This window comes from Molossus molossus, unplaced genomic scaffold, assembly GCF_014108415.1.
Source record: "Molossus molossus isolate mMolMol1 unplaced genomic scaffold, mMolMol1.p scaffold_m16_p_14, whole genome shotgun sequence".
Lineage (NCBI taxonomy): Eukaryota > Metazoa > Chordata > Mammalia > Chiroptera > Molossidae > Molossus > Molossus molossus.
The window spans coordinates 73548178-73620266 of NW_023425349.1; the positions used below are offsets into that span (position 1 = coordinate 73548178).

A 72089-nucleotide genomic window follows, 5' to 3' on the forward strand; every position below is an offset into this window, starting at 1 on the left:
CTATGATAGAGAAGAGGCCTTGGAGAATTTATAATAACTTTCCCAATGAGCAGGGATTCAACAGAGGCCAGTCAGACTAATGTTTTCTATTAGTTGTCATTCAAAGAATATATTAGAATTTTATTTGTGAAACATTAACCACCACAAGAGAATGAGGGAATGCCTGACACTGTTATCTTTTCCTTACAAGTGACCAGATGCCAAAGTGTAATAATTATAGCTTTTGTATTATCCACAGATATTTGACTTAAAATTGTTATATCATTTTTCCCTTAAGAATATGAGTAGAAATGAAGAGAAAAATAGTGTAATACCTCTCTCTCTCTCTCTGACAAATCTCTTCAGCAATATGTAACATGGGTAAGCTCATTTAATTTCAGTATCAATTAAAAATATTCAAAAGTAGATATACTGAACAAGTGCCCAATAGGTGTGTATGATATGACATTGACAATTATAGGCTGCTATAATCAAGATAGCATCAATAACTTAAAATTTTTTATATGTCAAAAATTGGGGGAAGGAGTAGTTGGTGTGGTGAACAAAAACCAAGTGAGCGTGGCTGTTGATGTCAAAGCTGCAGTTTTGACATTGAAGGAATCAAAATGGAAGCCCTGAAAAATCCCCAGAGCCCTGGAGACACTTGAATCAGTTCCTTTGCTAGAAGTTTTCCCCACTAAACAATGATAAATATTTTCTAGGAAAATGATATCTAATTTCTCTATTGTATGAGTCACATCTCTGTTGGTTGCAAGTGACCGAACCCATCTTGAACTAGGTTAGGTAAAAGAAAAAAGATGCTGTTTTGTGGAATACCAGGAAGAACTGAACAATCAAACCATGGGAAGTACACGGATGCAGATGGAGTACCAGAATAGCTAAAACAAGGGGTCAAACACTACTTGGGGTCTCTCTCCAGGTCTTTCTGGGTTGACTATCTCAGATTGGCTTCTTCTACATGACAAGAAACATTGCTGTCAACATTTCCTGCTTTCTGCATCCTACAACTTCTATCACTGGTGATGGATTAATTTATGCTTTCTCTGCTGAAAAGGTAAAAATACCAAAGGAGGGTCTGATTGCCTCAGCCTACAGATGTTTTCTACCCTTAGACCAATTTACCATTCTGTGGGTGGGGAAGAGAGGAATGGGGTTATATGAAAACATGGGCATTTCCTCAGAGCTACATGGTTCGACTGGGAGAAGAGCATTCCCAAAAGAATCTGAGTAAAGTTTAAAATGGAGGTACAATGGACAGATAAAACAATAGTTCTTCACTGTACGTGTTCAAATAGTCCCCATGATACTTTCAGTATTTTATGAGTTTTAAAAATTTGCCAAACTATGACAGTAAAATTAACCTTATAATATTTTCTTCTTGGATTATTTTATTTATATTTTACCTGAAATATTTAAAAATAAACAATGAGGATGAGAAAATGAGAGTTTTGTCTTCTTGAAAATAAGTTCAAGCTCACAGGCTCAGAACCAAAGGAAATGAGGTCAGGCCTAAAATAAATCTATCTTAGAAAGCTAAAATTCTAATAAAAAATAACTTAGGAAAACTAGAAGGTTAGTACTGGGCTTTTTCAGTTCACTGTTTTCTATTTTTATTGGCATTAGTTAAGAGTAAGGGTGGTATGGTGAAAACAGTGATGGAATCAGAAAACCCATGTTTTCGGGTTATTCTTTTTTTGGGTCACTGTTTAAAATCAGTATAAACATAGTGGCTTAAAATAACACCCATTCATCATCCCACAGTTCCTGTGGTTCAGAAGTTTGGGCACAGGGTAGGTTATCTGGGTTCTCTGCTTAAGAGTCTCACAAGGTCAAAATTTAGGTATCCGCTGGGGCCACAGTTCTCACCTGGAGTTGGGGTCCTCTTCTAAGCTCATTAGTTGTTGGAAAAATTCATTATTTTCTCATGCCTGGCACATGGCCCCCTTCATCTTCAAGCCAGCATTAGTACCTCAAATCCTTCCCATGCTTTGAATCTCTCTGACTTCCCCTTCTGCCATCTTTCTCTCTTATTTCTCTTCGACCACTGGCAGAAGAGGCTTTTAAGAGCTCATGTAATTGCATTAGGTTTACCTGGATCAGCTTTTTGTTGTTTTTTAATCTTTACCCAAGGACACTTTTCCATTTATCTCCAGATAAAGTGGGAGGGAGGGAGAGATGAGAGAGAGAGAGAGAGAGAGAGAGAGAGAGAGACATCAATGTGAGAGAGACCCATGGATTGGTTGCCTCCCTCACAACCCCGACCAGGGGGCTGGGGAACAAACCGCAACCGAGGCATATGTCCCCAACTGGAATCAAACCCATGACTCTTTGGTCCGTGGGCTGATGCTCTAACTGCTGAGCCAGACCAGCCAGGGTTGTATAATCTTTTTATTAGGTCAACTATATTATTAACATAGCATAATCATAGGAATGAATGCCCACGTTTCATCACATTTGCACATCGCAGGGATTAGGGTATAAAATCTTAGGTGTCATTCCTAGAAATTCTGCCTACTACAACCTGGAATCTGGATTGGATTTGCCATATGTTAGCTATTTAGCTCCCCTGAGCCTCAGTTTCATCTTTGGTAAAAGTGAGTTCTAAAGCCACCTGCCTTCCTTACCTCCATGTTAGGTTTAAACGTAATAGCGCATGCCAAACAATTTTCAATTCAGTTTTACAAATATTATTGTACTTTATTGGGGATGCAAAGTTCAACATGCTTGGGGACTGAAGTAATGTAAAAATGTAAGTTTTTGCTTCAATAGTAAATACATTCCTATGGACTGAAAAATGCTAATATCTGATGCAAATAATTAACTTTATGATTTACTTTTAATTAAACAAAACCTTAAAATCACAAACCTAAAAAAAACTGCAAGCAAGCCCTAGCCAGTTTCACTCAGTGGTTAGAGCATCAGCCCTCAAACTGAAGGGTCTTGGGTTCAATTCTAATCTAATTTATTATTTTTTTAAATCCTCAGCCGAGGATATCTATCTATTTATTTTCAGACAAAGTGGGAATGTGAGACACAGAGAGAGAAACATTGATGTGAGAGAGGCACATCGACTGGATGCCTTCTGCACAACTCCAACCAGGGCCGGGGACCAAACTGCAACCAAGATATGCGCCCTTGAACAGAATTGAACATGTGACTCTTTGGTCTGTGGGCTGACTCTGTAACCACTGAGCTAAACTGGCCAGGGCTTGGGTTCAATTCTTAGTCAAAGGCATATACCTGGGTTACAGGTTTGACCCAAGACCCCAGTCAGGGATGTGAGAGAGGTAACCAATCAATGTGTCTCTCTCACATCAATGTTTCTCTCTCTCTCCTCCTCCCTCCATTTCACTCTATCTAAGAATATTAGTGGAAAAATATCTTCAGGTGAGGATTAACAAAACAAAACAAAAAAACTGCAAGCCAAAAAAATTTTTTTTCATAGAGTCCTCTTAAAAGAGCTCCAACCCACATATATCAACTAAACTATGAAGGTTGCCAAACAATGAAATTTCTTCAGGTTCTCTAATTGGCCTTTATACTTAATGTAGCATCAGATATGCAAATGATAACTTCGACTCTGCTTACTGTCATCTCCATCCCCACCATCACAACCTCTTCTGTTACCAGCTACAGCTACTTATTCTCAAAAAGCTCGCTCTTGTTTTGTAAATCCTCATCTGAGGATATATTTCTGTTTATCTTCAGATAGAGTGGGAGGGAGGGAGAGAGAGAAACATTGACGTGAGAGAGACACATACATACACTGGTTGTCTCCCACACAGACCCTGACTGGGGACGAACTGCAACCTAGGTACGTGCCCTTGACCGAATCGAACCCGAGACTCATTGTTTCATAGGCTCTAACCACTGAGCAAAATGGGGCAGGACAGAAAGCTCACTCTTAAATCTGGTTAAAGTTTTTCTTTTATGATCACCCATTTATCTTCTTAGTCTTAGTATAAATTACCTTAATTGCAGTAAATGGCCTAATTCCTCCTATCCCTCAAATTGTTCCCTACTGGTATTACTGTGTCTGTTCAGGTCCTCTGAGAAGCAGATGCCAAGATGGTATTAAATGTGCATGAGATTTGTTGAGGAAAACTTTGTGGGAGAGAATGGAGAGGGAGATGGAGGAAGCTGGGAGGGCCATCTATGCAGAACTGTTTCCTGTGAAGGAGATAAAGAAGAAAAGCAAGGAATAAAGGCCTTAAGATTTCAGTTCTTAGAAAGTGTTAGCAAGGTTAAATGGGAGTCCTTAGGCTAAAGTGGCCTATCAGAGAAATCCTGCATCATCCAGGAATGGACCTGCCTTAGCAGTCTTGCTGTGCTTAGTCATGGCTGGGACCAGCTACAGAAAGCATGGCTTCAGACCAAATGTGATGATGGATTTCAGAGGGCTGCAACTGAGACCATCGCTCTAGTATGCTTCCCGCAGCAGCCACCACAATTACTATCTCAGCCATCTGTTTTTTGGTACATTTGTGGGATAATAGCCTTCTCTTTCATGCTTTCAAATGTTAGGTCACTGAAATGACTGACTATTCAAATTCATGTGGCACCTCTGAATATTTTCCATTCATCACATTTTATTTTATTTTGAAAGACTTTTACTAATTAACCCAATTCACCCTTATCATCTGTTCATTTACTTCTTTTGTCTTCTCCCTGTAAGTGTTATTATTATAATGTATGCGCAATGGCCTGGATCTTGAACCTCTAATCCTTAATGAACTATCAATATTGATAATAGATTTTTAACTGCAGAAATATATCAAAGGAAACTTCATTACTGTGAAGCAAGGTTTGGACCCCAAATGTTTTTGAGATTTTCTTAATGGATGAAATGGACCATTGATCTGAATCACAAGGACCCCTTTTCCTTGGTGACTTGAAGTTGGATTGGAAGGAGATTTGCATTATTTTATCTATCATTTCTTGGTTCCTGGTTGTCCTTTTAGGTGTGGGGAAGAATGAAGAAGGTGTCCCTTAGAATGACCATATATTGTACAAATGAAGGGAATACAAAAGCCATAACCGGGATCGTCCTGAGAAAACTGAGTTATATGATCTCTCTCAGGTTTCTCCTGTCAGGATTGAGGAGGACTGGCACCTCTTACCTCACCAAGCACATGGAAAGAAAGAGCACTGAAGTGATTTAGAAGAGATGTCTGAAAAGAGATACAAAGCTAGAACTTTTAGCCTTTGTTATTTCTCAAAACTTGACAACCCTTGCGACTCTGGTTCACTTACGTGTCTTTGCTCCAGGGCTCTTCCTTTCTGGGATGGAGATGGGGAGAGGCAGCCAGGGGTGCGGGGAACTGTGCTCCGTCAAGCCTTCTCCAGAATAATTTCTAGGGGTTCTTGGTGGTTTTCCAGGTAAACAGAACACATGTTCTTAGAGGGCACATTCCCACCCCCCAACGATTTGGGGGGAATTTCTTTCATATTGAATCAAACCCAGATATATAGGGGATTAGAATATAAAATTCATCTGGATTTAAAAAATAAATTATGAGACTTCAAACATATATTGTTCTTGGGGGTCACTGTAGGCTTGTGTTTAGATTTCCCTGTATTATTACTCAGTATTTATAAGCTGTTTGTTATATATATTGTTATAAAAGTTTTAAAAGAGCTACTCAAGAAATTATAGTGTGTCCTTAACATTCCCTTAGCTCTTTGTCTCTTTCCAAAACTGTACCATATAACCTTGGACATTACCAGCTTCTCAATGTTTTGACAGTGATCTGAGGATATTATTGTAATTGATCGTTTAGACTAGATTACCCAATGTGTAATAAGACTGAAAGCAGCTGGAACTCACCATTACAGACAGAGATTAGCTTCCAGTAAGTGTGGAGATGAGCCAAGATTTATTTCTTCAACAGTATTTATTAAGTGCCTATATATGCTGGAAGATTTTTCTGAAACTGTGACATAGCAGTGAGCAAGGCAGATAAAGGCCTTCCTTTCAGGGAACATAACAGACCTGGCAGAGAATGAATATCAATAAAAACTAATACCCAATAATACAAATTAAAGCATTCCAATAGTGCTTTAACTTCTGAGATAAAAATAAAGCAGGAAAGGGGCTACAGCCTACTTGGTGTGGGAGACAGTGATGGCTTCTCTGAGGACATAACATTTGACCTTAGACCTAAATAAGGAGAAGGAGCCTACTCTTTCAGGAAGTAGCAATGGTAAGTGCAAAGGACCCTAGAAAACTTGGCTCTTTGGAGGAACAGAGAGAAGGCTAGTGTGTGGACCAGGGTGGATGAGGGTTGACTGGTTGGAGAAAAGGCAGGGGCTAGACCATATGGTGCCCTGTAGGTAATAGAAAGGAGTTTGGCTAATCTTATAACTACAGTGAGAAATTACTGGAGGATCTTAAAAGTAGGAATTTTATCACTGTCCAGATTAAGCCAAATAGTAAATATCTTTTCCTGAATAACTAGTGAAAGAGGATATTATGGCTACAGATATGCTTGAAGATTAAGCAGAACGTGGAAGAAGGACTTCAACTAAAATTGACCTCACTTCAATGGAGAAGGGGACTAAACATGGGAGTGTTGAAAGGATAATGGCTTTAATAATCAATGACATGTTATATTTTATTATGAATAAACATATTATGTATGTTATATATCCAGAAGAAATTCCCACTCAAAGTCATTGAAAAAAAGGATTTTATGTTTAAAACAATAAGCCTTTAAAGACACATAGAAATTCACATGATTTCTTTCTTTTTTTCCCAAATCTTTATTGTTGGATGTAAAATGTATTACAGATGTTCCACATTTTTCCCCCATTGACCCCCTCCTCCCCACTCCTGCCCCCCTCCCACCTTTTCCCACACTATTGTCTGTGTCCATTGATTATGCATGTAAGTTCTTTGGTTTATTTCTTCCTACTCCCCCCAACCCCTTACTTTTTGAGGTTTGTCAGTCTAGCAATGAATTTGTGCTTCTTAATCCCTTCACCTTTTTCACCCATTCCCCCAACCCCCTCCCAACTGGCAACCAACAAAATGTTCTCTGTATCTGAGAATGTTTCTGTTCTACCTGTTCATTTTGTTTGTAGATTCCATTGTTGACAGATATGTATTCATTGCCATTTTGTTTGTTCATACATTTTATCTTTTTCTTCAAAAAGACCCTTCATCATTTCATAGAATAACGGTTTGGTAGTGATGAACTCCTTTAACTTTTTCTTGTCTGGGAAAGTTTTTATATGTCCATCGATTCTAAATGACAGCTTTGCAGGATAGAGTAATTTTGGTTGTAGGTTCTTGGCTTTCATCACTCTGAATATTTCTTGCCACTCCCTTCTGGCCTGCAAAGTTTCTCTTGAGAAATCAGCTGACAGCCTTTTGGGAACTCCCTTATAGGTAACTAGCTGCCTTTCTCTTGCTGCTTTTAAGATTCTCTCTTTGTCTTGAACCTTTTGCATTTTGATGATGATGTGTCTTGGTGTGGGCCTCTTGGGGTTGATCTTGTTTGGGACTCTCTGTGCTTCCTGGACTTGTATGTCTGTTTCCTTCACCAAGTTAGGAAAGTTTTCTGCCATTATTATTTCAAACAGCTTTTTGATTTCTTGTTCTCGCTCTTCTGCTTCAGGCACCCCCAAGATGCGAATGTTGGCACGCTTGAAGTTGTCCCAGAGGCTCCTTACACTATTCTCATTTTTTTTGGATTCTCTTTTCTTTTTGCTGTTCTGGTTGGGCATTTTTTACTTCCTTATATTCCAAATCGATGGTTTGCTCCTTGGATTTACACACTCTATTATTGAAGCTGTGTAAATTATTCTTTATTTCAGTTAATGCCTCCTTCAATTCTAACTGTGTATCCATGATTTCTAACTGGTCCTTTTTTAGGCTCTTGAGGCCCTCCCTAAGTTCACTGAGGTTCTCGCTAAGTTCATTGAGCATCCTTATAAGCAGTATTTTGAACTCAGCATCTGTTAGGATGCTTATCTCCATTTCGCTTAGTTCTTTTATTGGGTTCTTTTTTTGTTCTGTTCTTTCATTTGGGACCTGTTTCTTTGTCTACTCATTTTGGCTGCCTCCCTCTGTTTGTTTCAGTGTATTACTTAATGAGAGGTATGGGGCTCGCTGAGACCAGATGCTGCTCGTTTGAAAGAATTTAGGAAAGACCTGAAGCAGGATCCAAGACCGGCCAATCTTATGGTTAAGCAAGTGGCAACAGCTTGGGTGGGCCTGAAAGTTGGGTGTGGCGGGGCAGGGCCTCAGGGAGTCAGCAGGGCGGGGCTACCAGTGTGAGCCAGGTTGCTGGAGTCCCAGATATGGCTTCTGTCTGCTTCCCCGGGAAGGGCTCACCAAAGGAACAAAGGCCTCTTACAGCACGTTTGTCCCTGAGAAAGCCCCATCTCCAACCCTCGCTCCAATGCCAAACAGCTCAGTTCTTCCCTGTATGTCTCTGGTGCCCCTCGAGCTGCCTCCCCTCCGAGCTTAGAGGGAGAGAGTCCGATAAGTCCGTGCGCGGGCCCTTTAGGGAGCTGCCTGGGGCTCCAGATGCTTCAGCTTCCCTGAGCCTCAGTTCCCGTTGGTTTTTCCAGCCAGAAGTTATGGGGACTTCTCTTCCTGGCACAGGAACCCTGAGTGGGGCACCTGGTGTGGGACGGGGACCCCTCAGTTCTCAGGAAGGACCTTCCCAGCCGCGGAACCTCCTGATTTTTATCCGCCACACTTGGGTGTGGGACCAGCCCGTTGCGCCCCGTCGCGCCGCCCCTCCTACCAGTCTGGATGTGGCTGCTGCTTTAATTCCCTAGTTGTAGGACTTCCATTCAGCTTGATTTCAGGCGGTTTTGAATGATGGTTGTTCTGTAGTTTAGTTGTAACTTTGATGTGGTTGTGGGAGGACGCGATACCGCGTTTACCTACGCCGCCATCTTGACCGGAAGTCACCTGCAACAGGATTTCTAAAGAACTCGGACTTTATTGCATGTAATATACTATAAAATTTTATTTATTTCTAATTTAACCTCCTTGAGTAAAAAAAAAAACACAAAGAAGTTTAAGGAATATGAATAACATTTAAAATGGCCAGTGTTTCCTTGATATGATAACGCCTCCTCCCCAGGGCATTTAAATGAGGTGGGGGACACCTCCACGTGCAATGAAAATACTGCAATCATGTCTCTAAGCAAAGAGAAGTGAAATAGGAAAACAAACACCAACACCAAAAAAACTCTTTTGGAAGTGCAGGAAAGGCAGAGAAGAATTAGTACATTTCAGACCGATTGACCTCAGCATGCGAATCATTTAACAGGAAAAAACACAGGACTGACTCGGCTTGCGCAAGCTCTTGCAGTCGCTGCTGGTGTGGCCCCTGTTCCTCTCCTTGCACCTTGCTTTCCTCCTCCTTTCTCATTGTGGAGAGACAGAAAGGGATATTTATTAACAATACTGACTGGGGTCACATGTAAAACTTTCAGATTTTATCTCTTCTGGTCTTGGGAAATGGATCAAGGACAAAGGAGCAGTTCCTGCTTAGAATGGGAAGAAAACGAGAAGTAAAAACTCTGAAAAATGAACTAACAACCAGCATTTGACACAGGCCTCTATTGTGACCTAGAGCATGTTTGCCTATAAAAGATTACATGAGTTCCTCCCCACCCTCTGGTGTGGCTTTATCCCTTACAACTGGGGACACAGCAGGAAAAGGGGCTGCCCGAGACTACAGGGTGAGTAGCACTTGGATATGGACCTTCTGACTCCTAAGGCTGGGCCATCCTCCACTGATCATGCCCTGTGGCAAAGGTTTATACCATAGGAGAACACTGCCCAGGGTGGAGTCTCCTAGCTCCTTTGTCACTAGTGGTTTTCCCCCTCTTTGCCTTTCAGTTGTACCTCCTGACCACCTTTAATTAGCTTCTGTAATGCGTTCATTTCTTTAGTGATACAGGTTGAGTTTCATGAAACTTGAAAATGGAGAGATTGCCCTGGCTGGTTTGGCTCAGTGGTTAGAGTGTCAGCCTGCGGTCCAGAGAGACTCGGGTTAGGTTCCCGCTAAGGGCATGTGCCTCGGTTGCAGTTTGTCCCTGGCCCTAGTTAGGTCTTGTGGGAGGCCCACTCGATGTGTCCCTTTCACGTCGATGTTTCTCTCTCTCTCTCTCTCTCTCTCTCTCTCTTCCTCTCTCTCCTTCCCACTGTATCTGAACAAAAAATGGAAAAATGTCCTCAGGTGAGGATAAAAATGGAGAGATTGATAGAGGGCTAGAGAGATTTATATTATGGTGTGTTCCCTACTGCACCCCACTCCAGATCCACAGAGTAAGAGAAAGTACTTAAAGAATATTATTGCTATCTATGAGGGGCATAATGAGCTAAATGGGTGTTACCCAGACTGAAAAATCTTAGCGATGTCAATAAGCCACTTGAGACAAGTCACCTGCTGTTACATCCTCATTCCTTATCAGTCTTTGGCTTTGGGAAGAGAAATTTTCTGGAAGGATAAGGACCTTTGTGAAGTAACAAGAAGGGAAAGGTTTGTGAACACTAGACTCTGAAACAAACTAGTGATAAGTTGTTTCATAGGCTGACAACTTCCCCCTTAGCCTTACTTTCTAACAGCTATGCAGGTCATTGTCAGAGGCTTAGAGGAAAAGTAACAGTAAGAAAAAATGCAACTCTTTAAGTATATTCACCACGTGTTAGCTCCAATCATAACAAAAATTCTCAGTACCATTCCAACTCACCTGTGGCCTGTGATCCAACAGGTGAGTGAAGTAACATGAGAAAGCCATGTTATTGGGGTATGAATCCTCACATTACCATTGTGTTGCTCTATGACAATGGGAAAATTATATAACATTTCTGTGCCTCCGTTTTCTTGTGAAATATGGGTATAATAACTGTGTCTATTGTGTCATATTATTATGAGGCCCAAGTGCAACAATATATAATGTACCCTGCCTGGTGTACAGTAATGATTTATTAAAATATCAAGGAAGATGTTATAGATGTTTCTTAACATGTAATTGTGATTTTGTTCATTTAACCCATGTATTTTAATTTAATGCAGTTTGCTAAACACTATGAAGCCTCCAGGATTTCAAGACCATGGCTTCATTGCTCCCTCATTTTTATGCTGCTTCCTTTGAACAGGCCAAGCAAGTCCCAGTTGACTGACTCAAGACTTGCAGCAATGTATATTATGCTGACTGGATCCTCATGTGCTCTGAAGGTTATCATCCACCCATCAAATCAGGGAGCTGAGAAGTATGTTAGTAGGAAATCACAGATGAAGAACAAGAACAAAAATGGGTCATGAACTTATTTACTGACAATATTTGTTATATGAAAGAATGATCTTTTTTTTTTCTTCAGATATTTGTTCTCTGTTGTACTGTGAACATGGAAGAAATATAATTGCTCAGTAGCCATCTTAAGCACTTATCAGGTGGACTTGCAAGGTATAGATGCTCTCAAAATACAGTGACATTTTTGCATTAAAGCTTTCATCATGAGTGCCAGAATGGGTCAGTCATGATTGCAAGATATCGCCATCTATAGATTAGTTGTTCAAAATAAAATAAATTCCCTTACAAACCTCAGAGGGAAGGGGGTTGGGAGGTGGTAGGAAGAAATAAATCAAAGATGCATAACCAATGAACATAGCAAACAGTGAGGTGAAGGCAGGGGGTGGGTGGGAGTGGGGAGGAAGGTATCAGTGGGGTAAAAAAGAAGGGACATCTGTAATACTTTCAACAATAAAGATAAATTTTAAAAAATAAATTCCCTTACTTCATTATGTTCTTGATGCCATTTATCAAGCAGAGCTCTTTAGGGCTTGGAATTTAGCAGGGAAGTTAAAGAAATAAACAACATGCAACCCTAGTAGATTACAAATCTCAGTAAGATAACATGGAACTTGAGCATAAATTCAAGCTTTGGACTCAGTCACACTTTTCATCATGGTTTAGATAGTAGTTGTGTGACCTTGGCACTGGTATTGAACCTCTATGAGGAAATTATTTCAGAAATATGGGCAATAAAATCCTCCACAGAAATTCTTGTGAAGACTTAATACGATTGACATGATAATGATCTATATTGTAAATGCTCAATAAATACTAATGCCTTTATTATTTCCCTGTCTCTTTCTTCCCAGTCCTCAGTGCATTTGGGAGTCCAGCTTTCATAGGTCTAAATGATGTTACAGATAGCAAGTTAGTCACTGGGGGAGGCATGGACTATTTGAGGCCTTTGATACTTTCTGCTTAAATGGAGGCCAGGGGCCAGAGTCAGTATTTACACTTTGCAGCACATTGGTCAGCTGTTCCAGCAAATCCGGTTAGCTGAGAGCATGGGAGATACTGAGGAGCATTTCCCAATGAACAACTGCATATGGAAGTGCTTTGTAAATTGTCAAGGGCTCCAGGGTTGTATGGCATTACTGTCACTACTATCGACACTTCCTCTTCCTTCTATTTTTACGGGTTAGGAAACTGATACCCAGAAAGATGAAAAGAGATTTTCCCAAACACATTATTATCATCATCTTTATTATCATCACAGCAGCACATACACTGCTTGCCTAGTGCTAACTATTGATCTAGACACTTCACATGCATTAGTGGCAACTCATGTAACCTTTATAACAACCATGAGGTGGTTACTGTCCTGTCCATCTTACAGATGAAACAGAAGCACAGAGAGGTCACACAACTGGCAAGGAGCTGGGATATGGACCTCAGCAGCCTGACTCCAGAGTGATCATTTTGATAGCAATGCTGTACACATACACTTTGAAAAAATAAAACTGGGTTCAGAAGATGAATTCAGTTGTCATTTATGATTGATCCTTTTTTTGTTTCACTTCATAATACATTTTGATTGATTTATTAGTTTGCTTATGACAATGTTTTAAAGATTGAAAGAATGCACACAAAATGTATTGGTTATATAAAAAGTGGAAAGAACTGCTAAAGTCAACCAAATTTATTTATTATTTATTTATTTATTTATTTATTTATTTATTTATTTATCGAGATACCAAATTACTTTATTTGAAGGAATGGTACAAATGAAAAGATATAAGTGGATGATTTGGTACAAGTTATAGAAAAGGTAAAGTTAACTCCAACATGCATGTACTGCTTTGGTGACCAGGGAAGTCACCCCTGTGGCTGTGGGAAGCCAGCCTAAGGCTTAGCTCTCGACACTGTCTCCCAGGGTGTGCTTGTCAAAGAGATACTCTGCAGTGCCAGTTTCAGGAGCCCCCAATCTGCACAAGTTGGTTATGTGGTCACCCAGTTCTTTGATGGATTTCACCTGCTCATTCAGGTAGTGAGTTTCAAGGAAGTCACACAAGTGACGGTCATTTTTGTCAGTAGCCAGTTTGTGCAAATCCAGTAGTGACTGATTCACACTTTTTCCCAGGTGTAATGCACACTCCATCGCATTCAGCCCATTCTCCCAATCATCAGGTCTGGTTTCTTGATATCCTGGAGGAAGATTCGGCCACCTCATTGGTTCTGCAGCTTTGTCAGTTTCTCAGCATATACCCTCTCTTCATCAGATTGGTGAAGAAAATATTTGGCAAAGTTCTTCAAAGCCACATCATTGTGGTCAAAGTAGTAAGACATGGACAGGTAGACATAGGGAGCGTAGAGCTCCAGGTTGATCTGGTGGTTGATGGCGGCCTCGGAGACCTGATGGTAGTTCTGGCACCTGCAAGGTGGCTGCGGTGGACGTCATGGTGGGTGGCTAAGGAGAGGCAGCTGCACAGTGCTGGAGCGGGGGCCTTGGGAATGTCTGAGGCGCTATGAGGAGGTGGCCAAAGGCTGGATCAGGTGGCTGGGGGGGATGGGTTGAGCGCTGGGTTCCGTCCAAGCACTGTTGAAGTAGGAAACCACGGTGACTCTCCGCTAAGACTGTGTCCACCCAAACTAATTTAAAGATAGCTTAGAGATACTTTAAGCTATCTCATCATCTTAGAGATACTAAGATGATGGCAGAGGTGAAGAGTGGAGAGGTGGTTTGTTCCAAAAGAAATAGAAGACATACCTTTTACAGTCTAGCTGAGGAGAGAAATGAAAACAGACTCAAGTCCAGTAGGAGTTGGGGAAGAGAGATGAGTTTGGGCTGAGAAGATAAGGGTTTCAGGTAAGATATGGGACTAAGGGCAGTTTCCAGGGACAGGAGAGGCTAAAGAGCCAGCAGATGCTATTCTTAGGATGACTAAGGACTCAGATATAATATTGGATGAGAAATAGAAGAAACAAAAACAAAAACCCCAAATTTCTTAGCTTGGAAAAGAAAAGAGCCAGAGAGATACGAAGGCTTACTTTAAATGTTTTAGGGCTGCCATATGGCAAAGGGATTAGATTTGCCTATGTTGTTCTAGGGGATAAAAGTAGGACAAATGGGTGCGAGTGGAGGGACAAAGATGTAAAACCAAAATGCAGAAGTCCCTTCAAGTATCAAGCACAGTGACAGTGTGACAGAAACAGTGACAGAAAGGGTGACTTTCACAGTCTTGTAGAGAGATGAGTAGGCAGAGGCTGGATTCCTGGTAATGTTGTAAAGAAAAACAGGGCAAATTGCAGACCAATGCATTTTGTATTATGCTCTAATTTCCTAAAACTTATATATGTATCATGTGCATTCAAAAATACACCAAACTTGCCTTGGCTGGTTTGGCTCAGCGGTTAGAGCGTTGGCCTGCGGTCCTGAGAGACCCTGGTTCGGTTCCCGCTAAGGGCGCGTACCTCGGTTGCAGTTTGTCCTCGGCCCTGGTCGGTCATGCGGGTGGCAGCCGCTCGATGTGTTCCTTTCACGTCGATGTTTCTCTCTCTCTCTGTTCCTCTCTCTCCCTCCCACTCTATCTGAACAAAAAATGGAAAAATGTCCTCGGGTGAGGATAAAAAAAAAAAAATACACCAAACTTATAAACACTTGTGTAATAATTTTTTTTCAGTTTTTCATGAACATATATACTTTAGAAAAACCATATATATATATATATATAAACTTGGAAAAGCTCAGGACGTTTTTTGAGGTCACAACTAAAAGGCAACATTTGAATCTACCCCTGTCTGACTTTAAGTCTAGTCTTTTTTTTTTTTTTTTCCCCAGAAGACCACAATCCTGAATTTCAGGAAATTAAAAATGGAATGGAAAGACAAAATGTGGAGATAGTATGTGTAGAATATTAAGTTGTAAGAGATTAAAAACTTCTAAAGTAGCAAACAGCTGATCTGTGTAGTATGACTGGAAAGTGGCAAACAGGACAGTGAAGTCAATTGGACTGAGCTGTGACCAAGCGACGCTGTAGAGACAGAGCAGCCGGGGTGTGGTCATCCTGGCAAGTTGCAAATGTGGAATTAAGATAGAGTTGTTGCCTTTCTCTCTCTTTAAACTTAAAGCTCTTTATAACAAATAAAAATGTCCCAAACCAATATTATGCTTACTTCTATCTTTTAAGTTATTTTTATTTTTTAGGAACTTCTCATCCTTTAACAATATTTATTTTTTTGAAACAAAATGTTCTCTTCTATTTTGCTATGCAAGCTAGAGGTCATATCTGTTATGTGGGAATAGAAGTAGTCCTTGTTACTTGGGTACAGAGTGGACTTCAGTCATATTAGAGTCAGAGTGGTCTTAGCTGAGGTAGAACCTGACACTACTATTTACACAGTGTGGTGTTCCTCCAAGATAGAGTGAGGTGTTTTACGACCACAGGCTTTATGAGTTGTAGCTATAAAATAATCAATCTTTTAAAGCAAACATACCAATGTTTGCATTCAAATGCAAATTGTCCTTCAGAGCTGTGACCTTGGGAAAATTTTTACACATACTGGCAAAAAAAAATATTTCTACCCTTCACTGGAAACATTTTTCTGATCCAGTTCATCTCTCACACACATTATTTTAAGGTACACTTTTTTTAATTGAGGTGAAATTGGTATATGACATTATATGGTTCAGGTGTACAATGTAATTTGACATCTGTATGTACTATAAAGTGATCACCCCCAGAAGTCTAATCACCACCCATCACAAAGGTACCCTTAATTTTTTGTTTTTTATTTTGAATCTTTTATTTTCTTCTGATGGTACTGAAATGCATAAAAAGTAGGCAAATATCTTGTTCCAACATTGCTTGCTAATTAAAAAAAATAGTCCTGGCTGCTTTGACTCAGCAGTAGAGTGTTGACCAGCGGACCAGAGAGTCCTGGGTTGGGTTCCTGCTAAGGGCACTTACCGCAATTGCAGTTTGTCCCCAGCCTAGTTGTTGTCGTGTGGGTGGCAGCCATTCCATGTGTCTGTCTCACACCAATGTTTCTCTCTCTCTCTTCCTCCCTCTCTCCTTCCTGGTCTATCTGAAGATAAATGCAAAGGTGTCCTCGGGTGAGGTTAAAAAAAAAGAAAAAAAAAGTTAAACCATATATATTTTACAATTTTTAAAGAAGGTCCCATATTTTATTATTTTTTACATTCAGTAACTATTTTTATTTATTTGAATAATTAATTTATTTTTGTTACAGATGTTTCTCTTTTTCACACATTGACACACTTCTCTTGATCCTGCCCTCCCAACCCCTACCCCTGCATTGTTCTCTATGCTCATTGGTTACATATACATGCATATAAGTTCTTTGGTTTATCACCTCCCACCCCTCCCCCTCCTCTGAGGTTTGTCAGTCTGAATCTTACTCCTTTCTATGTCTCTGGGTCTACTTTGTTCATCAGCTTATTTGTTCATTGTATGCCACAAATAAGTGAGATCATGTGGTATTTGTCTTTCTCTGACTGGCTTATTTTGCTTAGCATAATACTCTCCAGGTTCCTCCATGTCCTCTCAAAGGATAAGAGATCTCTCTTAGAGCTGCCTAGTGTTCCATTGTGTATATCTACCACAACATTTTTAATCACTCATCTACTGATGGACACTTGGGCTGTTTCCAGATCTTAGCAATTGTAAATAGTGCTGCTATGAACATAGGAGTACATATATTTTTCCTGATTGGTGTTTCAGGCTTCTTAGGATATATTCCTAGAAGTGGGATCGCTGGTTCAAATAGTAGTTCCATTTTTTATTTTTTGAGGAAACACCATATTGTTTTCCATAGTGGCTGCACCAGTCTGCATTCTCACCAGCAGTGTACTAAAGTCCTCTTTTCTCCACATCCTTGTCAGCACTTGTTGTTTGATAATTTGTTGATGGCTGCCATTCTGGCAGGTGTGAGGTGAAACCTCATAGTTGTTTTAATTTACATCTCTCTGATGATTAGTGATGTTGAGCATTTTTTTATATGTCTCTTGGCCATCTGTATGTCCTTTTTGGAGAGGTGTCTCTTTAGGTCCTCTGCCCATTTTTTAATTGGGTTCTTTGTCTTCCTTTTGTTGACTTGTATGAGTACTCTATATATTTTGAAAATTGACCCCTTATCTGATGTATCATTGGCAATTATGCTCTCCCATATAGTGGATTCCTTTTCCATTTTGATGCTTCTTTCTTTTGCTCTACAGAAGCCTTTTAGATTGATGTAGTCCCATGTATTAATTATTTTCTTTGCTTCTCTTGCCTTAGGCGTGTATCAGTAAAAATTCTGCTGCATGTGATATCTGAAATTTTGTTGCCTATATTTTCTTCTAGGATTTTTATGGATTTATGCGTTACATTTAAGTCTTCTATTCATTTTGAGTTTATTCTTGTGTATGGTGTAATTTGGTGGTCTAGTTTCATCTTTTGCATGTAGTTTTTCCATTTTCCCAGCATCATTTATTAAAGAGGCTGTCTTTACGCCATTGTATGCTCTTGCCACCTTTGTCAAATATTAATTGAGAATAGTGTCTTGGGTCAATTTCCAGGTTCTCTGGTCTGTTCCATTGATCTATATGCCTGTTCTTGTGCCAGTACCAGGTTGTTTTGATTATATTAGCTTTGTAGTATAACCTGATATCTGGTATTGTGATCCCACCTACTTTGTCCCTCCTTTCAAGATTGTTGTGGCTATTCGAGGTCTTTTTTGGTTCCATATGAACTTTTGAAGTATTTGTTCTAATTCTGTGAAATATGTTGTTGGTATTTTGATGGGGATTGCACTGAATCTATAGATTGCTTCGGGTAGTATGGACATTTTAATGATGTTAATTCTTTCAATGCATGAACAAGGTATATGCTTCCACTTCCTCGATTTTTTTTTTCAATGTCCTGTAGTTTGCTGCAAATAGGTCCTTTACTTCTTTGGTTAAGGTTATTCCTACGTAGCATAATTTTTTTTTTTTTCTGCAATGATAAGATTTTTTTTTTAGTTTCTCTTTCTGTGAGTTCATCATTGGTGTATAAAAATGCCACTGATTTCTTGAAGTTAATTTTGTGTCCTGCTACTTTGCCAAATTCATTTATTAAATCTACCAGATTTTTGATGGAGTCTTTAGGGTTTTCTATGTACAATATTATGTCATCTGCAAATAATGACAGTTTCACTCCTCCTTTCTAATCTAGATTCCTTTTATTTTTCCTTCATGTCTAATTGCTGTGGCTAAGACTTCCAGTACTTCGTTAAATAAGAATGGTGAAAGTGGGCATCCCTGTCTTGTTCCTGTTCTTAAGGGGAATGCTTTATTTTTTGCCCATTGAGTATGATGTTGGCTGCAGGTTTTTCATACATGGTCTTTATTATGTGGAGCTATGATCTGTCTATTCCACATTGCTGAGCATTTTTATCAGAAATGGGTGACGGCTTTTTTTGAATGCTTTTTCAACATCTATTGATATGATCATATAGTTTTTATCTTTCATTTTGTTTATGTGATGTATCACATTTATTGATTTGCAAATATTGTACCAGCCTTGCATCTCTGGGATGCATCCCACTTGGTCATGGTGAATAATTTTTTTAATGTATTGCTGGATCCAATTTGCTAATATTTTGTTAAGAATTTTGGCATCTATGTTCATCAGGGATATTGGTCTGCACTTTTATTTTTTTGTAGTGTCTTTTTATGATTTTGGAATTAGAATTATGCTAGCCTCATGAAACAAGTTTAGAAGTCTTCCTTCTTGCATTTTTTGGAATAGTTTGAGTAGAATGGGTATTAATTCTTCTTTGAATGTTTGGTAAAATTATCCCTTGAAGCTGTCCAGGCCTGGGGTTTTGTTTGCTGGGAGATTCTTAATTACACCTTCAATTTCCTTAGTTGTTAGTGGTCTGTTTAAGTTTTCTATCTCTTCCCGGTTCAGTTTTGGGAGACTGTGTGTTTCTAGAAATTTATCCATTTTAGCTAGATTGTCCAATTTGTTGGCATATAATTGTTTATAGTATTTGTTAACAATCCTTTGTATTTCTGTGGTGTCAGTTGTTATTTCTCCTCTTTGGTTTCTGATTTTATTTATTTGGGCCCTCTCTCATTGTTTCTTAGTGAGTCTAGCTAAGTGTCCATCAATCTTGTTTATCTTTTTAAAGAATCAGCTCTTTGTTTCATTGATCTTTTGAATTGTTTTTAAGTCTCTATGTCTTTTATTTCTGCTCTGATCTTTACTATTCCATTCCTTCTCCTTGCGCTGGGTCTTTCTTTTTGTTTGCTTTCTAATTCTTTAAGTTGTGAGGTTAGATAGTCAATTAGAAATTTTTCTTGTTTCTTGAGGTAGGCCTGTAGTACTATGAACTTCCCTCTCAAGGCTGCTTTCACTGCATCCCATAGATTTTGTGTTGTCGTGTGTTCATTTTCATTGGTTTCCAGGAAGTTTTAAATTTCCTCCTTAATCTCCTTGGTAAACCATTTATTGTTTAATAACATGCTATTTAGCCTCCATATGATTGTTTGTGTTGTAATTGATTTCTAGTTTTATGCGATTGTGATCTGAGAAGATGCTTGATATGATTTCAATCCTCTTGAACTTGTAGGGACTTAGTTTGTGTCCTAACATGTGGTCTGTCTTTGAGACACATGACAATTAGCTCAACAGCAGCCATATCCAGTGGTAAGGGATATCTACAGTAAATACTGGGTAAAAATATATGCAAAAGAAGCTACATTTGTATACTATTGGAAGAATTCTAAATTGAAAAAATTTTGGGAGGGCAAGCTGAGAATATAAAAACTCAAAATACACTTACTGTTTTATTATAATTTTAGATCTTTGTTATATAGATATGTTCACAGATATGCACAAACATATATGCAAATTAGTTCATTACAGTATTATTTTTAATAAGAAAATATTTTTAAAAATTCAAGTGTTCATCAATAGGAAAATTGATCAATAAATTATGGAATATCTGAAGAATAGAATAAAATACAATTGAAAAAATAAAATGGTTTATATATGCAGATCTAAAAAACATATTGTTAAATGAAAAAGCCAAATAAAAAAACTGTTTATATTTCTCAGTCTTGGAAAAACTGTGTACATCTATATGCATATTTATGATAAATAGCTGCATAAGAAAGTGTGATGGCAGTTATGTTTGGAGAATAAAATGAAGAGTTCTGTTGTCAGTGAGAAAATAACTTGTGTAGTATCTTGTGTGTTTAAATGTTTTATCATGAGCACCTATTCTTTTCAAAATAATAAAGAGAATTTTAAAAGATAAAATATACCATGGAGAAATGCATTGACTGAGGTGTGGCTGAAAACAAGATTTGATCTTCTTTTAAAAGTGATGAACTAAACTTTTGATTCTTGTTCTTTGGGTATACTTGGATGGGAATAGAAGGAGTACATGCTGGGGATCAGTGGAAACAGTGATAAATCAGAATTTGTCATAGCCTTTTATTTGAAGGTGAAGTATTAAGCCCAGAAGAAAGACATTGTGCTTCAAACCTTTTACATTATCTACCTCTTTTACTAAAAAATAAAAGAAAGCAAGGAACCTTTATCTTTGGGCACTTGACCAATTATGCTAGTCTTTGGGGGCTAAGTTTTTTTTTTTTTTAGAAAAGTAAAGTAAGTATGCCTGATAGATTGTCATACAGTAATTGTAAATTATGAGTTAATTTCATTAAATTGCCCCCCTTTCTCACAACTGGTAGAATAGTGAGATGCCTAGTTTATGAGAACTCTAAGGAGGGAAGAAGAGAAAATTTTTAGAGAGAAATTTTGAAGTAATTTAGTGTTTTCTATAGGTCCACTGAGGATCTTGGTGTAGGGGAAAGGGAGGGCAAGAGAGAGAGTGAGAAAAGGGGTTGTGAAGACCCCAAAGGCCAATTTAATCCTATAATGGTTTTAACAAGGGTGGATTCTGGGGAGGAAGGCTCTTATAAATTTTATTGGCTCATATTTTGCAATAGGTGAACAACATTTTGCTTATGAAGTTAATACTTCATAATGTGAAATTATTTACTTTTATTCTTATTGCAATTATTATTTTTGTTATTATTATTATTAATCTTTGTGGAGTACTTAAAATGTTTTAAATCCTTACTCTAATTGTTTTATATGAAGTGTTTTTAAACATAACAACCATTTGGGATAGCTAGGTCTAGTCCATTTTATAGATGAGAAAACGGAAGCTTAGAGAGGTTAAATAAGGAGTAAGCCTGAAGGTCAAGGCTTGACTTTCTTTTCTTTTCTTTTTTCACTTTCTTTTCCAAGTAACTGGAAGCATATGGCAATGGACCGTGTTCCAGAGCATGTTGCTTGACCTAGAGGCTGCAGAACATGAAACCAGGGGAGCCCACACACTCCAGAGGTGAACTATTTTTGAGGGCTGGAAAGACTAAATGGTCTGCTTATCATTAAACAGGAGATGGAGAGAGGCAGATACGGCTGCTTGACTGAGTCCAGAGATACCTTAGCAGGGAGGAAGAGGAACCTGAGAAATGTCTGGAAGTTCATAGAGTTATGGCAGTGTCACCTATGGGGAAGCAGGCTGGGACTGCTTCAGAGTGTGAAGTATGGCTGGTACTTTCACTGTTCTTTTTCCTCATTCTTCATTATCCTTATTATTATTTTACCTATGTTAGTTGTTGAACACTTTTTGTTGCTTAGTAAGGCTAACTCTAAACCCTAAGATTTCATATGTTGATATAATTCCTAGAGAATTATGGTAAAAATTTCAAACAGTGTCCCATAGGTTTTCCATCATATTCTCGGTCCTCATTATTTTACAATGTAATTTGAAATTACTGCCCATTTTTTGAGTTTCTGGAGAGAGATCACACTCAAGGTACATGGAAATGAACAATCTTTAGGTGGCCAGTGGTTTCCCTATTTAGATTTAGTTTAGAGAAGCAAAAATAACCAATTTTTATATGTATCATTTTGAAGCAAGTTTACTTTCAAAACAGATGATTTTTCTCTTTTATCTGTAATAAAAAAAATGTTACTTACAGCAATATGTGTTTACTGGTAACAAATTCCACCAATGGGTGTGGTGAAAAGTTGAGTGTTTGTGGACTGTGCAGCGTTTGCTATTGTCTACAGCATTTCCTCTCTGGTCTCAAAGGTTCATGCCTTCTCAGGCCAGGGCCTTTACAGGCCCAGATACACATCTGGGTTTTCTTACTCCAAGCATGGGAAAGTGGGGGTGGTGGTGGTTCTGGAGCTTTCTGGCAGTGATTCCTTTGTGGGGAAAGTCTGTCTTTACAAAGAAAGTAAACTGGGGCAACCAGTCTCATCAGCTAAATAAATGATTTCCTTGTTGATGGAGGTGAGGATAAGATGAATAGCTTTTGGGGAACGAGAATGTGAGGATAGAAAGGAAGGAGAAAAATAAGGAGTTAAATATTGTGAAAGACTTATGAGACAGATGAAGTGTAAAGACAGATAATTTGCTTTTAAAATTTGCCCTTGAGATTGTAAGATAATCTTTTCCTATTAAATCAATAAAGCCCTAGTGTCAGTACTGTTCTGGGAGCACCAATGATTATATTGAACCCCTAAATAGAGATAGCCAACTTATGTAAGTGTTCTAAAGCCCATCTTGTGGTGAGAGGCCTGCAAATTATAATAGGGAGAATCAATACTGGTAGTGTGTGCATAAGAGGTGGTGCCCTAAATAGGATTATGACTGTTATAAGCAAGTTTCTCTGTAAATGTTGTATGGTATCACACCGGTTCACCCGATTTTTCTTTCTTTTTTTTTTTTATCCTCACCTGAGGATATTTTTCCATTTTTTGTACAGATAGAGTGGGAGGGAGAGAGAGGAAGGGAGAGAGAGAGAGAGAAACATCGACGTGAAGGGACACATCGAGTGGCTGCCACCCGCACGACCAACCAGGGCCGGGGACAAACTGCAACCGAAGTACATGCCCTTAGCGGGAACCGAACCCGGGTCTCTCCGGAGCGCAGGCCGACACTCTAACCGCTGAGCCAAACTGGCCAGGGCTCACCTGATTTTTCTTAACAAAACTGTAGGCCCTCTTGAGAAAAACTCAACCTAAACAATAGGAAAAATATATTTATCTGCACATTTAATTTACATACAGCAAAAGCAACACACACCACAGAGTGGTTTAGAAATGAACAGCAGCTTGTGGTCTATTCTAGTCCATTAGGGTATGATAAATGTGATCCAGGGAACACTGGGTCTTGGTTGTTGTGTTGGTGTGTTTATTTCTCCTTGTCATCTGGGCTTTGGCTCACCTGCTGATCTGTGTCTGTGTCAGACTGCTGGGTCACATCCTATACCCAGGTTTATGGGTCACTTTCTTGAATCAAAGCTGATTTTCCACTTAAGAGAATTCTGTCTTCTTTGGCAATTGTTCAAAATGTAGCATCTCAAATGTAGAGTCTTTAGTTGTCACTACATGCATTGTGCTGGCGATTTCTTTCCTTAGCTTTGAATTTTCCAGATATGCTGGAGGTGTGACTCCTCTGCCATTTAAGGGGGAGTTGCAAATTGTCTTGACCAGGGTGCCTTCACAAATTGCCTGTGACTGGGGCTGTGGTGGGAAGGGCTTTAGAGACACCTGTGGCTTTTGATGAAAAAAAAAACAGTTTCTTACTGAGAGTCACCCAATCCATAAATCCCTTCCATCTTTGGTGAGTCCTTTGTTGCCTCCATGACTGCTCAGCCATAATGAATGCTGTCTTCTTGCTATTTTGTTAAGATTTTGCTGTTTGAAGCATAAATACATGGAACAGACTGAGAACTGTTAGGGGTTGAGGTGGTGGGTAAAAAATAGGAATGGATTAAGCAAAAAAATATTATATATATGAAACACAGACATGAACAACAGTGTGGTGATAGCCAGAGGGAAAGGGGGGTAAGGGGAGGTGGAAGTGGGCAAAGGGGGGATAAATGGGGACAGAAAGAGACTTGACTCTGGGTGGTGAGTGCACAATGCAGTGTGCAGATGTTTTAATGAGTTGTACACTTGAACCCTGTATGGTTTTATTAACCAATGTCACCCTAAAAAATTCAATTAAAAAAAGAGAAAAAGATTTTGCTGTTTTCTAAAGTGATACAAGTATGTAGTCTCTCTCTTTCTTACACACACATAATGATAAATGAATAATAAACATGAAAAGGAAAATTTTGAATTTTATCTCCGAGAAAAATTAACATTATTTGTAAAAAGCTGGTATAATATATCTAAAAGTAGACATTCATGAATAAAATAGATTCTTAAGCACTTACTACATGCCAGAAACATTTTACTAGCATCTTCTTAGTTAACTTTTAAACAATTTAAAAAATAAATATGCCTTATTTTAGAGATGAGGCAATGAGGTTCTGAGATGTGAAGTGACTTGCCAAGGCCACTGTAAGGTGCAGAGCCAGGCCTGGGCCTGCCGTCTCTGACACCCAACAGCCCACACTGCTTATTTTCTGTGATGGACTGGAGCACATTTGCAACTCCTTATTGCATTTAATTCACAATCCTGCTTCCATCACCCCACACCATGATTATTTGCTGTGGCCTCTGGCCAAGGACATTTGATTCAGAATCAAAACCTTGCATTTGTATAGTGTTTTTACTTTGTCAAAATTCACTAGGGAAAGTATTCATATCTGAGGAAAACCAGTCCGACTTTTCTCTATATAGTAATATATCAAATTATTAGTTTTATATATGCCTTTCAGTCTCTATGCCGGTTGTTCTTTATATTTTAGAAAGAGGAGAACTTAGCCCTGGCAAGTTTTGCTCAGTGGTTAGAGTGTCGGCCGAACCAAAGAGTCGCAGGTTCGATTCCAGTCAAGGGCACGTACCTAGGTTGCGGTTCGTCCCGGCCCTGGTAGGGTGTTGCGGGAGGCAGCCGGTCAATGTGGCTCTATCACATCGATGCTTCTCTCTGTCTCTTTCTCTCCCTCCCTCCCACTCTATCTAATGATAAATGGAAAAATATCCTCAGGTGAGAAATAAAAAACAAGAGGATAACTTAAAAATGCTTAAGTGTCCCTTTGAAAGGCACTCTTTACTTTATGAAAGAGTGGAGATGAGAATCCATGTCCCTAAGAGGGTGCACTGTCTTATCTCATACACCACACAATGTGGTGTCCAATCTGTCTAAAGACATAAGTTCCTCCTCTATTAATAGACCTTCTATTAATAATGTTCAGTGACTGAATATGCCAAGTTCATATTATTGTTTTGGAGAATTAAACTGTTTTCAAAGTTATATCTAGACGTCTTTGGAATTTCTTAAACACGTTATATGATTAGTAACTGAAACTATGACAGGAAGGAAGTGCATTGGGAATCCACTATTTGCTAGACATATCAGTAGGCACTTTACATAAAATAACTTTGTGAAGCTGATATTAACTTCACTTTACAAGGAATAAAAGGTCAGAGAAAATTAGTAATTTTCCCTATATATGGAGATAGGACAGTTTAAATCTAGTCTGTCCAATGTTAAAATCTTCATATTCTTCATTACCTTGCTGCCCTCTAGTTTGAAAATAAAATATATGACATTGCATGTCTGGCCCACCTCGACAGAAAATTGGGCACTCTGTCCCTGAAGGAACACTAAAAATAAATTCCTCGCACAAGCTCCCCAAGGTTGGAGAGAAGAACATCGGAGCTCTGCTAAATCTAGGAGTGCTACCCACAGTAATCTGAAATCAGAGGATAACATTCAGATCACTGTCTGCTTTTCTGAGATGGTCTCTCTGATCTCATGTAAATTTTTTTTTTTTTTTCATGATGGCAATTTTCAGGCATACATTAAAGTAGAAAAAATAGTAAAATGAAAAACTGGTACCTTAACTAGCTTTAATGATTTCTGCCCTAATTTTATGCTCTGTATAATACTGACATAAATGATGGTGTGGGTGTATTTGGTGGTGAGTAGATAACTGACCATGTGCTTTCACCTTTTAGGCCCTAGTTGTCGCCCTGGCCCAGGATGAATTTTTTTCTTCCGATACAAAGTCTTAATGGGTTCCCAGCAGTGTCATTTTAAAAAGCACAATATGAGCGATAACAATAAATCAGCTATCAAAATACAGTGGAACTTTGGTTCTCAAACTTAGTTTGTTCTGGAAGGCTATTCGAGAAGTGACTTGTTTGAAAACTGAATCATTTTTTTCCCATTAGAAATAATGTAAATTGAATTAGTCTGTTCCAGACCACCAAGTGATTCCATCTTAGCCTCTTGTGTATAGTACATGTTTAATATACTGTTTAATCTATAATCAAATGCTAATTTTCTTTCTTATTGAGTCACCTCCTACTAGCCTTACATGAATCACTTTCAGCACTCATTCTAGGGGTGTCTTTCAGGAAGTCAGCAGACAGCATCTTCGATTTTTCACATATCATTGCCTCTGAAATGCTATCACCATCACCAACTAAATGCTTTCTGTTTATTCAAATCAACAATTTTCCTACCTCTTTAGTTGCCTGTGATCATTGTTTTGTGAGCACTTCCACACCCTTAACAGCGTTAGCACTCTTGATGGCCTCTTAATTGTGCTAGTTGTCCATTTCACCAGCAACAAAGCAAAAAACAAAACAAAAAACCCCCAAAATATTCACAGCATAGTTTCTTCATATCAACAACGTGAGGTTTAGCAGTAAACTGACTCATATTCTCTCTTTTGTTTGTGGCCTAAGAGAAGCTTTTTGTCATACTGAGGTATCAGCTTGAAAGGGTTGCCAGGTCGAAACTGAAGTTTTGTTCAACAACTAAGACATTTTTTTCAGTGAACAACTTGGTCGAGGACTGAATTGTTCAAGATGGGGGATATTTGAGAACTGAAGTTTGACTGTAAGGTACAGTAGGGATATAAATATTTCACCTCGAAAATAAAGCAATGTCAGAAGAGTGTGAAGATTATAAAGATTGGGGCATGAAAACAAAAGGCCATCTGGAGCCGTTCTGTTGCTATGAGTGCACATGTATTTATCCATTCAGGGTTGGGAAGGACCCTAAAAGGGCACAGCCATCAGGAAAAGACCAATGGATGACCCAAGAGACACAATATTCTTAGCTACATGGAATGTCTGCCTTAGGTCTCATAGCTCATCTGCCCTGACAGAAATGGAGACTCAATGAAAGAAATTTGTTATAACACTTTTCAATTATCCAGACAAATGCTTGGGGACAGAGGTATGAATTACAAAAGATGAAAGATAATAAAAAATCATTTGCATTTGACTTTGGAATATATTGCTGCATTTACATCGGAAAGGGTGTGTTTATTGTGGCAATTTCCTTTAAGTAGGAAAGGAGGCTGTTCTGTCACAACCAGGCCTTGTTCGAGCTACTTTCTGCCCATCCTCTGCTGCACATCTCTCTCTCTGTCTCCCTTTTTCTTCGTCTCTGTCTCTTTCTTTCTGATGTTACCTTAATGACAGGGTTTCAAAGGTCCTGGTCCTTACATACTATAAACACACATTTAAGATATTGACAAAGTTACAACTAACCAGATGTGATTCTAAGAGTTAAGCTAGAATTTTCTAAAATAATTCAGTTAACAGACTTAAAAGCAATGGTCAAAATTGTCAAATCTGTCCTCAGATACAGTTACTGAAGATGTGAGACACCATACTCCTTCTAGCCCATTTTGTTTGTCACCAGGGGTTCCAGCTCTGTCAACAGCTCCCCTCCAGCTCTGGTTTCCACGTGACAGTAAGTCTATTCCCCCCACCTCTCCCTTCTGTCTGTTGGCCCCTCACACTCTAATACTAGGAAGGTTTTTCCCCCTTGATATTGTCCTCAAAATAAGTTATGGGGAGTGAAAGTAAGGGTTTCTTTAATGGCATAACTGAGTACACTGTACAGTGTCTATATTTATGCATCTAATGCAGGAAGGAAAAAAACTTACCTTACTTGCCTATCAATTCAACGCCCCCCCTCCTCCAAATCATTCCTTTACTTCAATCTATTAAAAGAACAAAACACAGGACTTACGGATATAGAGATTTCCCTTTCTTGAATCACCTGGTACTGTTTGTATTTCAAAGCTTCTGCTTCTCTGCCACATAATTGCATGTGATTTGCCAGATCATTTGTTCTGATTTTAGTTCAAACAGTGCAGTCACCATGCTTAAAGGGTAATACAAAACAATGTTAAAAAGTTTGCTTTTGCACTAAAGAGAATTGCCTTTGTGTTGGTGAAATAATAAATATAATGGCAATAATAATAACCAGTACTTACTGTGTGTTTACTCTCTACCAGCATTGTATTGAGTTCTTTACTTGTATTGCCTCCTTTTGTCCTCACGATATCCCTATTAGGTAAATTCTGTTATAAACCTCACTTTACAGATGGGGGCACCAAGGCTTAATGAGGCTAGTTAAACCTGCCTCACAATATAGTAAGGGCACAGCTGGAATTTGAGCACAGGCAGAATGACTCTGGAACCCAAACTCTTATACACTCACACAGAACAACTGCTGAATGTAATCCCTTGAGTGTTGAGAGTGAGGCTGCAGTGCTAAGGTGGGGATGAACATATTCAGAATAGGCTCCCTGGGAAAGATCAGTTCGAAGGAGGCAAAGAAGATGACACAGTGACGGTGGAGAGGAGAGGAAAGGTTGTGAAGTGGCTAAGGTACATAAATGTGGTGGAAGGGATGGAAGGTCTAAGAAAGAAGTTGGGGAGAGGAGATGACAATGGAAGCTTCTCTAGGCTATCAGTCACTTTAGAAGAAATGGTAGTCCGTTGCTTTGCTTTTTAGTAGCAACACGCTACTGTACAGACTAATGGGACTCTATGTAATATAGTGCTTTTAGAAACTTCCATCTCCCTGATGATGTGTTAGAATTGGCATCTAACTTCCTTTCTTGATGTTATAATCTGATATTTTTTCTTCCTGTTGTATTTTTCTTTTATTTTTTTTATTTTTAGTTTTTTTTTTTTGTTTTTTTTTTATCCTCACCCGAGGACATTTTTCCATTTTTTTGTTCAGATAGAGTGGGAGGGAGGGAGAGGAAGAGAGAGAGAGAGAGAGAGAGAAACATCAATGTGAAAGGGACACATCAAGTGGCTGCCACCCGCACGACCAACCAGGGCCGGGGACAAACTGCAACTGAGGTACGTGCCCTTAGCGGGAACCGAATCCAGGTCTCTCTGGGCCGCAGGCTGATGCTTTAACTGCTGAGCCAAACTGGCCAGGGCTGTATTTTTCTTTTAAAGAGCCAAAGCTCGCTGAAGGAAGTGAAACCTATGTATGCTTTTGATTTTAGTAACTAGTATTAATTGTCACATCTTACTAATAATAAATTCTTTTTTTCAAAGTCTCATTTGAAAACACATTAGGTATATATATATATAAAGACAGTCATTTTGAAAGTAGGAAGGTGTCCTCTATAGTTAGTCCTATGGTATTTTATGATTTAACATGTACTTGGCACATTTGATAAAAGAGTTTATCTGCTATGGTTTTATTGGAGTAGATAACTTATCTTTTTTAAAGGTACATTTAACCTTGGTGCCAGGATACCTGATATCAAGTTAAAATGTAAAACTAAAACAATGTCTAAATAGGAAAGAATAATTTTGCACATAGGAAATGTGGTATATAATTACACTTAGGGTTGAATCATATTTTGAAATATATTTCATAATATAAAAACTAGCACATTTAAAAACCACTTACCAAACTCTGTAACAATACTGTTTTGCCTTTAAAATCTTTGTCCATTGAAGGACAAATTATCATGCTTTTAATTGTTAAGCCTTCTGATCATATGAATTCTTTTCATGTTTCATTGTAGACATATAAAACATTTTACTTCAAAGGAAAAATGTTATGAATTTATGGCACATTTAGAATTTAAAAATCTGTTTCTTATTTTGTTGATCAAGACAGAGGAACATTGATTGTGAATAAAGAACATGCTATGTTGAAAAGAAAATTAAGGATCCTGATGTTTCTCTGCCAGATAGAATAAAAACTAAGAATACCACAGGAATTTTTCAACATTGTTAACCTCTTGACAATGTGTAGGTCATACAAAGGACAAATGTGTGTTTTGGAGAGACTGAGAACACCAATTTTAACAGACTGTCTAATCACTATTGATAAATATTTGTGTTCCTGGTGGTTATTTGATTTTTATCAAAGCAAATTGAATTGGAAACATGGCATGTATTAAGTCATTGGTACTTATTGTCTAATTATTTTTCCCATAGAAGTTTCTATCCACTGAAAGAGCACTAAGTTGTCAGTTAGACATACCACGTAATGATCCTTATCATATCCAGACAAAATAAAAGCCTTTTAAGAAGCTACTTCACAAGACAACTGCATAGCTTTCCTCATAGGAACTTGTTAAACAAATAATAATTATCAAAGCTATCGGGTCAATTGCTTACACTAGTTTAACAGGAACAATTCCAAGATGTCTAGCCCATTCCACATTCCATGTAACTAACTATGGTATCCAGAGCTTGGAAAACATCCAGGCAACTCACAGTAGCTTTTCTTAAATACTTTGTGGACACCAAATTTTAAGGGAAGTAATAAAATTAGGGTTACAGAGGAGAGTCTTTAAGGCATACCCATTGTCAATGCTATAAATAGTCTCAATTGTGTCTAAAAGTTGTTTAAAATTATCCAATATTGAAAACATTGCAGAATTAACTCCAATCTATATTGGAGTTGGCAAATGCATATATTCTAATTATCGACTTGGTGATTATTGTATCCAGTGAGATAGATATACTAGGAGTCTTATATAAGGCTCCAACAGAGAGGGTACTGTGAGTTGGAATAATTAGCTTTTAAAAATATGTCACATTCATATGAAGAAATGCTCAACATCACTAATCATCAGAGAGATGCAAATTAAAACAACAATGAGGTATCGCCTCACACCTGTCAGAATGGCCGCCATCAACAAATCATCAAACAAGTGTTGGCGAGGGGGTGGAGAAAAGGGGACTCTAATACACTGCTGGTGGGAATGCAGACTGGTGCAGCCGCTATGGAAACAATATGGTGCTACCTCAAAAAATTAAAAATTGAACTTCCATTTGACCCAGTGATCCCACTGCTGGGAATATACCCTAAGAAGCCTGAAACACCAATCAGGAAGAATATATGTACCCCCATGTTCATAGCAGCACTATTTACAATAGCTAAGATCTGGAAACAGCCCAAGTGTCCACCAGTATACGAATGGATAAAAAAGCAGTGGTACATATACACAAGGGAGTACTATGCAGCGGTAAGAAAGAAAGATCTCTTATCCTTTGAGACGACATGGAGGGACCTGGAAAGTATTATCCTAAGTGAAAGAAGCCAAGAAGAAAAAGACAAATACCACATGATCTCACTTATATACGGAATGTAATGAACATAACAGTCTGAGGAATACAGTAGATCCAGAAACATGGAAGTAGGGCACAGACTGATATCCCTCAGAGGAGGGGGTGGGAAGAGATAAACCACAGAACTTATATGCATGTATGCATGACCAATGAACATGGACAACTAAGCCGGGGATGGGGCGGAGGTGGGGTGGGGTGGGGGGGTGCCAATGGGGTAAAAAGGTAAAATATCTGTAACAAAAAAATAAATAAAAAATTCATAAAAAAAAAAGAAAGTATTATCCTAAGTGAAACAAGCCAAACAGAGAAAGACAAGTTTCATATGATCTCACCTATTTGTGGAATATAATGAACATAACAGTCTGAGGAAGGGGATAGTCCCAGAGACGCAGAAGTGGGGTACAGACTGACAATCCCCTAAATAGGGGGGTGGTGGGGAAGAGATAAACCACAGAACTTATATGCATGTATGCATGAACAGTGGACATGGACAACAAACTGGGGACAGGGCAGGGAGGGAGGGGGAGGGGGGAATCAGTGGGGGAAAAGGAGAAACATCTGTAACAAAAATTAATTAATAAAAAATAAATTAATTTAAAAAAATGTCACATTAACCACTCCTTTATGCTTATAGTCATGCCATGAGTTGGGTAGACATAGTAGAAGGAAGACTGAGAGTAGAAAGACAGAGATAAGAGATAGGGGGGACAGGAGCTGAATCAGACTATGAGGACTTTGGCAGGTTGGAGTCAATTCTGTAGTTGTTAATAAGGTTGGTAGGAACAGTGGTTATGATAAGAGTCATCACACAAGGGGTCAAGTTCAGGAAGAGCCAGGGAGAATACCAGCTGATAATCTAGGTCCCTGTTTTTTTATAAACAGTCTGGAATCTAGAACTTTGGAGCTAAGACAAAAACTTAAGATCAGAGACTTGAGAATACCATGTCAGTAACCCAGGCAAAGAATCTGGGGAGCAGAACCAGGGACCTAGTATGTCAGCACTAACAGGCAACTAAAGCAAGTACTTCTACATTTCCTGCTTAGAGTCCAAACTTTTTTTAAAAAATTAATTAATTTATTTTTGTTACAGATGTTTCTCCTTTTTCTCCCATTGATTCCCCCCTCCCCCTCCCTCCCCGCCTTCTCCCCAGCTTTGTTGTCCATGTCCATTGTTCATGCATACATGCATATAAGTTCTGTGGTTTATCTCTCCCCCCACCCCCTCTTCCGGGGATTGTCAGTCTGTACCCCATGTCCACGTCTCTGGGACTACCCCATTCCTCAGACTGTTATGTTCATTATATTCCACAAATAAGTGAGATCATATGATACTTGTCTTTCTCTGTTTGGCTTGTTTTGCTTAGGATGCCACGTTCCAGGTCCCTCCATGTTGTCTCAAAGGATAAGAGATCTTTCTTTCTTACAGCTGCATGGTACTCCATTGTCTATATGTACTGCAGCTTTTAAAATCTATTTGTCTACTGATGGACATGTGGGCTGTTTCCAGATCTTAGTAGAGTCCAAACTTTTGAAGGGATGAGCCAAGTCGTCTAAGCAATGATTTGAGATAATTCACTATTTTTATAGTTGTAAACTGGAAAATAGATTACAAAGGACTAAAAATTCTGCCCTGTAAGCTTGTACATAATGAACTTTACTAGTAAAGTTCCTAAAGCAGAAATGAAAATATGAGACAGACCATTGGTGCCATATCTTGGTGTTCAAGTTACTTGCTGAAGAGCACAGGGTTAAAAATTAACTTAAGCATTTCAGTGGTGGTAGTAGCCAGAGGGTTTTTTATTTGGATGATGAAACTGTTCTGCAAAGGACAGTAGGGCAGGATAGTGAGTCACCCAGCGTGGGCTGGCAAAAGGCAGAGCATAATGTGCATTAGCTTGGGAGGCATATGAATAGTTAGATTGAAACACAGAAATCATCATCCTTTTTTCCAGAGTCAAATTCGTAGGTACCCTGAGGAGGTCTTTTAATTGGTTAACAACATACTATGCTATTCCCTTGCATTTTTTAGTAAATATGAAAATTTGTTGATAATAGCCCCAAATAGTAAAAATATCTTGATCTCTCAGAACTTTGGAGCTAAGACAAAAACTTAAGGTAAGAATGTGATTTTATGTGAAAAGTGGGTCTTTGCAAACACATTTAGTGAAATTAAGATGAGGTCATATTGAAACAGGGTGGGCCCTTAATCCAACATAATTGATATCCTTATAAGAAGAGGAAATTTGGACACAGAGACATGCACAGTGGGAAGATGACCACATGAAGACAGAGACACACAAGTAGAATACCATGTGAAGGAGGAGGCAGAGGTTAGAGTTATGTATGCGGAGGATTGCTGGCCATCACGGAAGCTAGGAGAGAAGCATTTAATAGATTCTTCCTCAGAGCCCTCAGAAGGAATCCACCATGCCTTACCTTGATCTCAGACTTTTAGACTCCAGGATGGTGAGACAATGTATGTTTGATATTTTAAGTCACCCAATTTGTGGTACTTGTCACAGAAGCCTTGGGAAACTAATTTGGTCCCTTGCCATTCCTCTGTCTTCTCTTCGACTGCTTTCCCTCATTAAGACCAAATTGTTTTTCCTACCACTTGTCATCTTTCTGTCCAGAAAATCTTCCTTCCTTTCCTTGTCTGCTAGGTACTGATTTGAAAATAATTTTTAAAATTTTATTTTAGACTATGAAATATATCAAGCCTACACAGAAAATAATATAACAGACATTCATTCTTTCAACATCTAGATTTATCATAGGACTTTTTTGTGTGTGCCATATTTGCTTCAACTTTACTCTTTTTACCCTAAAAAGGAAATGTTGATAGAACTAAAGCTTCTATTCTCTCTATTCTCTTCCACTTCCCAATTCTTTTTCACATGGTCATTCTTATTTATTTTTAAAATATGTTTTCACTGATTTTTTAGAGAAACAGGGGGAGAGAGAGAAATATCAATGTGAGAGAAACATCGGTCAGCTGCCTACTGCACGCCCCCTACTGATGATCAAGCCTGCAACTGGGGCATGTGCCCTGACTAGGAATCGAACCATGACCTCTCAGTACATGGGACGATGCTCAATTTACTGAGCCACACCAGGCTATTCTTATTTATTTTTTAAAGTAGCCTCAAGAACATCAGACAGGCCAACCTAATAACTTTATTTTGTTCCCACAATATATCATATACAGTACAACTTATGCTAAGTAATGATTATATTATTTTGATTGTAGTCTTTCTATAAGAAAAGAAAATGACCATTTTCAATTATTTTCTCGTGCCTATACAATGTCTAGCTCTCCACCAAGCAACTTTAGTTACATAATGTCTACACAAAGCATTTGACCCTCACAAGAACCCAGTGCATAGCCAGGACTAGAATGATCCCTTTTCCCCCAGAAATGGAAACTTAATGAGTTCCACTTGTGTAATGTGGTAGATTATATTATTTGTCCATGGTATCCTGTTGGTGGAGTACATTTCCCTGTTCCCCTGAGGTAGGGCTGGGTCATATGATTTGTTTTGGTCAATAAAATGTGGGCAGAAGTGACAGTGTGTCAGTTCCAAGCTGAAGCTTTAAGAGGTTTTTGTGTTTCTGCTGCCTCTTTGTGCTTCTGCCAGTCATCAGGAAAATACATGTTCCAAGTAGCTACTGGTCTCAGAATGAGAGACATGTAGAACCAACCTGACCCCAACCAGAAGGCTGACTGTAGTCAAACATAGCAGAGCCCCAGCGAGTTTATTGACTTGTGAACTAAAATAAATGTTTTTGATCTGGGGTGGGCATTGTTATAGTGGGAACCTCAAGTAATACATCTAATGAGTTCATGGTAGAGCCAGACTAGAATACATTGTCTGACTACTAATCCAGTCTTTCTACTAAATTATTCTGCTATTTATTTACACATTAAACACATTTTTCATGCATTTATTTTGAAAAACAGAGCTAAACAATGACAACAGACTGTGGTTTCTGCCCTCACAAGAGCATATTTCTACCGAGAGAAACAGACAAAACCCAATAAATATAAATCATAATATGGCGACAAACTCTTATAATAGCACACCTGTCCTTCTGAGACAGAGTAATGGATGGAGTGAAGGACAGGAGATGACAATCTTTATGGTGGCCAGGCTAGGGCTCTTTGAGGTTCTAGTGAAACTGAACAAGCACAAATTTCTCTTCCTCAAATGGTCTCAGAAAATGGTTTATTTGTGTTTTTTTTTTTTTTTTTTCTTTACTGTGTAGTGTCAGCCCAACTGTGTGCCCTTGCTCTAGGCTAACCACTAATTCTTGATTTGCTTTCTGTGTGTTCAGAAAGCTACTGAGTGTTTTGTAAGTTCTTAGAGAAAGGGCAAAAAGGGCTTCATTTTCCCTTTTCCAAAGTGAGCAATTCCCTTTTCCAATAAGCTGAAGTCATAGGCTCTGAATGAAATCTGATTTCTCTCAGGTGAGAAGTATTCTCTATATGGAAAGTTAAGAGAAAAATGTGGCATTAGCAATACTGTAGGGACTGTGGTCAGCACTGAGCTTATAAAGGCCTTTGTTTTCCATGTTTTGATTGGCCCTGTGAGAAGCTTAGAGAAGCTCACACGCCCATCTGTATCCATACTAGAGGGGCTGAAAAGTGCTGACACAGAGTTGCAGATCAGGGCCTGTGGCCTGCCAGGGTAAACTTGTGCAATGCATTGTACAGCCCTCCTAACAACAGTGGTTCTTTTGTCACTTAAACAGAGGCTTTTGATAATATGAGTCATTAAAAAGAGCTTTAGAAAAGCAAGCAACATTTTCCAATATGTGGCTGTAGGCAATCCCCATAAAACATCAGAAGCCCCGGAAGAAGTGAGGCATTTCATGAATAAGTAACAATAAATTCAGAATCATAATATAAATTAATTAGAAGCAAGGAATATTTTAAAATATAATTTTTGAATGTGAAAAGAAGCCCGTTATTGGAGAACCAAAGCATTTTCTTGAATGTACATAAACATATCACAAATAATACTTTCAAATCTTAAATTGGCCTGGGAATCTCTAGCTTACGGATAAAAGCACACATTTAAAAAAACAGCTTTAGGATTTCATTTTCTTATTTTTAATACATACAAAAGTAGAATTTTGGGAATAAGCAGGGGATATAGCCTTTATTCTACTATCCAGAAAGTGTTCTGGTTAATATTTTAATGTTGTTTCTGCTAACATTTTCTCCACAATACTTTTTTACATAGCTGAGCTCATATAATACATGTAATTTTGTTTCAGGTGTTGTCTCTCACTTTCGTAATTCATTAGGAGAGATCAGAGTATGGCAAACTGTGGGCTAAATATGGTGCACTGTCTGTTTTTGCAGAACAAAGTCATCCTCATTCATTGACAGAACTGTCTGTGGCAGTAAAGCCTGTGTGGCTCACGAAGCCTAAAATACTGGCTCTCGGGTCCTTTGCAGAAACAGTTGCCCAAGCCTTTGGGTAGATTATTAGAGTCACATGTGAACAACATTCTAAGGCTCGTGTGTGTGTGTGTGTGTGTGTGTGTATAAATTATTATATTCTATATAAACCAGACATAAAAATTTTATATAATTTTACATAATTTTGGAATTTAACAGATATAGACTAGTACTGTATCTCTTTCATGCTATAATTATTTATTTGAGTAGCATTTAGACAAAATAATTTCCCATTGTTTTTTAAGCACTTCCCCCCCTTTTCTCAATTGCCTTTTCATGCCTTTTGCCCATTTCGAAACAGTTTTTCCTAAAAAGTAAATTTGTAAATTAAATTTGCTCTATATTAATTCATGATATCAACCTTTATTTATTGTTTTTTCTTTGAGTACAGGGTGGGCAAAAGTCAGTTTATAGTTGTTTGTATGGAAAAAAACACAATAATTAATAAATAATAAAAGAATAAACTGTTTCATGTACTCACAACTGTAAACCTACTTTTGCCCCACCCTGTGTATTTTATCAAGGGTTTTTTTTCCCCTTTAATTTTAGAGATCTTTTTTGAAACTTATAAGTTTTTTAATCTACATAAAAATTTCTTCCAGTGCTTCTAAATTTAGAAATTCTTAGAAGTATCTTGTCACTTTTTAAAAAAATATGTATGTATTTATTTATTTATTTATTTTTTTAGAGAGAGATAGAAACATCGATGTGAGAAACATCAATCGGCTGCCTCCTGCCTGCCCCCTACGGGGGATCGAGTCCGCAACCCAGGTGTGTGCCCTGACCAGGAATCGAACCAGGACCTCTCAGTCCATGGGACAACACTCAATCTACTGAGCCACATTGGCAGGGCTAAAATAGATTTTTTAAAGAACAATTTTAGACTTAGAGAAAAATTGAGAAGATAGTACAAAGAGTTTCCACCAAAACTCCACACCATTTTCCCTATTGTTAACATATTACATTAATATTGTACATTTGTTACAATTAATGAACCAGTATAGATACATTACCATTAACTAAAGTTCATATTTTATTCACTTTCTTTAGTTTAAACCTAACATCCTTTTTCTGTTCCAGAATCTCATCCAGAGAGATACATTACATTTAGTTGTCATATTTCTTTTGCTCTTTTTGGCTGTGACAGTTTTTCATACTATCCTTGATTTTGATACTTTGACAGTTTGATATCTTGTAGCATGCCCCTCTATTTGAATTGTTCTGGTGTTTTTGTCATGGTTAGACTGGGGTTATGGGTATTTTAGAGAAAGACCACAGGGGTAAAGTGCCACTTTTATCACAGCATATCCAGAGTACATCTATCAACATGACATATCACTGTCAATGTTAACCTTGATTACCTGGCTGGGATAGTGTTTGTCAGGTTTCACCACTCTAAAGTCATTCACTGCCCCCCCCCCCCCCATTTTCATTACTGTACTCTTTGGAAAGAAGTCACTGTGCAGAGTCCGCATTTAAGAAATGGGAAAAAACAAAGTCAAACTTACAGAAACAGAGAGTAGAAAAGTGGTTGTTAGGGGCTGGAAGGTAGGGAAATAGGAAGAGGTTGGTACTAGGGTACAAATGCTCAGCTATAAGATGAATTAGAGTTGAAGCTCTAATGTAAAACATGGTGACTATAGTTGGTAACACTATTTTATAATGGAAATTTGCTAAGAGAATAGTACTCAAGTGTTCTCACCAAAAACAAAAGAATGAATATGTGAGGTGATAGATATGTTATTTAACTGAAAGGAGATATCCTTTCACAATGTATACATATACCAAATCACCATGATGTACACTTAAAATATCTTACAATTTTACATGTAAATTATATTTCAATAGAGCTAAAAAAAAATCTAAGCATCTCATCAGATTAAAAACATAAAAAGAAATGGGAATTTATGCTCTCCTCTATGAGGATGAAAATACTTGAAATGGGAGCATACAGATAAACGAGGAAATCCAAAGTGGTACAAGTGATATGAATTAGAGTTGGAAACACCAGTATGAACTCATGTTTAGGTTGCTTTTGAAATTATTTGAAATACTTCTGCATGGGAAAATTTCCTCTACTTCCCCATTTGTTTACATAGTCCATTATTTATATTTGTATCAGCATGGACTCATGGATATTTATTTTATACTTTGGGTTATAATCTAATACTTCGATTTGTTTTGCTGCTCAAATTATTCCAGATTTGGCCGTTGGAAGCTCTTGCAATTTGGCTCTTGTATCTCCTTGACATACCCTGTCAATATAGTTTTTTTTTTTTTCTTTTTCTTTTTTTTAAGAACTTGCTTAATTTCTGGTACTACAAAATGTTCCTGGCTTATCTTCCATATCTCCTGCCTCAGTCCTAGAATCAGCCATTTCTCCAAGGAACACTCATTCCTTTAATTAGTTTCCTTTTATTAGAAACCAAGATCTGAGCACGAGGTATACTTATCGTCAGTAGGTGTAGTTGCTTCCAAGACCTCTCAGCTGACAGGACAAGGTATTAAATATCTTCTAAGCCATATATGTGATCTTTGTATGTAACTGCCTGTTTCAAAAGCAACCTAAACATGAGTTTATGCTGATGTTTCCAACTCTAATTTATATCACTTGTACCACTTTGGATTTCCTCGTTTATCTGTATGCTCCCACTCCAACAGTGAGAAACCTTGCTTCTACCACCTGCCATTTCCAGTACACAGGGTGAGGCAAAAGTAAGTTTACAGTTGTTCCTATGGAAAATAATTCCATAATTAATAAATAACAACAAGAATAAACTCTGTGTTTCATGTACTCACAACTGTAAACCTACTTTTGCTCCCTCCGCCCCCGTACATGTTTGGCTGTATCAGAATTGCTAACCTGTATCCTTGTGCAAAACTTTATCAACTAGAATAGAGTGCTAATGTACAATACCTTTTACCCTAAGTCTTAGAGACACCTCGTTTATCTGTATGCTCCCATTTCAAATATTTTCATCCTCATAGAGGAGAGCATAAAGCTATGTTATATGGTCTTCCCACTGATTTTTAACTCTTATTTTTCTGCAGTTTCTATCCAGATTTACTTCCTGTTCCTGGTTGTCAGTCATGATGCTGATATGATTATAAAGGAAAGGGGGGTATATGTAAGAAATTTTCAAATTCCTTGAGGTCATAAAATAAATATGTATGTGCATATATTTATAATACAGCCTTGATCAAACAGAAAAACTGATATTAGATTGCAGATAGCAAGTATGAAAATGTTTATGTATAAATGATTCCCACCAATATATGTAGAGAAGTAAGGTTGGATAGAAGTTGTGGGCTTTATAACAAAATATTTCTCTTCCTTTAAATTTTTTGTTTTCAACAGAATAAGTGCAACTTGTGTACCATTAACTTTCCACTAGAGCTATTGCTTATATGATATGTATTACAATGTAAAGATATGTGTAGGATTTAGTCTCAAAAATCACTAATGCAAATATAAAAATATAAATATCACAGGCATCTCATGCTAAGTTGATCTTATGAAATGCTCCACAGAGCTACAATCAAGAAATGGTTTATCAGTGAACTATCTGGTGTTTTTGTGGTAGTCCTTTTTTTTCTTTGTCCTCACTTGAGGATATTTTTCCATTTTTTGTTCAGATGGCGGGGGGGAGAGAGAGAAAGATCAACGTGAAAGGGACACATCGAGTGGCTGCCACGCCCACGACCAACCAGGGCCACAGACAAACTGCAACAGAGGTATGCCCCCTTATGGGAACCGAACCCAGGTGTCTCTGGACTGCAGGCCAAAGCTCTAACCGCTGAGCAAAACTGGCCAGGGCTTGTGGTAGTCCTTATATTAAAAATAATAAAAGGGGTCCTGGAAGGTGTTGGGCTTTAGCCTGCATTGACCGCGGTTCTGTGCATGAAAGAGGGGCTCCGACTGGATCCAGGTCCATTGGGAAACGGGGACAGAGCTCAGTGGCTCAGCAGCCCCTCATCACAGCCCAGAAGCTGAGGAAAAGTGAACACAAATGGGCAGACGTGGTAAGTTTGGAAATTCGTGCCCAGATTTCCTCCAAATCTAAACTCTTCTCTGGATCTCAAGTCCACTTTGCAGCACCTTCAAATTTTTTGGTATCTCTTTTTGATGCATCTCTGACTGGAACTTTCCTGAATAAGTCTAAGATTTCAAAATGGCGGTGGAGTGAATGGAAGCTACATAGACCGTCTCCCAGGACCAAACTGGAATTACAACTAAAATAAAGACAAATCATTGGGAAAAAGCAACAGAAAAGCAGCTTGCAAATATCATATAATCAGGGACACTGACTTGATCCTGGTAGGATTGCAGAGGTGTGAGAGGGGGGCTGGGAGTCCACAGACAGCAGCGGCCTTAGCTGTGAGCAGCAACCTCGGGTTAAACTCCCAAGCAGCTCCACAGTCCAGATTTGAGACAGATGCTAAAATAGCCACAGCCACTCACCTTGGGCTCCAGCAGAGGGAGGGTGGACTGGACTGGAACTATGTGGGGACACTTGGGATTTGGAGGGTGCTCAGAGCTTTTGCTGAGTTGCAGCCATGCAGGACAGTGGCCACCTTACTCCTTCCCAGGGCTCTGAGGAGAGGTGAAGGCCCCTTCCTCAGAGATTCAACCCCACCCAGGTGGGCCACTGAAATGCAAATTGAGGCTCAGTAACAACCAGCATCTGCCCCACCCTCAGGAAATCCCCTTAGGTTGAGCACCTGAGGAAGTTTTTCATTCAACTGAGAAGCCAAGGCTCTTCAAGTAACCTGATAGCCTCCAGGCAAAAAGCTAGAGGATAACTGAACCATTCCTGGGCTAGCAACTCTAACCTGGAAAGTAAGACTTGACAGTGGTGTTTAAAGTGGGTCCTCCCTGGCTCATCCAAACCCAGGGGAGAGAGCCACAAACAGGAGAACACCAACACCCACAGGGAAAATTTGGCAGGCTCCAAAGCCCACTGTGATAGCCAAAATTGTGAAACACCGAAACAAAAGCCAAATGAAAGAACAAGAGACCTCTACCAAAGAGGAGATAAATGTGGAGCAGTTGAGCAAGTTAACAGAGCTAGAATTCAGAGCCCTGATCTTGAGGAAGCTCAACACCATGAGTAAGGACTTCAACACCATGAGTAAAGACACAGAAATGTTGAAAATAAACCAATTGGAAATTAAAAACCACCAAGAAGATATCAAGAATAACATATCAGAAATAAAGAACACATTGGAAGGTCTAAATAGCAGAGTAGAGGAAGCTGAGGACTGGATCAGTGAATGAGAAGACAGGGGAGAAAAAAATCAACCAATTGGAAAACCAAACAGAAAAAACAATTAAAAAACAGGAAGACAGCTTAAGAGAACTATGGGATAATTGGAAACGTAGTAATATTTGCATCATAGGAGTTCCCGAAGAAGAAAATGAGCAAGGGTTAGAGAATATATTCCAAGAAATAGTGACCAGAAAACTTCCCTAATTTGGTGAAGGAAGAAGGCATTCAAGTTCAAGAAGCACAGAGAGCCCCAAGTAAGAACCCAAATAGGCCCACACCAAGACACATAGGAATTAAAATGCCTAAAATTAAAGACAGAGAGAGAATCCTAAAAGCAGCAAGAGAGAAGCAACAGGTTACCTACAAAGGAACCCCCATAAGGCTCTCAGCTGACTTCTCAGTAAAAACACTACAGGCCAGAAGGGAGTGGCATAAAGTAATCAAGTCATGAAAAACAAGGATCTGAATCCAAGACTACTCTACCCAGCAAGGCTATCATTAAAGTAGAAGATCAAATAAAAAGCTTTCCAGACAAAAAAAAAAAAAAAAAAAAAGGCTGAAGGAATACATTATCACCAAACCACCACTGCAAGAAATGTTAAAAGGACTGCTGTAATTATTAGAAGAAATAGGAAGAAAAATAGAACCACACTAAACAAAAATGGCAATAAATAAGTACATATCAATAATCACCTTAAATGTAAATGGACTGAATGCTCCAATAAAAAGACAGAGTAGCTGATTGGATATGAAAGCATGACTCATCTATATGTTGTTTACAAGAGACCCACCTCACAACAAAAGACTCACATAGGTTGAAAGTGAAGGGATGGAAAAAATCTTCCAAGCAAACGAAAAGGAATAAAAAGCTGGAGTAGCAATACTCATATCTGATAAAATAGATTTCAAAATGAAGGCCATAACTAGAGACAAAGAAGGCCACTACATAATACTGAAAGGATCTATCCAACAGGAAGATAAAACCTTGATAAACATATATGCACCCAATATAGGAGCACCAACATATGTTAAAAATCTTCTGGAGGACTTCAAAGGAGAAATCAACAACAATACAGTCATAGCAGGGGACTTCAACACCCCGTTGACATCACTGGATAGATCCTCTAGACAAAAAATTAGCAAGAAAACAGAGACTCTAAATGAAGCACTAGACCAAATGGATTTAATAGATATCTACAGAGTATTACACCCCAAAACTACAGAACTCACATTCTTCTCATGTGCACATGGGACATTCTCAAAGATAGACCACATGTTAGGGCACACACTAAATCTCTACAAGTTCAAGAAGATTGAAATCATATCAAGCAACTTCTCAGATCACAATGGCATGAAACTAGAAATTAATTGCAACAAAAACAGGCAAAGACATTTGAACACATGGAGGCTAAATAGCATGTTATTGAACAATGAATGGATTACCGAGGAGATCAAGGAAAAAATTAAAAACTTCCTGGAACCCAGTGAAAATGAACACACAACAACACAAAATGGGTTGCAACAAAAGCAGTTCTGAGAGGGAAGTTCAGAGCACTACAGGCCTACCTTAAGAAATAAGAAAAATTTCTAACAGAATATCCAACATTTACAAGTTAAAGAACTAGAGAGCAAACAACAACCAAAAAACACACCAGAGCTAGTAGAAGGAAGGAAATAGTAAAGATCAGAGCAGAAATAAATGACATAGAGGCCAAAAAAACAATTCAAAGGATCAATGAAACAAAGAGCTGGTTTTTCGAAAAGATAAACAAGATTGATGGACTCTTAGGTAGACTCACCAAGAAACAAAGAGAGAGAACCCAAATACACAGAATCAGGAATGAAAGAGGAGAAGTAACAACTGACACCACAGAAATACAAAAGATCATTAACAACTACTATGACCAATTATATGGCAAAAAATTTGACAATCTAAGTGAAACGACCAAATTTCTAGAAACACATAGTCTCCCAAAACTGGACCGGGAAGAGATAGAAAACTTGAACAGACCAATAACAACTAAGGACATTGAAGAGATAATCAAGACTTTCCCAGCTAACAAAAGCCCAGGCCCAGATGGCTTCTCAGGGGCGTTTTACTGAACATTCCAAAAAGAACTAACACCCGTTCTCCTCAAAATATTCCAAAAATTCAAAAAGAAGGAAGACTTCCAAACTCGTTTTTTGAGGCCAGCATAATTCTAATTCCAAAACCAGAAAAAGACACTACAAAGAAAGAAAACTACAGGCCAATATCCCTAATGAACATAGATGCCAAATCCTGAACAAAACACTAGCAAATTGAATCCAGCAATACATCAAATAAATTATTCACCATGACCAAGTGGGATTCATCCCAGGGATGCAAGACTCATACAATATTTGCAAATCAATAAATGTGATACATCACATAAATAAAATGAAGAATAAAAACCACATGATCATATCAATAGACGCTGAAAAAGCATTAAACAAAATTCAGCTTCCATTTCTGATAAAAATGCTCAGGCATGTGGGAATAGAGGAATCATATCTCCACATACTAAAGGCCATATATGAAAGACCTACAGCCAACATCATACTCAATGGGCAAAAATTAAAAACATTTCCCTTAAGAACAAGAATAAGACAGGGATGTGCACTTTTGCCACTGTTATTTAACATAGTACTGGAAGTCTTAGCCACAGCAATCATCCAGGAAGAAAAAATAAAAGAAATCCAAATTCGAAAGGAGGAAGTGAAACTGTCATTATTTGTAGATGACATGATATTATACATAGAAAACCCCAAAGACTCCGTCAAAAATTTTCTAGATTTAATAAATGATTTTGGCAAAGTAGTAGGATACAAAATTAACGTCAAGAAATCGATGGCATTCTTATACACCAATGATGAACTCACAGAAAGAGAAACTGAAAAAACAATCCCATTCACCATCGTGGCAACATAAATGAACATACCTAGGAATAAACTTAACCAAAGAAGTAAAGGACCTATTTGCAGCAAACTACAGGTCATTAAAAAAAAAAAATAGAAGAAGATATAAAAAAGTGGAAGCACATACCTTGTTCATGGATTGGAAGAATTAACATCATTAAAGTGTCCATACTACCCAAAGCAATTTATAGATTCAATGCGATCCCTATCAAAATACCAGTGACATATTTCACAGAACTAGAACAAATACTTCAAAAGTTCATATCGAACAAAAAAAGATCCAGAATAGCCACAGCAATCTTGAAAAAAAAAAAAAAAGGACAAAGTGGGTGGGATCACATTACCAGATATCATATTATACTACAAAGCTACTGTAATCAAAACAGCCTGGTACTGGCAAAAGAACAGGCATATAGAGCAGTGGAACAAAACAGAGAACCCAGAAAGGGACCCAAGACATTATGCTCAATTAATATTTGACAAAAAAGGCAAGAGCATGCAATAGAATAAAGACAGCATCTTTAATAAATGGTGTTGGGAAATTGGACAGCTATATGCAAAACAATGAAACTAGACCATCAATTTACACCATACACAAAAATAAACTCAAAATGGATAAAAGACTTAAATGTGATCCTTGAATCCATAAAAAGTTTAGAAAAAAATGTAGGCAACACAATTTTGGACATCACACGCAGCACAATTTTCACCGATACATCCCCTAAGGCAACAGAAACAAAAGAAAAAATGAGCACATGGAACTGCATCAAAATAAAAAGCTTCTGCACAGCAAAAGAAACAACCATCAAAATGGAAAGGCAACCCCCTGTTTGGGAGAGCATCATTGCCAATGATACATCAGATAAGGGGTTAATTTCCAATATATATAGAGTAGTCATACAACTCAACAAAAGGAAGACAAAGAACCCAATTAAAAAATGGGCAGAGGAGCTGAATAGACACCTCTCCAAACAGGACATACAAATGGCCAAGAGACATATGAAGAAATGCTCAACATCACTAAGCATCAGAGAAATGCAAATTAAAACAACAATGAGGTATCACCTCACACCTGTCAGAATGGCTACCATCAACAAATCATCAAACAAGTATTGGTGAGGGCGTGGAGAAAAGTGGACTCTAGTACACTGCAGGTGGGAATGCAGACTGGTGCAGCCACTATGGAAAACAATATGGTGTTACCTCAAAAAATTAAAAACTGAACTGCCATTTGACCCAGTGATCCCACTTCTAGGGATATACTGTAAGAAGCCTGAAACACCAATCAGAAAAAAAAATATGTAGCCCCATGTTCGTAGCAGCATTATTTACAATAGCTAAGATCTGGAAACAGTCCAAGTGTCCATCAGTAGATTAGTGGATTAAAAAGCCATGGTACATATACACAATGGAGTACTCTTATCCTTTGACATGATATGGAGGGACCTGGACAGTATTATCCTAAGCAAAACAAACCAAACAGAAAAAGACAAATACCACATGATCTCACTTATTTGTGGAATATAATAAACATAACAGTCTGAGGAATAGGGTAGAACCAGAGACGTGGAAGTAGCGTACAGACTGACAACCCTCAGAGGAGGGGATGGTCGGGGGAGGGAAGAGATAAACCACAGAACTTATGTGCATGTACGCATAACCAATGGACATGGACAGCAAAGCCAGGGACGAGGTGGTGGGGATGGAGATGAGGCTGTCAATGGTATAAAAAAGGAGAAACATCTGTAAGAAAAATAAAAAAAAAAGAAATCATTGGAAAAATATTCTCAGGTGAGTATTAACAAAAATAAATAAAAAAATAATAAAAAAATAAAAGAACAATGATTTTTTTCTAAAAAAAAAATTAGATAAAAGTGTGCATATATCATTCTGAGCTAGCATATTTAGAAATCATCTCCTCCAAATTTTTTGCTTTTCTTTATGCATTTACTCAGTATTTTTCTTCTTGCTTCAATTTACTTTCTAGTTTTGTTGGCTGAGTGTCTATTTTACTATTTAGGATTAAAATGTTATCCTCTTAATCAAATGTACAACTTACTAGTTGAATTTAGACATTAAAATGGTAACTGTACCTGAACTAGAAAATGACATTGTGGTGCTTAAATTTACTGAATACAATGGCTGAAAAAATCTTTTTAAATAAAACAAACCAATAAATAAGACATACCAGTTTAGTTCATTGCATACACATAATAGTAATTCACACTGTTGATTTACTATTTTTGGTTCACAAAGCACAAGAATGTAAGACATGGAGAGGGTTTAGTAAGTGTTATTGATGAAAGTTTGAATGAACAAATGAATGATATCTCAACACAATCTCATATATTTAATACATTCCCCTCTCTTGAATAATGAAAATACTGAGGCTCAGGGAGGTTATATAAATTACTTGAAGTTACACTATTAAATAAGTGCTAAAGTCAGATACAAATCTAGACCCTAATCATCAGAAGGGAAAGTGTTATATTACTAATGATAGTATCAACAGTCCTAGTGATACCATTATAAATAATCTGATTATTATTTAACAGGAAAGGAAGAAAGGGAAGACTAGATAATAAAGGCTTGCCATTTATACAGCTTTTCCAGGAAGCTGCAAGTTAACACTCTCTAGGTCCACTCCCCGCATATTGATGGGGGAAGGAACCGGATAAAGGCAGTTTAGACACATGCCCAGTAAGGTGTGGGTAATGTGGGAAAATACCTACCTGTCAGTTACACCTGGAAACAGGTCAGTGGCCAGAACAGGCATGAACACTGCAAGGGTGTGAGATCTAAGATATATAATCCCTTGAACAAAGGAAGTTCACTCTCTCTTGGCTTCGGGTTTTCCTGACCCTGCTGGGACTTCTGTTGCAGGGGGAACATTTCCCTATATTTGGTCATGGGCCATGTGTACTTTACACAATAGACTGATGGACTAAACCTAGCCTGATATTCTGCTGGACCCAGCTTCACTTCACCATGGAAGGAAAACTCTGGACACTGGCTTTGCTTCTAGCCTTGCTGAACCCAACACCTGCCTCTTTTTCAGGACTGGCTTGAAGGAAATGAGACATCAGAACCTGAGGAATGTAACTCTACACAAATATGAATCATTCATTCTCCTGTGTGAGTCTTAGAAAATTCTTTTTCTGAAGATATCACGAGAGCCCCACTCCCACTATCAATGGAGAAATTTGGCCTACTCATTTCTCCTGTAGCACTAGCACAATGGTACATAGAAGATGCTCACTAAATATCATTGGGGAAAAAAAGAAAGACAGAAATGGATGGAGCTAGGTATTTGAAGGAATACAAAATCCATAAAGAAAAAAAAAGAGGTTAGCAAAAAATTTGATGAGTGTTTAAATAATAGCTAAAGAGATGCAGAAGTAAAAAAAAAAAGAGAGAGAGAGAGAGAGAGAGAGAGAGAGAGATGCAGAAAGAGCACAAAGCCACATCAGAACTAATAAGCCCTGAAACTAAAGGGTTTTATAGACTTGTTTCTGCCTTAATCACTGTTACATGAAGTGATAGACTTTGGTGCTTTTGACATTTTGGTGGCATTTGGTCTGTTCCTGCAGAAGTTCTTTCCATACATTATTTTGTATTTACTTTTATGTTATTCTCCAAAAACCCTCTTTTTTCAAGTACATAACATCAAAATTTGAGGGGGATAAGAGACAAGATTTTATTTTCTTTCTTTCTTTTCTTGTGGCATACATTTCTTTGTATATAGGAGGGAAGTTCTATTTCTTTATTTTTGATGTCTTCATTACTCCTGCCTCTGGTTTTAGAACCTAATATTGACTATCATCTCATTTTGAAAGATTAGTCACAAAGATAGTCATTCAGAAAGTGGAAGTAAAAAATTACATCAATTTCTCCCCTACCCACTTCCTTGGATATAACCACAGTTAACACTTTGGCCTCATGAGCCATTCATTGGCCTAAATTTGAAACTATATTGATTCTGTCAACAAGCTCTCTACTCCCTACTAACTACAGGTCAAAGCTAACTGATGATACTTTGTTACAATAAGATCTTTGAGCAAATTATCAAAGTGAAACTTTTCACAATGTTCCCGTTGACTAAGTAGCTTATTAATTCCTTCCTTCCCTCATCTCCATTGACACAGCTCTTGTGCACAATCAGCTATAGGATAAGTCTCCAAAATGGTCTCCTGTACTTCACCATTCCATTCTCTGCCTGATTCATCCTCCTCAGTATCTCAAGTATAATCTTATGATACAAACCTAATTATATCACTCTTCTGCTTAGAAATCTGGTATTTGCTTATGTTTCACCAAATTAAATTCAAAATTCTCTGAGAAGGCTGTCTCAGAGCCCTCGGGACCCTAACTCACATTGCTTTCAGTCTCACCTGATTCCAGCCTGGATGCAATGGGCATTCCGCCTTTAACTCATATTACAACAGAATCTCATCTCAAATGAACACCATTATTTTTTATTTTTAGTTTCAAGACTTCTCCAATACTACAGCTGGGAATGAAATCCCAGTTGTTAAGCTCATACACGGAGCCCCAGAATTAATGAAAGTTGATTCTGAGAGCAGTCCTCAATCAATGATGGATGGACACCTATGGAAAAATGCTTTCCCCAGTCGTCCTTCTAGCAGATAGCTCTAGATAATTTCTCTATGTTTCTTAGACACCAGGATGAAGCCCCAGTTTCCCAAAGCTATGACACAAAAAATGCACCCTTAATTAAATTTTTTCCCTTTCTCTCTGGTCCCCTACCTGTACGCTGGGATAGCTCCTTGTGTGAAGCTTTGCTTTTTGGTAGAACCCAACCTAAGCTATATAGTATTAGATTCACACTGGGGATGATTTTGATGAGGAGGCACTGGAAACTGAAGCTTTGAGCAATGTGAGGTTGCTAAGGCATTGGCAAGGTATGGGCCAAACGTGGCATTTCTTAGCCTTCACTGCTCATTGGTAACGGTGAATGGCAATTTTGGCAACCATGACCTCACAAAAGGAAGGTAGCCAAGGGCTCAGCCTGCTCAGGGATTAAGGTCTGCCTCACCCCACTAGGCTAGAAACCTAGGCAAATATGAGTGCTGGCTGAGGGAGAGGGGAATTTAATATGAATAGTGGAGGGAGGAAAATATAAATATCAATTATAACTTCAGGAGCAGTTGAAGCCATGAAGACTGCAGTTTATTGTATTAATATATATCTATCAGGTCATGTGTAGAGATTGTGGCTGACCACCACCTTGAAGACTTAGAAAGGCGGATGGGACTTATTTTAGAACATACGTGTATCTGAGTGATACAAAAAATAGACTGTATGAGATGCTTTTGGATTCCTGACTCACATCCTCTTAGCCTTATTTCTGATTTCAGTGCACATGTGCTGAAAAAAAGTAGTTAGACTTACCTCATGCTGACATCACTTCTCAAGCACTGGTGTTTTGCACTTTTGCCCTTGGGTTTTTCCAGTGCCACAGTTGCCTTGGGGAAGCCTTTTGTTCAAGCAGGCGTGCTCAGTCTGGAAGTATATAGGGATTTTTATGCCTCAAAGTAAATCATAACTAACCTGGGATATTAGCTATAGATAAAAATCATCAACCCCCAGGTAAATAATTCCAAAAGGCATTCAGCATCTTCTTTAGACGATTCCAGGCAGGATTGAGTGTCAGTGGCCTACAACAGTGATTTTAATAATGCATCTGTGTATTTGCTTCGCCCTTTCCCTCGTTCTTCCCAGTCCCTCACTCCTGCCTCTGTTTATAGGTTCTTGCCTTGGACACTATTTTTGGGAAAACTCAAGCTTTGTCTCTATCTTCTATTTCCTACCCTATTTTACTCTGTCTTTCCTTGCTGTTTCCCTGATATAAGCCAAGTCCATAAGAAGGGGACAAGAGCTGCATGCAGAAGTTGCCATGGGAAGTTCTGAGGAGAGAACACCAAACTCAGACTAGGGCTTTAGGAACAGCTTCTTGAGTCAAGTATTCCTAGAACTCAGTCTTGAACAAGGACTTGTCTCAATTAGATACATGGACCAGAAAGGAGAAATGTTCCTGAAAGACAAATCTACAAATTCAAAGGCTGAGGTGTATCAGTAAATATTATGTTTAGGAAAATGCAAATTTTTTATATAACTTGCAAGAAATGCAATATGTATGAATAGAAAAAATATGGGAGTCATCGTTTTTTCTTCTCTCCCCCTCTCTCTTTTTGTCCTCTATCTCTAATCCTTCTGAAAATACATTATCTTCTCTTTAATCCCCATGTTACTATCTCAGTCCGAAATACCATCAACTCTCTACCAACTTCTAAAACACAGTAGTCCCTCCTTATTGGCAGTTTTTTGTTTTTGTTTTTATCCTCACCCAAGGACATTTTTGCATTTGTCTCCAGATAGAGTGGGAAGGAGAGAGGGGGAAAGAGAGAGAGAGAGAAACATTGATGTGAGAGACACATTGACCAGTTGCCACCCACACAACCCAAACCGGGGCCGGGGACAAACTGTAACCGAAATACTTGCCCTTAGTGGGAACCAAACCAGGGACTCTTGGTCCGTGGGTGATGATCTAACTGCTGATCCAAACTGGCCAGGGCCTTATCCACAATTTTGCTTTTTGCAGTTTCACTTACCTACAGTCAACCACAGTCCACCAATATTAAATGAAAAATCCCATGAAGAAACAATTCAGAAGTTTTAAATTGCACAGTCCTAAGTAGAGTGAAGAAATCTCGGGAGGTCTGCTCTCTCCTGCCCATGATGTACAACATCCTTTGTTCTTCCTGCACACACTGTAGACCTACCCATGCTGTAGATGCTCCTGCCCCTTTCGTAGCCTGGGTTATCCTATGGACTGTTCCAGTATCACAGTGCTTGTGTTTAAGTAACCCTTCTTTTACTTAATAATGGCCCCAAAGCACAACAAGAGTCACGCTGGAATTGCAGGGATGCCACAGCAAAGCTGTAGAGTACTTCCTTTAAGTGACAAGGGGAGTACAGTACAATAAAATATTTTGAGAGAGAGAGAGAGATCACATTCACATAATTTTTATTAGAGTATATTGTTATAATTGCTCTACTTTATTATTAGTTATTACTGTTAATCTCTTACTACGTCTATTTTATAAATTAAATTTTATCATAGATATCTGTGTGCAGGAAAAACACAGTACATCTGTGGTTTCAGGCATCCACTGGGGGGCTTGGGACATATCCTCTGCAAATAGGTGGCGGTTATTGTACCCATGTAACTGGCCTCCCTGCTTCTATTCTTGTGCCCTTAATCTTTAGTCTTCACACAGCAGCCTATGTGATCTTTGAAACATGTAAACAAAATAACATTAGTCCCCTGCATTTAATCATTCGGTGGCTTCCCATTGCACGGAAGTAGATCCCAAACTCCTTGCTATGATTTTCTTGCCTTTTATTACAAGATATGGGCACTGCCTACTATCCTGACCTCATTTTGGTTTGTTTTTTACACTTTTCTCTTCCTTAATATGCTTTGGAGATATTTAGCCTTTCCCCCAATTCTCAAACACTCCAGAGCCCTTCTACCTTGGGACCTTTACATTTGCTCTTCCCCTTGCCTAGACTGCTCCCCTCCAAATTGTTATAGTTGGCCCCTTTTTATCTTTAGGTTCTAGCAGAAATGTTATCTTCTCTGAGTTATCTTCACCTCCTCAGTCATATCCTTGTTTTAAATTGTTCAGACCACTCATGATCATCTGAAATGATCTTTTCTTGTTAAATATCTCTCTGTCACCATAACCACACTCTTTTCACAAGCAAGGATGTGCTGTACATGTATCTTCATCCCTCTCTGTGTCCTGAGAGGCTGACTTCTTAGAGCTGTGTCAGCTGGGTTCCCCTGCCCTCCAACTTCTAACCAAGTTAAGGAAGATGAGGGGGCATCAAAGTGCAGGCGGAAGGAAAGCTTTGGTGGTAGCTGTGTTTTCTACTAAAGGTCATGTATAGCTCCTTTCTGGCAGTCACCTCCTACAGCTCTTGGTTTCCACAGCTACTTCCTCTCCCTGATGATTTAGGCCCAAGGGTAATAAACATCAGCTATGTGGCTTCTCTTGCTCTTCCTAGCCATTTGCTGCTGTCCACATTCTCTACAGACTCTTCATTAAACTTTAAAAAAGTATCTGTTTCAAATATGCCATCTCTTCCTTTCTGGAATCTTGAATTTCGTTCTCCAAAGTATAATATTGCCAGTACCTAGCACACACCCTGGTACAGAGAACGCTCAACACACCTTTGTTGAACGAATGGAGAAATAATTTGACATTTGGGCTCTTCCGTTGGAATTTATTAAGCTGCAAGCTCCTTTAATATTTTAAAACCAGTGTTCTATTTTTAAAACTAAACTTTTTGAGAGTGTAGTCTGTGTATCCATTTTCTAAATCTAAGCCTAAGATTTAGTGAAAATGGGCATATATATATTTTTTTTCATTAAAGAATGGACCACATGTTCAGTTTTTGGAACTAGAACATATTTTTTAAATATTTGCTATTTTCTGGAATCTAAATCATGTAATACACATAAACAACATCTATTATATCTGTGAAGAAACTGAAGGTCAGACCTGAAGACTGATTTTTTTAAGGCTATTCTGGTACTGGAACCAGTTTTTCCTTTCGGGTTTTTGCTCTTTTGATGATACTAGGTTGTTTCATTAATTGCTAAGTGAATCCCAGTCACCGTACTTTATTATTCATGTTTTTTTTTTCTTTTTCAGTTGCACAAATTTGACATGTCATTCCAGTAACCAATCTTTTTCCTTATGATTCAGAAAAGATTTGGGAAGCAGCCGCCACTAAACTCAGTCTTTCACCGAACATCCTCCCTCAGGGGCCCAGTTAAACTGAATAGCACAGAGCATTCTGTCCAGTTAGGTTCTCTGGCCTCCTAGCAGATGGAGGAAGCTGTGGCAATTTATCCAGAGCTCCTTCTCCTCCTGATTAATTGCCAGGTGACTCCTTCCTTATGGCTTCTGCAGGGTCAGCCCTCCCCTGAAGTCCGGCGGCTCTCTCAGTCAACCCTACACATTTGCACAGTATAGGTACATGCAGGAATCATCTGTACAGGATCTTTTTAATTCTAATTAATTGGCTGGGTGTCTTGTTATGGCCTGGGTGGCTTGTGGGCAAGAATTGTATGTTAAGTGCTTTGAATCCTTAGAACCTAACATTACTTCAGTACTTAGTAATCAATCATTTAATTCTATTGAGAAAAAAGGAAATTTTTCAAATTTTGAACTTTATGCCAGCCTTGTCAATGTTATAATGATTAACTAGCTCATTGTAGACATGTTCTGTGTTGTGAAACTGAAGAAGGAATTTAAAAACTTGGAATAAATTAAATAAAATTACACATGATGGTCAGAATGATGTATGTATGTGTACATAAGAGAGGTGAGAACAAAGAAAACTGAAAATAAATTGTTCTAGTGTAGTAAAGCTACTGGATAACTGTACTTAAAAATTTTTTTTCTTTATTGATTTTAGAGAGAGAGGAAGGGAGAGAGAGAGAGAGAAATATTGATGAGAGAGAACATCGATTGGACACCTCCTGCATGCCCCCCACCAGGGATCTGGCCCACAGCCTGGGCATGTGCTCTGACCAGGAATCGAACCTGTGACCTCTTGGTGCATGGGTCAATGCTCAACCACTGAGCCATACTGGCTGGGAAATTTTCTTTACTTTAAAAAATATTATATTAAAAGGATATGTGAAATGAATACAAGGTTGAAGGAATAACACTTGAAAGAAAATGAGAGGCAAGTAACAACCACAATTAAAGAGCTGTGATAAAAGGTGTTAGAAATCAAGTGGTTTCTGTCTAGCAGAATTTGAAGAGCCTCATGTGAGGATATTGATCTATGAAGATGATGACCATCTCCATTAGGGACCAGACAGGAGGCAACAGGTTTAAGTTACAACATGAGGGATTTAGATAAGAGAAAGGAAAAATTTTCAGACAGTGAGATTTGGTAGACATTGGAATGTGTAACTGGGGAAGCCAGTGGAATTTCCTTTTCTAGTAGTCTTTTAAAAATAGAATAGCATCTCATCTGCCTGAAGAATGGACTCTATTTGACCTTTCAAAGTGTCCACTGAACCCAGCAGGTATACCACACCTTAGAAAGGAAAGAAAGCTTGAATGATCCTGGGTAGCTTGAATAATAAAAACAGGGTGAACACATTTCCTATTTTACTTTATTTATATATGTCATATATGTAAATTATGACTGTTACAGTTCTTTTATTTTTTTTCTTTTGGTTGAATGTTTTTCTTTATAAGGTCTGGAGATTAGGGTTTAAGTAAAAATATTTCAGGGAGGGAAAAAGGAACTGTTATCTTACTTTAGAACATATTTTATAAAGACATAGAAAAGTAGAAAAGGATATTTTGAACATCTTTGATTTTCATTTCACTTGCTTTTTTTCTTAAAGATGTTGATAAAAGTAATTTTTATTTTTATATTCATGGTTCTATTTTTTATTGTGAAAGTATTACAGATGTCTCCCCTTTATTCCCACTGACCCCCTCCTTCACACTCTCACCCCCCCCCCTGCTTTCCCCAACCTGAGGTCTGTCCATTGGTTGTGCTCATTCTAAATTAAAAAAAAAAAAATCCCAGCACTGCCTTTTCTGTTGTCTTTAATAATTGTAGGGTAAAACTTTAAAAATTAATTTAGTCTAAATGTTTTCAACAGTGTTTTTGGTATCTAAAGCTGGAAGAGATTTCTCTGTATTTAATTTCCTCCCAGGAAGTTTACCTTCAGAAGTCCAAGTGTGGGGTCAAGTTTTGGGTTGCGGGAAATGGTAATATGCTTTACTGTCCGTGCCCCCAGACAACATTTAATGAAACATCCTACTTTGTGGACATTGGTTTGAATTAAAGTGTTTTAACTATTTCCTCTTAATTTATTTCCTCGCTCTCTAAAATCAATAAAGAAAGTAAATTAAAAAAATAATTTATGATTTCTAAACTCAGTCTTCTAAAATTCAGAAATAAAATTATATGTAAAAGCCATATTCTCTGTATTGAGCTATAACTACAGATTTTCTAATTCTGATTTAGTTGACCTGAGGACATTTACAGATTGAAGCAGTAAATTGTAATGTCTCATATTTGGATAGCTCTTCATATTTGTCAAAGTGCTTACTCACCTAATATCTAATTTGATCTTAATAAGAACCTCATGAATATCATGATCTTCTAAGTGAGAAAATGGAGTCTCAGTAAGGAGCTGTAACTTGTCCAAGATCACAAAACTAGAAAATGTAGGTTGGAGTACTTCTGATTTCAAAACCTGTTTTTTCCACTGAGTCATGTTATGCTGTCTATGAAAATCTGTGGTTTCCTGGGATTTTATTTTTTTCACCATTGTTGAGATATTTGCCAAAATCATGTTAGAGACCATCACCAAATGGAAAATTGTGCTAGCATTCTCCTAGAATGAAACACCAAAAATTAAAAAAAATCCTGCCATTCCATTTTATAAGTCATATAAATTTCTGATAGGGCATTGTATATGGAGATTACAATTTATTCTAATTCATGCTGGCTATTATTATTAAGCATCATTTTTTATTACAAAATTTACTTTAATTATTGCACCAGTCTCTGATAATTTTGAGCACAACTCCCACAATCCGTGCTCTCTGTCCTGGTGTCTTTGGGGGTACAGTAGTTTTATTTCCTTCCCTAACAGTTCGGAAGTTTGTTTAATACTGACTCAGAGGAAGCATTCTAGCTGAGTCCTCACATGGTCTTGTTTACAGCTCCAGAGTGCACATAATAGATAAGCTACTGACTTCCACAAGACCCCACCAACCCCCCCGCACTTCCTGGGTGTGTGGGTGTGTGTGCTTTTGCCTGTGAATTATGATTGTGCAATTAGCCTGCTAGCTGCTTCAAGTTGTAGTTATTTCACATCTCTCAACTATTTCTGTAGCAAGATTAATTTTATAAACCTGCATTCCAAATTAACACTGAAAAACCCATGAGTTTATAACAAGATCAAACCTGATATTGAGATAGGTAGTAGAGAAATTTGCCTAAGGAAGTATTGTGAAATAAAGCAACAAATGGCCACAGATGAACACCGTTCCATCTGTAGGATTTCTTTCCTTGATTGTAACTATAAGTACCACTTATAGACAACCTAGTATGTGGCAAGAACTTTGTTAGGTCTGCATCATCTCATTTGATTTTAATGGTAGCCCTGAAAAATAAATATGGCTAAATCACTTTTACAGAAGAAAGAAGATCAGAAAATGTACAGGCATGAGTCCTGTGTGGCATCGATAGTAAATAACAGAGTGATGAAGAGGGCCAGGATTGCTTCATTCCAAAGACCAATTATATGAAAATCTGTGATATATATATATATATATATTTTTGGTATGTGCCCCTAGCCACTAGGGCCTAGTGGGAACTGAACCCGGACTTTCTGGTCCACAGGCCGATGCTCCAAGCGCTTAGCCAAACTGACCAGGACCCAACTATATTTTTTCTACAAATTTTTCTGAATATTAGGTGGTTCAGACTAAAGTGGTTTGAAGGATGATGATAATGGGCTAAGAATAGCTCCATTAAACTCTTGAATATTTTACAGAAGGTGGATACAAGGCAAAAATCACATAGACATTGAATCATTCTTACCTGGAGATGGAGAATACGTACATGACTATGTAATTTATCTTGACATAGTACTGAAGTGATTAAATCCATCACAAACATGTGTTGAACATTAAAAGTCCAGAAGCAAATTTTCTTCTACCCACTCTTCATATCAAAACCCAATTTTTACCATTTCAAGAAAGGGCTTACCAAATTAGGCATATTTTTGGTAACTTTTAGTTTTAAAAAAGCATCATCATTCTTTCCCTTTATTTTCTCTTTTCAGCTGCTGCTGCTGCTGCTGCTTCTGCTGAATTATCAGGCATGCCATGCACCACTTTTTCGTTTATAGCTTTATTTTTGCAAGTGCATGGAGGGGGGTTTGTGGAGATGTAGACTGTAGGCACTGAGAGCTCTAAATGAATGTGTAAGAATGACCACAAGGCCACAGGCGTGGGTGTATTTATCCGTTTGTCTTATTACTAAGAGGTTTTAGTTCCAAAAAATATCCGGAAGGATTTAGTTTTGGGGAAGTGGGGAGGGAGAAGGAATGGAATAAGATTTTTGAATTTTTAAACAATTTATTTGATCTTCCAATTGATATATTCTATTTTTACTTGCATCAGAATCAGAATTTCTTAAGGGACAGTTAAGAAAAGATTTTTGTACCAGAATTCATAGGCCTCAGAAAGTTGATTTTGAAATGTATTTAGTATGTTAACAAGAAGACATTTTATTACAAAGAAAATTGGAAGTAGGAAAGATTAAATATTAGCTATTAAAAAAGCAGTTAAGAATTTTTTGGCCCAGAGACATGTTTGTTTTGGTGGCATATGCTCCGCTTCATTTGCAGCAAATGTGCTCATGTAGTTCTGACTGATGTTCCGTTCCTTAAATTGGTCGTGTGGTTTCATTGACAGAGGATGAATGGAGCTCCTTTTCACTCTTTTCAGAGATAGGACAGGCCAGTGGTGATGATATTCAGCTCTGGAGTCAGCTTGCTTGGGTTCAAATTCAGATTCTGCCTCTATGAAGTTTTATGACTGTGGGTAAGTTAGTTAAACTCTCTGGGCATCAGTTTCTTTATTTGTAAAGTGGGGAATATAATAATATTACCTAACTTGTGGGGTTATTGTAAAGATTAAAATAAATTTAAAAAACATGATAAGTACCAGGCACACAGTATGAAATTAATACATGTAACTCTTTTAAAAATTTACATGTAGTAATACTGATCTTTTTTGGGGTATAGTCTAGAATTTAATATATACATAGATTATTGTAATCACCAACACACCAACACAATAGGATACAGAATGTTCCAAAGAATTTCCTTATGCTGCCTCTTTGTAGTCAAATACAATGTCCCCTGCCCCCACCTCAGATCCTAGCCCAGGCAACCACTGATGTGTTTTCTATCCCTCTAGTTTTACCTTTTTTCTAAATGATGTATAAAAGGGATCATACTATATGTAATCTTTTGAGACTGTCACCTTTCACCTAGTGTCATATCTTTGTGGTACAACCTGATTTATATCGGATCTTATCTGAAGAGTTTACTTCATAGAAAAAGAATCAGATTTTTTTTTTCCTTTTTTTGAGAATCATTACAGGGAAGAAAAAACTCAGATTAATGTTATCCAAAAGGAGAGTTTGGCTTAGTAAGAGAAGAAAATTGTCAGAGTTATCAAAATATCAAATAGAATGCATCTTCAAAAGGAAATCATTTCCCCGTCATTAACAGCATAGGGGCATCCATTTGGTAGGTAGGTATAGAATAATAAAAAAGTTGAGAAAAAAGTGTTGAAAATGGTGGTGTGTGGTGTATTTGAGTGTGGGGAGGCTTGCAGTGAGGCCAGATGTTGGAAGGTCACAGATAATCTCAAATAATCTGCAAATATAACCATATTCTGTGTCATGTGGGTATAAATTAACTGTTGTTGGGTACAGAGGGGACATGGACCCTAATCATCTCCCTTGCTGAACTGCATACATGGAGATAGGCAGCAGCTGTGATAAAAGAAGGAGGAGAGATGAAATCTTGACAAGGATTGGGAGACAGAGTGATGGAGTAGGGACAGCAAGATGGAAAGAAGGGAAAGAGCTGGACGGAGGCTGAGCAGACAAAGCTGTAACTGGTGGGGTTGGAATTGTAGGTCAAAACAGTACATATTTGATCTCTGAGGCAACAATTATCATTAAATTTTAAAATATAGTTATTCTCCTAATCAGCACACACACGATATTTAGTATTATGTGTGTGAATGCATGTTTTTAACAATCCATCTTTATTCTGCAAATCAGTTAACTTGTTCCTAAAAAAGTTGAAAGTTTACCATACCGGCTGTGATTTTTCTGGGCATGGCCTAGGGTAATTTATATGCTATTTGATTTGATCCTTGGGTCAATACTCTGGGAGAAATTATTTGTCCATTTTATAGATGAGGAAACTGAGGTATTGAGAGGTAAAGTGACTTACCCAGAGAAACAGAGAAAGTAAGTAAAAGCAGAGCTAGATTTTGTTCTCAGGAATGTCTGATTAGCTCCAGAGCCTCGGCCACTGCTGATGCTGGGCTTTTGTCATCACTCTTCTTTTTTTTTTATCCTCACCCGAGGACATTTTTCCATTTTTTTGTTCAGATAGAGTGGGAGGGAGAGAGAGGAAGAGAGAGAGAGAAACATCGACATGAAAGGGACACATCGAGTGGCTGCCTCCCACACGACCCAACCAGGGCCGGGGACACACTGCAACTGCGGTACATGCCCTTAGTGGGAACTGAACCCGGGTCTCTCTGGACCACAGGCTGATGCTCTAATTGCTGAGCCAAACCGGCCAGGGTTCATCACTCTTCTTTTACATGGTGATGAGAATAGTTGGATATGGAGTCTTCTTTCTATCTGATAGTCCATGATCCAATTTTATTTTATTTTATTATTATTATTATTATTATTTTTATCCTCACCCAAGGACATTTTTCCATTTTTTGTTCAGGTAGAGTGGGAGGGAGGGAGGGGGAGAGAGAGAGAGACAGAGACAGAGACAGAGACATTGACATAAAAGGGACACATCGAGTGGTTGCCACCGGCACGACCAACCAGGGCCAGGGACAAACTGCAACCGAGGTACGCGCCCTTAGCGGGAATCCAACCTGGATTTCTCTGGACCACAGACTGACGCTCTAACCGCTGAGCCAAACTGGCCAGGGCCAATGATCCAATTTTAAAAATGAGGAAATAGTATCTTATATTTTAAAGTATATTCTAAAATTATATTTCTCTTTTTGTGTTTGTTATTATTATTAATGATGATAATACTTCGTATTCGCAGTTACTAACTGAACTTAGCAAGTGTAGGACAGGAAAAATAAGCTAGGGATGATCTTTGAATTAGAGGACCTAAGTTAAAATTTCAGTTCTGCTCATTATATAGCTGCGTGATCTCTGTCAACTTTGTGCTTTTTAGTGAATTCAAAATGATAGTACCAACTTTCCAGGGCTATTATATAGTTTAAATGAGAAAATGTATGGGCAAATGCCTGGCTGTGCTTATCATGTGGTAGGCATTTAATAGGAGTTTGAGGAATTAGAAGAAAATATAATTAAGGAGCCCTTCTAATTTCAGGACTCAAGTGTAGAGAAGAAAGGGTATGGCTTTATTTATTTGAACTGTAGTTATTTTGGGGCTCTGGTTTGTCTTTGGTGGTTTTAGAGTTAGATGCACATGATTATTTTGTTACATTCAACTTACTCTTATGCATATAAGTATGAATCCAGTTAGGTTAACAGGAAATACATTGAATAAATTAACTTTAAGTGTGAGATAGAATATAGATTACATGATAGTTCACACCAAAATACATACAGCCACTATACCATTCTTCTATCCTTTTGATTAATCACATATTAAGACTAATAAATCCCTCTCAAGATTTCATTACTAAAAGTGGAAAAAGCCGAGCTGGGCTGAGAAGTTATTTGTACCTGCTTTATTTATTTATTTATCTATTTATTTATTTATATTATTTTTTGGTATGTGCCCCTAGCAGGAACCGAACCTGGGACTGTCTGGTCTGCAGGATGACGCTCTAACCGCTGAGCCAAACATGCCAGGGCTGTACCTTCTTTCTTTATTTATTTATTTATTTATTTATTTATTTATTATTTATTTATTTATTTATTTAGATATTTTGTTCAGGTAGAGTGGGAGGGAGGGAGAGAGAGAGAGAAACATCAACGTGAAAGGGACACATCGAGTGGTTGCCACCCACATGACCCAAACAGGACCGGGGACAAACTACAACCGAGGTACGTGCCCTTAGCAGGAACCGAACCCGGGTCTCTCTGGACCACAGGCCGACGCTCTAACCGCTGAGCCAAACCTATCAGGGCTGTATCTGCTTTATTTTAGCACATATTCTTTTTACTTAAACCGCTTCTCTCTGACCTGAGAGAAATGTACGTGTGCACAGTCAGAAAATCTGTGTTCCACCAGAATTCGCCCTTCATATAATTTACAGGCAGTGGTGGAATTATTCTATTTTGAGACTGGGTTCTTTCACATTTAATAACAGAAAAAGTGTTACTCATTTGAAATTTAGTTCAGCTCATGAAGTGTATTTATTGAAAGTTTGTTCCTAGTCATGTACCACATCCTGGGACTTATTATAAGGGATGAAGCCGGGCACAGCAGGTGAGGACAGCAGAGGTTTGGGAAGCCAGCTAGAAGTTAGAGACTGGTTGGGCAGAAGAGAAGAAAAACCAGCCTAAGTATACTGAGAATTGATGATTTTGAGAGCAGCATGCTCAGCTGTTGGTGGCCACAAAGTTTTTTTGTTTGTTTGTTTTGTTTTTGTTTTTATCCTCACCTGAGGACATTTCTCCATTTTTTGTTCAGATAGAGCGGGAAGGAGAGAGAGAAAAATATCGACGTGACCGGGGACAAACTGCAACAAAGGTATGTGCCCTTAGCGGGAACTGAACCCGGGTCTCTCTGGAGCGCAGGCCGACGCTCTAACTGCTAAGCCAAACCTGCCAGGGTGGTAGCCACAAAGTTTTTAAACCAGGAGGAGGAAGGACAAGCTCTCCAAACTACTGCTAGAAGCTTAGCTGCTTCTCGAAGTCCCAACTGGATTCCATCCTTTCTTGCTACACTAGTAGTTCCCTTCCACCTTTTTTAATTTTTAATTTTTTTTATTAATTTGTTTTTGTTACAGATGTTTCTCATTTTCCCCCCATTGACATCCTCCTCTCCTTCTTCCCAGTTTTGTTGTATGTTCATTGGTCATGCATACATGCATGTAAGTTCTGTTTTATCTCTTCCCCCCAAACTCCCTCTTCTCTGAGGCTTGTCAGTCTGTACCCCACCTCTATATCTCTGGGTTAATTTTGTTCAGCAGTTTGTTTAGTTCATTATATTCCACAAATAAGTGAGATCATGTGATATTTGTCTTTTTCTGATTGGCTTGTTTTGCTTAAAATAATACTCTCCAGGTCCCTTCATGTCATCTCAAAGGATAAGAGATCTTTCTTTCTTACAGCTACATAGTACTCCATTGTGTATATGTACCACGACTTTTTAATCCACTCATCTACTGATGGACACTTGGGCTGTTTCAGGATCTTGGAGATTATAAACGGTGCTGCTATGAACAGAGGGGTCAAAATGGTACTTTTTAATTCTACCAATCTTTTTTATAAAGATTAACTGAAAATTTTCTATAAACAAAAGCTTTCCTCTCTTACAGTTTGGTTATCCTAAAAGAGTTCTTGGGGGAAAGGAGTAATACATGCTTGATTCTCCTTCTTATTTATCTATTTTCAGAGTAATGTGCTAATGCTCTATTTTATTAGTTTATAATGGTGCAATCTGGTAACAACATAGATGTCTAACAGTAGAAGATATCATATGGTATATACCTATGCTGTAAATGTTTTGCAGTCTTTAAACTTCAAAAAATATTTAATAACATATAAAAATATTCCAGATAATATTTAGTGAAAAAAAGACCCAGAAATGTATTTATCCTGTGATCCCAATATTATTTAAAATACATGCATTATAAAATACAGTCTCAGCTTCAGACATTAACATGAGTACCATAGGACTGTTTTAGGGTCTTGCAACTTATGTGTTCCATAGATCCTTCTATAAAATACATTACTTTTATAATTAAAAGAAAATGTAAATTTAGTTAAAGGAAAGGTTTCTCTGGCTAAATCATTGCTCTGAGAGAATCATGGATACTGATCTTGGTTCCAGCTTTGATTTCTGTGTAACTTTGGACTTTCTCTCCTACATCTAAATGAGTCTTTATGGTGTTAACTAACCAGTTGAAGAAATTTAAAGTGTATTCAATTCTGTAGACTCTGAGACATCTTTTTCATTAGAAGAAAACTCTCTGTGACTCATCTAATCAGTAGAACAGGGTGTATTAAAATGAGTCATTCTCAACTCAATCTGACCAGTTCAGAAGATAACCAACTTAAATTTCCTGTTTTTGTTTTTTTCCTGTGTGTATATGCATGTGTGCACATACTTTACTGGTCCATTGGTCCATATCAGATGAACAAATGAACCACAATCTCAATATTATATCTTCCTGCTCTTGCTTGGTTTCAAGATGAATGAAAGGGAACCAACAAGCTGGCTTTGGTTTTGACAAGTTCTCAGTGATTCCCCCAAAAGAACTTGATTCTTAAGGACCTGAGTCTCATTTCTACCTCTGTAAATGGAATCAGATGGTTGAGACTCATAGTGTTTCCAGCACAATGTAAAATTCCTGGCATAATCCTCAGCAATTACCAGGTGCTCAGCAAATGCTAGTTTTGTTTCTTCCCAAAGAGAAAGGAAACCAGTCTTTTCCACTTATTTAGTATAGTCTAGTATTGGAGAAAAGATCCCTAGGTCCGGCTATCTAGATTCAAGAACAATTCTGGCTTTGGGCAAGTGTTATAAAGTTTTTTGCCTCAGGTTTCTTGCTTCAAAAATGGATAATACTAGTACCTATTGTAAGCTGATATGCATAATAAATGAGTTAGTAAATACAGAATGCTTAGCCTGGCTAGTGTGGCTCAGTGGTTGAGCATCGATCCACGCACCAAGAGGCTGCCGGTTCAATTCCCGGCCGGGGCACGTGCCCAGATTGTGGGCCCAGTCCTCAGTGGGGGGTGTGCAGGGGGTGGCCAGTCAATGTTCTCTCTCACTGATGTTTTTCTGTCTCTCTCTTCCCCTCCCTTCTTCTCTCTCTAAAATTCAATAATAAAAAAATTAAAAATAAAATAGAGTGCTTAGACTTTTCCTGGCATAGAGTAGGAACTATACGAGTAAAAGTCATTGTCTTTATTGTTTGCTTAGCAATGGTTTTCAACCTTCTTAATGCCGTGACCCTTTAATACAGTTCCTCATGCTGTGGTGACCCCCAACCATAAAATTATTTTTGTTGCTACTTCATAACTGTAATTTTGCTACTGTTATGTCTTAGGCGACCCCTGTGAAAGGGTCATTCGACCCCCAAAGGGGTCGCAACCCACAGGTTGAGAACTGCTGGCTTAGAGGAATGAAATTCCTAAACTCAAAGTTCAAGGCACTTCCCCCCTGGATGATGTGTGTGAGATGTACTGACCACTTCTTGCTTTTTACTTCTCTTTTTCTAGGTCCTATACAGACCTTCTTCCCTCTGCTGATACATTTAATACTCAAGACCACATACTCAAGATTTGGCTAAATTAGGTCAAGGTTTCCTCCTGTGATTAGTATAATTGATCAGGATTGTTTGAGGTTTGTCCCTTTTGGTGTGTGTGGTGATGGTTGTGGGCATGAGATACCGTGGTACAGCTACCCTCACGGACTTGGTGTAGCTGCAACTTTCCACATGTTCACTTTTTGACTAGTCTTTTGTTAAGAAATTTCTACAGCTTTTTAATTCTATTATGGGACATTTTGTTAGGGAATCTGCACTCTGCTTGGTGAAGGGTGGGAAAGAGAGAACCTAAGATCTGACAAATACATTGAAAAGAGAGATGTTTTGAGACAGGATTAGAAGAGGGTGATGGATGACTCAGAGACAGGGACAAACCACATAGTCATATTATTGAGAAATAGGATGGCCTATTCAGTGCACAAGGAGCACTTAGTCTCAAATAATTCTCAGATTATCAGGACTGTGTCAGATCAAACTAAAGAAAGTAAAAATAGATCTAAAGTAGGTGTAATGTGCTCTGTCGGCAATAACCTAACTGATACTTTTAAAATGTGCTGCTAATGAGAACATGATGTCTTTTCTGTTTTTTCAAAAGACACCAGGGTGTTTCTCAAGTTCCATCAATGTGATTAGGGTGTGTACCCTAGGAGAACAGGGCAGTAATATTGCAACACGCCTATAAGAATGTTGTATTGTCAAAACAAACTGAGTTATGGAAATGGAGATTGGAGAAATGAGTGCCAATGAGTAAAGCCTTCTCATTAGGCTTCTAGTAGTTCTCAGAGTAGAAGGTAATCTGATTCTGAGGGCAGGCCCCAGTTGCCTAGACAGAAATATCTAGCAAGGGATAGGACAGTCCACTCAGATACTCTATTGAAACTGTTAAGCACATCTAAGCCTGGCTGTTTTAATTCTGTGTTCACAAGGGCACAGAGTGAGACATCTCTTATTCCACTGATTGTTCATACCCAATAGTAGGAAGTGATTTCTGCAAATGTCTGATGCCAGTAATCTTGTTGGATGAATATTCTGTCTGGGACAAATCACACACAGCCTTGTGGGCCACAGTAAGGATTTTAGGGGTTGGGAAGCCATTTGTGGATTTTGAACAGGAAGTGAGAGAAAATGTGGTACTATTTATAGATGTATAAAATAAAATCAGAAAAAAATAATCTATTTGAACTATTTAAAATTTTAGAAAGATAAGCACAAGCTTTCCATTCACTAAAACTTTGGAAACACTCTAAGATAGTGTATTAGGGTTCTCCAGAGGGAGGGAAAAAATATATATCTGAAAACATCAGTCCTTGCTCTTGAGGCCTTCAAATGACTGAATAAAGTTTACCCATATTATAGAGGGTACTCTGCTTTACTCAAAGTTTACTGATTAAATGTTAATCACATCTAAAAAATAGCTTCACTATAACACCTAGACAGGCGTTTGTCCTAACAGCTGGGTACCATAATCTAGTCAAGTTGAGATATAAAATTAACCTTTGCAGATAGTAAAGAATTTATGATCTTACCCTCAGTTTAGAGGTGACTTCATTAGCCTAGGAAAAGTCAATGGACCATTTTTGCTTTAGGCCTCTAATCAATAAGAGAGAGAGCCACTTTTATATGCGTCACACTTAGAAGGAGAGGTATTTTATAGCCCTCTGGAAACCCAAGGTGGTAAGTTCCATTTGCTGAACACTTCCCTTTTTGTCCTGTTATCCCTTGACTGACAACTTTGTGATAAGGGTTAATGCCCTTTAGCTTCATTATTGACATTGTAGAAACGTACTCATTGATGTTTTGTTAGTTAACTGAAAAATTTTGCCTTAAAAAAAGACTCCATTTCTAATGAAAAATCTTTTCTTCTTAGAATGCAATATTTACAAAACCCCAATGATGATGTTTGAAGAAGATGCAAAAGAATATTGGGATGGGTTCAGGAGGGTTGTTAACAATTTTGTTTGATGATAGGAAAGGAAGATTTTCTTTTATGCTTTCTAGTTTTAAGTCTTTCCCTGTACCTCTTGGAGCCATTGTGATAAATACTTCCACAAACAGAGAAACATATATACAATCTGAGAAGCTCATTACATATTATCTAAGGTTGATAAGGAAAAAAAATGAGTTTCTTAGAAAAACTCATTAATTCTATGAAATTTAAAGGTCACTTTATGATTATTTGAAATAACAATAGTCATAACAAATTTCAATAATCTTCCATAAATTTTCATTTAAACTCTGCCTCTAAAACTCATTCAGATCAGGTTAGAAAAACAAAAAACTAATACTACTAATATAATGAACGAAATAAGCCAATGAACAAAATAGACCCAGAGACGTAGAAGTAGGGAAGAGACTGACAAACTTCAGAGGGAGGTGGGTTGGGAGGGCTGGAAGAGATAAACTTATATGCATATACATACGCATAACCAATGGACACAGACAACAATACTGTGAAAGTGGAGGGTAGAGACAGGAATGGGGAGGAGGGTGTCAATGGGGGGAAAAGGAGGGGCACCTGTAACAAAAATAAAAAAAATAGAACAAACAAACAAACAAAAAACACAAATAGCATCAAAGACGAGTCATTTACTATCAACTGCTAATGTCTATGCTATTAAACATGAGTTTGATTCCCATATGAGTCATCAGTTTTAAGGCCAAAATTTTAGACTATATCTCTAACCCTCTGAAATATTTCTTTACTCTCTAAGGGAACATGAGAGGTATGGGTAAATTAATATACACACATGCTCCTGTGAGAAAATATTGAATTGCAAGCTGTTGGAGTGTGGTGGTGGATAAATTATGTCATTTCACTGTCATGGACGGATGTAAGGCCTGGCATATTCCTTCCTTCCTTCCTTCCTTCCTTCCTTCTTCCTTCTTTCCTCCTTCCTTCCTTCCTTCCTTCCTTCCTTCCTTCCTTCCTTCCTTCCTCCCTTCCTCCCTCTCTCTCTTCCTTCCTTCCTCCCTTCCTCCCTTCCTCCCTTCCTCCCTTCCTCCCTTCCTCCCTTCCTCATTCTCTCTCTCTCTCTCTCTTTCTCTCTCTTCACCAGAGGACATTTTTTTTTTTTCATTTATCTTCAGATAGAGTGGGAGGGAGAGAAAGAGAAACATTGACTTGAGAGAGACACATCGAGTGGCTACCACCCACACCACCCCAACCAGGGTGAGGAGAAACTGCAACCGAGGTACGTGTCCTTAGTGGGAACTGAACCTGGGACTTTCTGGTCCGAAGGTTGACACTCACTACTGAGCAAAACCTGCCAAGGCAGGGCTGGCATCTTTGTGTCTGCATTTAATTTTGCTGTTGTTGTTGTTAATCCTCAACCGAGGATATTTTTTCCATTGATTTTTAAAGACAAGGTAAATGCCTGGCCAGTGTAGCTTAGTGGTTGAACATCAACCCATGCACCAATAGGTCATTGGTTCAATTCCCAGCCAGGGCACATGCCCAGGTTATGGGCCCGATCTTCAGTGGAGGGTATGCAGGAGGTGGCCAATTGATGTTCTTGCTCATTGATGTTCCTCTCTCTCTCTTCCTCTACCTTTCTCTCTCTCTAAAATAAATAAAGAAAAATAAATAAATAAATAAATAAATAAATAAATAAATAAATAAAGACAGTGAAAAGGAGGGAGAGAAAGAGAAACATTGATGTGTGAGAGACACATCAATTGGTTGCCTCCTGCACGTGCCCAACCAGGGCTGGGGATTAAACCTGCAGCCCAAGAACATGCCCTTGACTGGGAATAGAATTTGTAACCCTTTGTTCTACAGGCCAATACTCTACCCACTGAGCCACATTTTTTTCTAAAATGGAATTTTGACTTTCTTTTAAAACTAACTAGCCAGAAATAAGTGTATTGTTGTACATATCAAAGTACACAATAAAGATGGTTAACTGTTGTTTACTAGACTTTTAAGATCTTTTTCCCTCCCTTATCTGCATTACTCACAAATTCTAGAGACTGAAAAATGAATTTTTAACTAATTTGATTTATTTTTAATCCTGAATTTTACACATCCATATGCATGATTCATGTAAATGGATGGTCTTCCTTTGTTTATGGAACCTAACCAATGATAGTTTCACTGTGACACTCTTGTGTAGTAAAACAGAAACTTTCTATGAGTCTGAATGTTGCTGAGAGTTCCCTAGGACAGCTACTGAGCACAAACACTCAAAGCAGTCCCTTGCTCTCAAGGAGTTTACTGTGTCATAGGGAACCCAGGTAAAGAAATACTTGTAACACATTTTGATCAATGGTATAAAAGAGGTTTGCACAGAACTATGTTTTCTCCTATACCATTTCTCACACTACCCACATATAACTTGCCATGGACCCTGTTGTTTTTGCCTGCTCAGCCTTCCTTACTCTTTCTCTAATAGGACCTCAATTATCCCTGGTGAATCATGCCTTTTCCATAATGACCTGTCATTGGAGGTTCATTCAGGGTGACTGGGTTCCTTTAACCATGGGACAAGTGCATGACCCAAGCTAGGCTAGCACTCTTTCTCAGGATCTTGATTCTTAGCAAGAGTCTCAATGAAAGAAAATGGTTGGCGGCTTCATTCCCATGGCAGTTTCCTGAAGATTATCCAACCTGCATTGATGACTAATGCGTCCTTCCTTGTCCTGCAAGAAGCTTAGTTATTCCAGTTTCCTTTGATTTTGTCAGGTACTTAATCCCAATCTTTCTAATAAATTGCTTTAAAAATGTGATTTATGTTGTTTAAAACCAAATAATCACTGTCATTCAATTATAAACATCTCTCTCTGGCCCTCCTTATTCTGCCCAAACTTTTATTGTTTTCTCACGTACATTTCATTCTCTTTCCTGACATTTTCTATATTTTGCCTCTAGGGTATAGTGATTGCCATTTGCAGGAGATTCTTGGCCCAAATGAGGTAAACCTGGATTTTTCTTATGACATGAATCAGTGGTTAGGAATGAAAAAAAACCCATGAGAACTATTATTTATTGAGAATCTACTGTACATATGTTACCTCATTTAACTTTTATAACCAGTCTATGTAATAGGTATTATTACCTTCATTTTATATATAAGAAAATAGACATTTAGACAGGCTAAGAAACTGGTCCAAGGTTACAAAGCAGGACTATATCAAGACTCTAATTGGAACTCAAATCTACCTCACTCAAAACTCAAATCTCTCCTTGAGGCTTCTCTGTTACCCTGGTAGTTAGGTCACAAAGAGAACACATTTCATAAAATAAGTAAGTAGTTAAAAATGTTTTAAGTTACACAATATTGGAACTCAAACTGGAGGACATGAGGTGAAATTCACAATAAATTTTTTTTTTAATCTGTTCAGTTTTTCTGGTTTGAGATTTGGTTATTGACTCAAATGAAGCTTTGGTTTTAGCATCAAGTTTTTCTCATTTTCCTTATTACCGAGAAGCAGTATCTGAACTGAGTGGGTGAAAGGGAAGTCATACTTTTGAAATACACCAAATTCTAAAGGTGCTTCTTGCCCCATAAGTGTAAATGAAGCCCACATCCTTTCCTCTGGCCAAGATATAGTAATAACTTAGAAAATACATTTATCAGCATTTATTTGATAAATGTTTGTCAAAGTGATGTTGTGAGTTTCACATGTTTATAGCTGGTAAATGAGATAGCAAAACCCTGTATGGGAGCATCAAATACCCATGCTGAGCTCTGTTGGGTTGTGGTTGCAGTGGCTGGGAAGTAGGGAAGAAAGTCTGTGGGCAAAGGAAGCAAGGTTAAAGCAGTGGTGGTGGTGGTGGTGGGTCATTGAAACATGATAAACCAGGGTGTGCTGCAGAAATTGAAGGTACAAACAGGAGGAAAAGAACTTATATATGTCAAGACCTATGAAGATACAGGTAAGGAGGGAGGTAGTTCATAAAGCTATTTCATAGAGCCAAGAGTTCAGATCTGAGTATGAACCATGAGAATATGAAAGAATCAAATAGGTCTCAGGTCCCATTATGTTTGTAAATTACACATGGCAATCCACCACTAAAACAAATCAATTTAAGCTTAAGATTCTGGGATAGGGCAGACTACTAACCTAGGCAAGACTTGTCATATACAAGTAGAAGACACTTACCTGTTTGGAAGTGATGAAAGATTTTCATAAGCAAGAGGTTTCATCTTTTATAATATATTTCTGGCCTGGCTGGTGTGGCTCAGTGGTTGAGCGTCAACCCATGCACCAAGAGGTCGCTGGTTCGATTCCTGGTAAGGGCATATGCCCAGGTTGTGGGCCTGATCCCCAGTGGGGACATGCAGGAGGCAGCCAATCGATGTTCTTTCTCATCAATATTTCTATCTCTCTCCCACTCTCTTCCTCTCTCTCTCAACTCAATAAAAAATATTTTTAAAAAGTATATATTTCTGCACTGCCTCCAATCTCAAATCTATAACAG

At 38.2% G+C, this 72089-nt stretch overlaps 1 pseudogene; it reads right to left on the bottom strand.

Annotated features, from left to right (window-relative positions):
• Window positions 1-13174: 13174 nt before the first annotated feature.
• On the bottom strand, window positions 13175-56676 carry LOC118629337 (annotated as a pseudogene).
• Window positions 56677-72089: the final 15413 nt, after the last annotated feature.